Consider the following 72,089-nt stretch of genomic DNA (forward strand, 5'->3'; position numbering starts at 1 on the left):
ATGCTAGTTGTGATGGATTGTGTATGGGTTATAGCAAGTTTTTCTTGCTATGATGTTGTTTAAGTTGAAAAGATTCGATTTTTATTTTGCACCATCTTATCCGTTGTGCTGCTGCTGGTACGCATCTTGTATGTTGTTGTTGTTGTCCCAGCCTACTGGATGCTAAAAGATTGGTTTTTTTTTCATCATCTTATCAGAATGCTCCATAGCTGTTGTAATTTGCATGTTTTGTTGTTGTATCAAACATAGAAAATTATGGGGGTGGGGGATTTTTGGGGAATTGAGGGGATTTGGTGGAGTGGAGGGTATCAGCAAATCCCCAGCAATCCCCAAGCCCCTTGGGGGTGGAAAAACACCACTGCCGAATGAGGCCTGAAGAATCCCCGCCTGTGTCGTACCATGCAGGAGATGTCCTATACTACGCTATGCACGCTGGGAAAAGACACAACGTTCCTGTTCGGGCCGGCCCATGCCCGGCGACCATTATTTTTATTTTTTATTTTTCGTATTCCTTTTCCATCTTCATTTTTTCAACTTTAAATAATTTGAGAATTCAAAACCATTCTGGAAAAGAATTACAATTTTGAAATACAATTTTCAACAACTCATAAATGTTTGTGGGTTCAAAAAATGTTCGCTATTTTTAAATAATGAACGCATATCCAAATATTTTTTGCAATTTTCAAAACAAATATTCAAGAAGTGATTTTTTTCATAATTTCGGTAAAAATTCTGGTATTAAAAAATATTAATGATATTGAACAACCTTTTACCAATTAAAAAATGTTCAAGTTTTCCATCTTCATTTTATCTACTTCAAATAATTTGGGAACTAAAAAAAGTTCCATATAAATAAAATAATAAATGAGGATTTTGAAATAAAATGTTCAACAACTCATAAATATTTGTGGGTGTAGAAAATGTTCACTATTTTGAAACAATGTTCGCCTAATCAAAAAATATTCGCAATTTCCAAAACAAATACTAAAGTAGTGAAATAACGTTCATGATTTCTGCAAAAGTTCGGTTATTAATTTTAATGAAATTGAGCAAAATTTTGCAATTTAAAAAAAACATGAATTTTAAAAATATGAGTACTTAAAATTTCTTCATGACTTAAAAAGTACTTTATTAATTCATAAAATCTTCACTGATTTAGAAAATGACCATGCATTTCAAAAAATGTTCATTAATTACAAATATTGTTCGTTGATTCAGGAAAATTGGTTTACGAATTTGTTAGAATTTAAAATAAGTGTTTGCAAAAACAATTCTCAAAATTTGAGAAAATAAAAAATATGTAAAAATGTTTGCGAATTTAATTTCGTTCTTTATGTTTCTTTTCCTTTTTTATTTTCTTTTTTCACTTTCAAAAAATTGAGACTTAATAAATGTCATGGACATTAAAATAAATGGAAATTTTGAAATAAAATATTTTTAAAATCACATAAGTTTAGTGTATTTAAAAATGTTTGTGTTCTATTAAAAAAGTTTGCTTATTCAATAATATTCATAATTTCGAAAATAAATTTTGGGAAAATCGTAAAATGTTTGTGTATTAAATATTGCTAATGAAGATGAAAAACAATTCACAAATTGAGAAATATTTAATGAATGGAAAATTATTCCTAAAATTCAACTATTGTATGTGACTTCCAAAATAGTTTATTCATTCATAAAATGTTTGTGATTCAAAAACTATTAGAAATTTCAACAAATGTATGTTCAATCAGAAAAATGTTCGTCAATTTTAAAAATTGTTCCACCAGTTTCTAAAACAAAGTTCGTCCATTTGAGAAATGATCACCAATTCATGAGAACTGTTAGAAAATGTTCAACATTTTTTAACAAATGTTTCCAAATAGTATGGAATGTTCATGAACTCAAAAAATGTTCTTGATTTTGGAAAATGTTTGAATTGTTTTAAAATTGTTGATGAATTTGAGAGTGATAGCTTATTTCGATGATGTAGTAAAATGTGATCATGATCAATAAAGATTATAATTTCTTTTCTCCCGTTGCATCACACGAACGCTTTTGCTATATACTCCCTCTGTTCCAAAATAAGTGACACAAATTTAATACTAAGTTAGTATAAATTTTATACGAAAAGCAACGACACTTATTTTGGGACGAAGGGAGTACAATTTAACAGGGTCTTTGTGACAGCCCGATGCCGACGTTCCTGAAGATTCCCCTCTCTTTCCATTTTCGTCGTGTGGGTATTTTCATTTGTCGCATCATTCGCATCATCTGCATTGCATCGGCGTCTCCGTGCCGCCAGTTTTCAAACTTGCATCCGTTAGTAGTTGCCGGTTCTCGACGTTGCCCGTTCTGAGTCCGACCGCACTCGCACGCGCCCGCGGCATCGTTCGAAACCCTGTTTTTAAAGTGTGCGTAAAACTTTCTCTGGTTGGGTTGAGATTTGACTTGCGGTGTTATTTTAATATAGGTAGGCCGCCTATAAAGTTTCGTCACAATCGGAGACCGTCTGGTACCCGAACGGTCGACCGTAGCGGCACCGTCTCCAGTTATTCGTCAGACGTTTGCCGGTGTTTTAAAACTCGTTGCCGTGCCGCCCGTTTTCCCTCTCATCCCTACATAGCCCTTCTACACAGGTCAGTAGTGCCACCTAGCCACTTCCTCCGTTCGTGGTCATCGGATCGCGATCAGACGGACGAGGTCCACCCCACCCGAGACCAACCCTATATAAGTAAAACCCCCTAGAGAGACCCTCTCACTTCACTAGGGTTTCCCTTAGACATTTTTGCAGCCACCCCCTCAAAAGATCCACATGCTAGCCCAAACCCTTCAAATCCCGCAGCCCTAGCCTTCCTATTCTTTCCCATCCCTCAGATCTTAGATCTAGGGCTCAGATAGCCCCAAATCCCCACTTACCGGACATGTCCGTGGTCAAATCGGACATGTTCGGGCGACCATAGGAGCTCTCCCATGCCCGCAGACTCCCGCAGCTCCTCCCGAGCCCCTCGCCCCACAGCCCCGCAGCAGCCCGAGCTCATCCCGCCGCCGGCCAGCGCGCCACCTCGCCGGAGTCGTCGGAGCTCCCCTCCGCCGGATCCCTCCTTCCATCCTCCCTCTCCCTTCTATTTTACTCTTCCTCTCCTCCTCTTGGCCTCACTTTTCTCTCCTTCTTCCCGCAGGTTCCCGTGCTCATGGAGCTTGTCGGCCGCCGCCTCGAGCGCTCGCCGGAGCACCGGCCGCTCCTGCCCCCTCCAGATCTGGAGGATCCCGGCCGGATCCACTCGTCCCCGGGGTCCCTCCGTGCCCCGTGCCGCCGTCCTCCGGCGTTCCCTGCAGCTGCGCCTCCCTCCTCTGGTCGCGTGAGGGAGAGGACGACGAGGCGCTGCTCGCCAGCGCCAGCAGGCCAGAGCGCCTCCGCCGGCCCAGCAGCCCCGGCCTGCTCCACCAGGCGCCCCCAGGCCCAGGCTAGTCGGCCTCCCCCCAGCAGCTGGCCGAGTCGGCTTCGCCCCCCAACACCACCCCAGCTCCAGATCCGCCTGGGCCCGAGGCCCACCAAGGTGACCTCCTCCTCTGCCTGCCCAATCCCACACCCTAGGCGTCTCGTAGCTATTCTGCGCCACTGGTTTCGGCCCAATAGGTTTATTGGAGTTTTTGCGAATTAGTTAATTTCAGGAAGTTGCTAAATATTAAAACGCGTATAACTTTTAATACGTGTGTCGGATCGGAGTGTGTAGCATATGGATTTTGTGTAGAATTCCGCGTAGATTTCGAATTTCTCACTTGCATAATTATTTGAGGCAGTTTGAAGTGCCTAATGCATCATTTTGCGTGCTGTTTCAATAGGACCCGTTCCGTAGTTATTTCTCGTGCGTGTCCGGATTGCCCGTATACCGTAGATTAAATGTCTACGTTTTAGGAATCATTTTTGCATGTATTTTAGAGCGGTCAATTGTATTTTTAAGTGTAGGGATTTGCCGGTAATTTATTTTCCCGCGTATAGGTCATCTTTCTCGCATTTATGTGCGGCATTATTTTGTGTTGCAAACCCCATATATTTTATATGTTTCCGGATAAAAAAAATCCCATTGATTTTTCTGTGCAATTAGTTTTAGCTTTTGAGTAAGTTAGTTCGCGCGATATTTTGCCGTGATGCCCTTTTGTTTATTTCGTAGGATTTATTCCGCGCGTCGTGTGACGGAGTTGTCAACTAGGAAGTTGTTCTTGGGTGTTTAGACTAGCCCCTGGTATTTTTAGTTGCAATAGAAATGCATGTTTAGGTGTGGTTTGATTGCTCTCAAGTTGCTAGAAATAGTGCTGATTTGGAGGAGCTGAAATATTTCTAAGTCTGGAATCTGTTATATTTTGTTGTTGTCTTGTCTTGCTTCTATCCTTTGATCTGTAGCTCTTTTGAGGTTGGTCCAATGGAGTTAGTTGTACCCCTTCTGTTTCTCTAGCTTTCTGTAAATTTTCATGCCATTTGGAGTTCTGTAGCTATAGGTTTTGCTGCTGTCAATATTGCTTCAGATCGAAAACTGCACTTTCATGAGGTGTAATTTTCACAAAGTCTGAAATAGTGTGTGAGATGCCATTTTCTGTCTTCTTTTCCTAGTGATCAATGATGCCATGCTAGTTTTTGTTAGTTGTTTGTAGTAGTGCTTTTTGCCCTCTTCCGTGCCATGCCTTGCTTGAGCATATCGGAGTTGTGTAGCCGTAGTTGTGGGGCGTAGAAAATGTTATGTGGCTGATTTTGGCAGTTTGTAGCGATTTCTTGTTTTGCTCGTAGTTTTCGAACCGTAGCTCCGATTTGATCGTGTCCTACATGAAACTTTCTTAAAATATCGTATAGTTTCATTTTCTCTTGCTGGTTCTATGTTTTGAAGTGCTCGTAGCCGTCGTTGCACACATATTGCATTCATGCCATCATATCTTGCGGTGCTTGTAACTTTTGATCTGTAGCTCCGTTGGAGATGTTCTTTATGGGTAGATTGCTTGAAATGACGCGTAGAATCACGTGAACCTATTTGTTTTGCTGTTTAACAACTAATTAAAAGCATTAGTTCAGATCTGGACAGAATTGTAAATTAACTTGTGAGGTCATCTCGGAGGTGATATATGTCATTTCCGACCTCATTTAAAATGCCTAGATAGGTAGATTAATTACGCTTCACCTCTTGCCATGTTTAATCACATTTAATATTGACGTGTATCTAATCGGGATAGAACTAAATAATTAACATGGAGTTTCGTCAATATGCAACTCGTTGCATATTGAACTTCACTTAATGTGTGGTGTTTGATTGTGTGATTTGTCGTGTCGTGACTTGCATGTATTCAGCTGTTCATGCATCATTCGTGTTGTGCATCGTGTGGTGAATTCCTTGTGTTGATTTGTGTTTCCGGTTTGCTTCGTCTCGATAGAGTTCCGCAAGCGTGTCGGAATGTGAGGACCCGTTCGACTACGTCAGTTCGTCTGCTTCACGGATGCATTCTTCTTCCCAGCGGGATCTCAGGCAAGATGACCATTTTCCCAGATACCATTACTATCATTGCCATGCTAGTTATTTCGATGCTGTCGTTTATGTCTCGTTGCCTACCACATGTTAAAAAAATCAGCCTCTCAACAATGCCATGATTACCTTCAACCTGTTCGACCTAGCAAACCACTGATTGGCTATGTTACCGCTTGCTTATCCATGTTGTTAGCGTTGCTAGTTGCAGGTGCAGTTGCTTCCATGTGATAACATGGGATTCCTTGTTATATCACCATAATAAATGCTATTTAATTTAGTGCACCTATATACTTGGTAAAAGGTGGAAGACTTGGCCTTTCTAGCCTGGTGTTTTGTTCCACCTTTGCCCCCTTAGTTTCCGGCTACCGGTGTTATGTTCCATATTTGAGCGCTCCTAACACGATCGGGGTTGTTATGGGGACCCCCTTGATAATTCGTTTTAGATTAAAGCTGGTCTGTCAAGGCCCAACTTTGGTACTACATTTGCCTAAACACCTAATAAAATTGCATAGTGACTTTCCGGACCCCAAGGATAATTTAATCAACCCCCGGGCCAGTGCTCCTCATGAGTGTTGGCCCCACCTGAGCGATGTCCGGCTCTGGTCACCCAGAGGTTTAGCGATCCCGTCGTCTAGCTCATCCGCCGTGTCCTGAGAACGAGGTACGTGACTCCTATCGGGATCGTCGACACGTCGGGCAGCCTTGCTGGATTAGTTTTACCTTTGACGAGATATCTTGTGCATCCGGATTCCGGTGATGCTTTGGGTAATCTCAGAGTTGAGGTTTTTCCACTAGGGAATCCGACGAGATCGCGAGCTTCGTGATTGAGGATTTCTATGCGGCTTGTGGTAATTTGTGATGGACTAGTTGCAGCACCCCTGCAGGGTTAAATCTTTTCGGAAAGCCGTGCCCGCGGTTATGTGGCAACGTGGAAGCTTTGTTTAACACTAGTTCTAGATAACTTGAAGTTAACTTAATTAATACATGCCAACTGTGTGCGTAACCGTGACTGTCTCTTTCGTGAGTTCTTTCTCCGATCGAGGTCACGGTGGGGTTATGTCTGACGTAGGTAGGTGTTCAGGATCATTTTTTTTGATCAACAGTAGTTCATGCCCGTAATGCGTAGATCTTCCCCCTCTTATTTCTTGTACTCGTAAGTTAGCCACCAAATATATGCTTAGCCGCTGCTGCAACCTCACCACTTAACCATACCTCACCCATTAGGCTTTGCTAGTCTTGATACCTTTGGAAATGAGATTGCTGAGTTCCCTGTGGCTCACAGATTACTACAACACCAGTTGCAGGTACATGTACAGATTACTTGACGCGAGCGCGTTGATTGTTCATTAGGAGTTGCTTCTTCTTCTTCCTCTTCATCGATCTAGGATGGGTTCCAGGCCGGCAGCCTGGGATAGCAAGGATGGACGTCGTTCTTATTTTTCTCGTTTGTTTTCGTCCGTAGTCGGACCCTACTCTTACTCTTGATGGTTATGTAATGTACTGATGTGACTCTGATGTAACTTGTGGCGAGTGTAAGCCAACTCTATATATATCTCTTCCTTTCAGTACATGTACTTGTGACGATATCCATTCTTGCGACACGACGAGATGCGCTTCTATCCATGAGGAGGCCCTCGTGCAAAATTGAGGATAGGGTCGCATCTTGGGCGTGACAGTCTTGTTCTTCTCGATGTTTGTGGTGCGAGGCTCATATCATGTTGGCCCGATTCACCACATGGGGCCTAGATCAATCTGCACAAAAGCAGTCCTGTTAATGGCATCTGTAGCAGACCCTGTATAAAACCAGCCCACAAAAGTCGTCTACACTTTGCGTAAAAAAGGTTTTGCGGGTCGGCGCGGGCGCGGAGAGTCGGACCCTGCAAAACGGACCCGTAAAAAAGTATATTCACACAAGATGCTCTTTTATGGGTCAGCTATGCGGGGTCTGCTCGGGAGCTCCGCATCGACCCGCAAACCAAAAACTTCCCAATAAGCGAATTTGACAGCGATTCCAACAAATGAGTTCGAATTCAAATAATAAAACATAGTTCGCACGCAAAATGAAAGCATAGTTTTAAAAGACAAACACAAAAGGACTTCATGCATCTTGGTCGCTCTTCACTCCGCATCATCGAGGTCATCGCCGCCCCCGAATCCGTTGCCTCCCCCGAATCCATCGTCGACACTTGTTCCAACTCTGGCACCGAAATCATCGGCGATATTGGTTCTGATTCCCGATGACAAAACATCGCCGCCACTGTAGCACACAAGCATCCTCCTCTTCAAGTTATCTCTCCTTGTCATATCATGCCATTCATTGCTGATGTCGTCTATGTCATTGCAGTTCAAAGTCATGTTCCTATTCTCTTGGGCAAGAAGGTTGGACATGGCTTTGTTCTCAGCGGCGCGTGCTTTTCTCTCCTCCACGTCCTTGAGCAATTTCCACCTCTCTTGCTCCTCTCGTGCCTTCTTCTCGGCCAACTCCATCTTTGCCTCCAAAGACTTTGCTAGCATCACCTCATTTGATTGCACCATGGTATCTATCTTGTCCCGCAAGCTCGATGTTGCGTGTTCCCTTTTTGATCTTCTCCTTTGTCTTCTTGTCACCATCGGGCTTACTCAAGTTTTTTGGGCCATCATCATCTTCATATTTATCCATGTTCTTAAGTGAACCTCTCTTTGGTGGGGATTCTCTGTCAATCAACTTCCACTTGTCGCAGTGTTTGAGCAAATCCCAACAAGGCTCTAGTTAAATTTTTTGCCTTCGGAAGCTTCCATGTCTTTGTACCGGTGTTCGGCATTTTTTTCCTACACAATTAAAACAAAGTCAAATGATGCAACCATTTCACATGATGCAAAATGTTGTGCAGAACTAGGGATGTGAAAACGAACTCACATAGTCGGATTCCACGGTTTCACTTGGAGGAGCATTGCGAACTTGTTCCAAGCAAGCTGCCCAACGACTAAAAATCGGCTTGGTCACGTCCCAACGACCTTGAAGTGACCGAAATGTATGTGCTATCCTATTGGGATACTTGGCCATGAGTTGGAAGTATTGATCTTCAATTATTTGCCAATACCTCTTGACGGTTTGGGACACACCCGCGCAAGCATCCATAGACACCGTACTCCAAGCCTTGATCAAGATTTGATCTTCTAAGATCGTATAGTTCTTCGATCTCACGCTTTTTTTTTGCTTGCGACTGCTGATACGTCCCCTCATCTACCTCCTCCACTTCATCTTCACCACCATGGTCATCCACACCACCCTCCAATTCATTGTAATCGAAACCAGCGATCGGGGCTTGATCGATGTCAACGGCATTGGTGTCCAACAAGTTCACGAACTTGGCAGCGGCTGATGATGAGTTGATGGATATACTTCTCGCCCCTTGTTGGTTACCCCAAGTGAAAGGTGCAGATGTAGTCAGCAGCAGATTTCCCTTACACGGGGATTGCAAGGTTTATCGAACTAGGAGGACTTCGAGGATCAACAAGTAGGTGTTTGCTACTCTAGCGCTAGCAGAAGACGTGGACCTGAACACACAACAAATAACTTTGCTCCCAACGAATTCAGAGAGGTTGTCAATCTCTCTGGCCTTGTAGTTTGCAAAGGATCAAAACACAAGCGGGAATAGTGATAGTGATTGCAATGGAAAAGTAAATAAAAGCAGTAAATGATGGAGGTGTAAACTATGGTGGAAATATGGACCGAAGTCACATGATGTTCGCTAGTGATGTCTCTCTCCCAAAAGACGATAAACAACTATGCTGGGTAAACAAATTATAGTTGGGCAATTGACAAAATTATAAACGCACCGCAATGCTAATCATGCTACAAGAAAGTTAGAGGCTCAAAAGTAATGGGCAGTACGCCAAGACAAGTAGACCGTTTATTCATCAACATCTATTCTCTAATCATCTATCTTGAGATATCTATCCAGAACATCTCGCTAGTATTAAGTTGCGAGCCCCATCCAAAGTGTAAACTCAAAGCAACAAACAACTGCATTAACGAACATTGCGTAAGGTAAACAGTCCTTGCAACCGTGGTCACAAGCACCGTTGTTTTCTCCCTGATGGCAACAACACATCCCCTAGTCTCCTGTTTCTGTCACTCAAGCTAGACATCAGGGGGCATGAACCCACAATCATGCATAACGCTCCGTCTTGGAGTTACAATCTACTACTCGGCCAAAGCAATAAAAAGCAATGGAGAACATGCATGAATTACTCAAGAACATAATATAAAAGGAGAACCAGATATATAACTCATCACAATCTAAACATAATCTCATAATCCATCGGATCCCAGCAAACCAAGCATTGAATTACATAGATGCCTTGATCATGTAGGGCAGCTCACAAGGGCTAAGCATTGAAGCACAAGATTGGAGAGAAGACATCACATAGCTACTATTCATGGACCCATGGTCCAAGGAGGACTACTCACGACACGTCCGGAAAGCGTCCATGATGGTGGAGAAGCTACCGGAGGTCAATCCTCCCTCCGTCAGGGTGCCGGAAAGAGGTCTTCTGACGCTCCCGATCTCGGAAGCGCTGTTGCGGCGGAACGATGGAGAAATTCTCGATTCTGGATCTCATGGAAGGGTTTCCTATCAGAGAGGTAAATATAGGCCGAAGGAGGGCACCAGAGGAGGTGAGGCCCACCCACGCGGCCTGGTGGCGCGACCAGGAGGGGGGCCGCGCAGGGAGACCGCCTAGGCAGACCCTGGCTCCCCTCTGGCCCACCTTTGGTGCTCTTGAAGCTTCCGTCATGCTGATTTTTATATATTTTCTCGGGATTTTTGGGACTCTGTAAATTGGGGTAAAAGTCCCTGCAAAAAAACATCAGCAGACAGAAACTGACACTGGGTGCACTGAGTTAGTAGGTTAGTACAAATATGTGTAAAAAGGTATGAAAGTGTAGCAAAACATATAACAATATCACCCAAAAGATCATGAAACAAACAGCAATTATAGATACGTTTGGGACATATCAGCGGCATTGTTCGAGCCACCGCTACATTGAGTGACATCACGTCACGAGGTACCAAAAAATAGCGAAAAAGCGAAGCTAGAACAAGGGAGGGAAGATGCATACCTTCCGCCATTTCATCGAACACCTCGCCTGTGGTGGAAGCAGCGCCGTTGAAAGGCACCGTCGGGGAACATCTTGCCGGGGTGGAGGGAGTGGACGAAGGCCTTTTCATAGGAACCTTCCTCCGCTTCACGCCCGAGACCTTGCTCATCTTCTCCGTCGGTGTCCGGGCAGATCGCGCATCGGCGGCCGTGCCCGACGCGCATTCCCTTTCGGTGGGGCTAGCTGGATTGCCGCCCTACACGACAATGTTGCCTTGCCGCTTGCGGGGAGGCGCGTTGGTGCCTTGGGCGACGACGGGAGCGACATGGCCAGCGACGGGATCCGCTAGAGGGGATTGCGTGCGCGACCTCCACGTTGACGTGAGACGGCTGGGAGGCTTCCGTGGCGACGAAGAATGACGGGGAAGATGGTCCGGAGCACGCAGTGGCGGGCCAATGGCTGCCGAGGAGGGGGAGCGAGGAATGGCCGCGCAAAAATTTGCCTTGCGCCAAATCTCGTTGCGGATAAGAGGCGAGCTCGGGTCGGTCTCCAACCTCGTGAATCTGAAGTTTGAGGCAAACTTTTGTCACATCCCGCGAAATTTTTTACGGATCAAATGCCCTTGCAGGTCTGATCTGACAACATTTTTCGCCCCGACCCGTATATTGACGATTATTTCATGGATCAGGGCATTATACGTGGATCGGAGCATTATACGTGGATCGGGACATTATACGTTGTGTGCTAGAGATCTCTAAGAGCATCTCTAGTAGAACCCTTAAATCTAAAACCAGTTTTGAGGGTTGAGAATTGGCCATTTTTGACACTTTTAAGGGTTGAAAAACACGGGCAAAGACTAGAACCCTCAAACCCAACCCTTATAGCGGAATATTTCCGTTATAAGGGTTGGGTTTGAGGGTTCTAGTCTTTGCCCCAACCCCAACCCTTAAAACTGTCATTTCATATATCACACATTTCATCATATGACATATCACAAATTCAATCACATTTGACATAAAACAATAATCATTCTAGTTATTATTACACCACCGAATAAAACAATAATCATTCAAATTATTAAAAAATGAAAAAGTAAAAAAAAAATTCTCACTGGGGCGGGGCGGGGACGGCCGGCCGAGGCGGGGCGCGGGCGGGCGGCGTCCGGGGCGGGGCGCGGAGGGGCGGCGGCCGGGGCGTGGAGGGGCGGCGGCCGAGATGCGGAGCGGCGGGGCGCGGAGGGGCGGCGGCCAGGGCGCGGAGGGGCGGCGGGCTGGCGGCGGCGACGGCGGATTCCTCCTACGCGGGGAAGCAACTTCCTCCCGCGCGAAGGTTGAAATGGAGTGCGGGTTGGGGGAGTTTTTCCTCCCAACCCTCACTTCTGTAGGCTGGGAAGGCTGGGAAGGCGTTTGAGGGTTGGACCTCTAATTTTTTTTACGGGTTTAAGCGTTTTAAGGGTTCTAGTGCACGCCTTTTTTTGACGAAACTGTAAAAAAACGGTTATTTTTAAAGGTTTGAGGGTTTAAGGGCTCTACTAGACTTGCTCTAAGTTGGGCCAGGGAGCTAGCACGAAGCGACAACAATCGGACGGCCGAATACTTCAAATCTCCGTGAAGGCTCCTAACTATCTCAGTTTTACTGTTACTAGTGGTTGGGGCGCCACCTGGTGGCGCCACCTAGGCGATATTGTGCGTACTAATCAAGCCGACGCACATATTAACGTGCTGACAATCTAGATGAGTGATAGTGGTTAAAAATATTATACACATAATATAGCTGCAGCAGAAGAGTGTTCATTCATAAAGCAGAACAAGCGGAGTAGTTTCATCGACCTATTAACAGAGTTGACAATCTTACAAGGTGGACGACTGATCACAAAGACAAATCCAGCAGTTTGAATCAAGGTTTAGCAGCCTAGGCATCTCCAAAAGAGAGGAATAATTCATCCGATCATCACAACAAAGGCATAACAAGTCTAAGAGAACCTAAACATGATACATGGGTCATATGATAGGTGGTAGCTGAGGTCGACAGTGTCTAAGACAATGCACAATCAAACAGTTGCACACCGCCATAAAGTATTGGCACGCTCAAAAGGAAGTTACTAACGCAGAGCCACTGTTGGGGAACGTCGCATGGGAAACAACAATTTTCCTACGCGCACGAAGACCTATCATGGTGATGTCCATCTACGAGAGGGGATGAGTGATCTACGTACCCTTGTAGATCGTACAGCAGAAGCGTTAGTGAACGCGGTTGATGTAGTGGAACGTCCTCACGTCCCTCGATCCGCCTCGCGAACAATCCCGCGATCAGTCCCACGATCTAGTACCGAACGGACGGCACCTCCGCGTTCAGCACACGTACAGCTCGATGATGATCTCGGCCTTCTTGATCCAGCAAGAGAGACGGAGAGGTAGAATAGTTTTCCGGCAGCGTGACGGTGCTCCGGAGGTTGGTGATGACCTTGTCTCGGCAGGGCTCCGCCCGAGCTCCGCAGAAACGCGATCTAGAGGAAAAACCGTGGAGGTATGTGGTCGGGCTGCCGTGGAAAAGTCGTCTCAAATCAGCCCTAAAACCTCCGTATATATAGGTGGGAGGGAGGGGACCTTGCCTTGGGGCTCAAGGAGCCCCAAGGGGGTCGGCCGAGTCCAAGGGGGGAGGACCCCCCCCAAACCGAGTTGGACTTGGTTTGGTGGGAGGGAGTCCCCCTTCCTTCCCACTTCCTCCTCTTTTTTTCTTTTCTCTTGATTTTCTCTTCTTAGCGCATAGAGCCCTTTTCGGCTGTCCCACCAGCCCACTAAGGGCTGGTGTGCCACCCTCAAAGCCTATGGGCTTCCCCGGGATAGGTTGCCCCCCCCCCCCCCCCCGGTGAACTCCCGGAACCCATTCGTCATTCCCAGTACATTCCCAGTAACTCCGAAAACCTTCCGATAATCAAATGAGGTCATCCTATATATCAATCTTCGTTTCCGGAGACCCTCGTGACGTCCGTGATCTCATCCGAGACTCCGAACAACATTCGGTAACCAACCATATAACTCTAATACGCATAAAACAACGTCGAACCTTAAGTGTGTTGACCCTGCGGGTTCGAGAACTATGCAGACATGACCCGAGAGACTCCTCGGTCAATATCCAATAGCGAGACCTGGATGCCCATATTGGATCCTACATATTCTACGAAGATCTTATCGTTTGAACCTCAGTGCCAAGGATTCATATAATCCCGTATGTCATTCCCTTTGTCCTTCGGTATGTTACTTGCCCGAGATTCGATCGTCAGTATCCGTATACCTATTTCAATCTCGTTTACCGGCAAGTCTCTTTACTCGTTCCGTAATACAAGATCCCGCAACTTTACACTAAGTTACATTGCTTGCAAGGCTTGTGTGTGATGTTGTATTACCGAGTGGGCCCCGAGATACCTCTCCGTTCACACGGAGTGACAAATCCCAGTCTTGATCCATACTACCTCAACTAACACCTTCGGAGATACCTGTAGAGCATCTTTATAGTCACCCAGTTACGTTGTGACGTTTGATACACACAAAGCATTCCTCCGGTGTCAGTGAGTTATATGATCTCATGGTCATAGGAATAAATACTTGACACGTAGAAAACAGTAGCAACAAAATGACACGATCAACATGCTACGTCTATTAGTTTGGGTCTAGTCCATCACGTGATTCTCCTAATGACGTGATCCAGTTATCAAGCAACAACACCTTGTTCATAATCAGAAGACACTGACTATCTTTGATCAACTGGCTAGCCAACTAGAGGCTTGCTAGGGACGGTGTTTTGTCTATGTATCCACACATGTAAATGAGTCTTCATTCAATACAATTATAGCATGGATAATAAACGATTATCTTGATACAGGAATTATAATAATAACTATATTTATTATTGCCTCTAGGGCATAATTCCAACAGTCTCCCACTTGCACTAGAGTCAATAATCTAGCCCTCACATCACCATGTGAATTACATTGTAATAAATCTAGCACCCATACAGTTCTGGTGTTGATCATGCTTTGGCCGTGGAAGAGGTTTAGTCAGCGGGTCCGCTACATTCAGATCCGTGTGCACTTTGCATATATTCACGTCCTCTCCCTCGACGTAGTCGCGGATGAGGTTGAAGCGTCGTTTGATGTGTCTAGTCTTCTTGTGAAACCGTGGTTCCTTTGCTAAGGCAATGGCACCAGTGTTGTCACAGAACAAGGTTATTGGATTCAGTGCGCTTGGCACCACTCCAAGATCCGTCATGAACTGCTTCATCCAGACACCCTCCTTAGCCGCCTCCGAGGCAGCCATGTACTCCGCTTCACATGTAGAATCTGCTACGACGCTTTGCTTGGAACTGCACCAGCTTACTGCACCCCCATTAAGAATAAATACGTATCCGGTTTGCGACTTAGAGTCGTCCGGATCTGTGTCAAAGCTTGCATCGACGTAACCTTTTACGGCGAGCTCTTCGTCACCTCCATACACGAGAAACATCTCCTTATTCCTTTTCAGGTACTTCAGGATATTCTTGACCGCTGTCCAGTGATCCACTCCTGGATTACTCTGGAACCTACCTGCCATACTTATGGCCAGGCTAACATCCGGTCTAGTGCACAGCATTGCATACATGATAGAGCCTATGGCTGAAGCATAGGGGACGGAGCGCATATGCTCTCTATCTTCATCAGTTGCTGGGCACTGAGTCTTACTCAATCTCGTACCTTGTAAAACTGGCAAGAACCCTTTCTTGGACTGTTCCATTTTTAACCTCTTCAAAACTTTATCAAGGTATGTGCTTTGTGAAAGTCCTATCAGGCGTTTTGATCTATCCCTATAGATCTTAATGCCTAGAATGTAAGCAGCTTCTCCTAGGTCCTTCATAGAGAAACTTTTATTCAAGTAACCTTTTATGCTCTCCAAAAACTCTACGTTGTTTCCAATCAGTAATATGTCATCCACATATAATATTAGAAACGCCACAGAGCTCCCACTCACTTTCTTGTAAATACAAGATTCTCCAACCACTTGTATAAACCCAAATGCTTTGATCACCTCATCAAAGCGTTTGTTCCAACTCCGAGATGCTTGCACCAGTCCATAAATGGATCGCTGGAGCTTGCACACCTTGTTAGCATTCTTAGGATCGACAAAACCTTCGGATTGTATCATATACAACTCTTCCTTAAGGAAACCGTTAAGGAACGCCGTTTTGACATCCATCTGCCAGATTTCATAATTCTGACGGACTTAAGCATCGCTACGGGTGAGAAAGTCTCATCGTAGTCAACTCCTTGAATTTGTGAAAATCCCTTTGCCACAAGTCGAGCTTTATAAACGGTCACATTACCGTCAGCGTCCGTCTTCCTCTTAAAGATCCATTTGTTCTGAATGGCCTTGCGGCACTCAGGCAGTACCTGCAAAGTCCACACTTTGTTCTCATACATGGATCCTATCTCGGACTTCATGGCTTCCAGCCATTTGTTCGAATCTGGGCCCACCATTGCTTCTTCATAATTCGCAGGTTCATTGTTGTCTAACAACATGATTGATAAGACGGGATTACCGTACCACTCTGGAGTAGCACGTGGTCTCGTCGACCTGCGTGGTTCGACAGAAACTTGAATTGGAGTTTCATGATCATCATCATTAACTTCCTCCTCAACCGGCGTCGCAATGACAGAGGTTTCCCCTTGCCCTGCGCCACCATCCAGAGGGATGAGAGGTTCGACAACCTCGTCAAGTTCTATCTTCCTCCCACTCAATTCTCTCGAGAGAAACTCCTTCTCGAGAAAAGCTCCGTTTTTAGCAACAAACACTTGTTGGGGAACGTCGCATGGGAAACAAAAATTTTCCTACGCGCACGAAGACCTATCATCGTGATGTCCATCTACGAGAGGGGATGAGTGATCTACTTACCCTTGTAGATCGTACAGCAGAAGCGATGTGAGATCGCGGTTGATGTAGTGGAACGTCCTCACGTCCCTCGATCTGCCCCGCGAACAATCCCGCGATCAGTCCCACGATCTAGTACCGAACGGACGGCACCTCCGCGTTCAGCACACGTACAGCTCGACGATGATCTCGGCCTTCTTGATCCAGCAAGAGAGACGGAGAGGTAGAAGAGTTCTCCGGCAGCGTGACGGCGCTCCGGAGGTTGGTGATGATCTTGTCTCAGCAGGGCTCCGCCCGAGCTCCGCAGAAACGCGATCTAGCGGAAAAACTATGGAGGTATGTGGTCGGGCAGCCGTGAGAAAGTCGTCTCAAATCTTCCCTAAAAGCCCCATATATATAGGAGGAGGGAGGGGGACCTTGCCTTGGGGTCCAAGAGAACCCCAAGGGGTCGGCCGAGCCAGGGGGAGGACTCTCCCCCCCCCAAACCGAGTCCTACTTGGTTTGGTGGGAGGGAGTCCTTCCCCCTTCCCACTTCCCCTCCTTTTTTTTTCTTTCTTTGATTTTTTCTTCTTTGGCGCATAGGATTTGGTGGGCTGTCCCACCATCCCACTAAGGGCTGGTGTGACCCCGCCAAATACCTATGGGCTTCCCCGGAGTGGGTTGCCCCCCTCCGGTGAACCCCCGGAACCCATTCGTCATTCCCGGTACATTCCCGGTAACTCCGAAAACCTTCCGGTAATCAAATGAGGTCATCCTATATATCAATCTTCTTTTCCGGACCATTTCGGAAACCCTCGTGACGTCCGTGATCTCATCCGGGACTCCGAACAACATTCGGTAACCAACCATATAACTCAAATACGCATAAAACAACGTCGAACCTTAAGTGTGCAGACCCTGCGGGTTCGAGAACTATGTAGACATGACCCGAGAGACTCCTCGGTCAATATCCAATAGCGGGACCTGGATGCCCATATTGGATCCTACATATTCTACGAAGACCTTATCGTTTGAACCTCAGTGCCAAGGATTCGTATAATCCCGTATGTCATTCCCTTTGTCCTTCGGTATGTTACTTGCCCGAGATTTGATCGTCAGTATCCGCATACCTATTTCAATCTCGTTTACCGGCAAGTCTCTTTACTCGTTCCGTAATACAAGATCCCGCAACTTACACTAAGTTACATTGCTTGCAAGGCTTGTGTGTGATGTTGTATTACCGAGTGGGCCCCGAGATACCTCTCCGTCACACGGAGTGACAAATCCCAGTCTTGATCCATACTAACTCAACTAACACCTTCGGAGATACCTGTAGAGCATCTTTATAGTCACCCAGTTACGTTGCGACGTTTGATACACACAAAGCATTCCTCCGGTGTCAGTGAGTTATATGATCTCATGGTCATAGGAATAAATACTTGACACGCAGAAAACAGTAGCAACAAAATGACACGATCAACATGCTACGTCTATTAGTTTGGGTCTAGTCCATCACGTGATTCTCCCAATGACGTGATCCAGTTATCAAGCAACAACACCTTGTTCATAATCAGAAGACACTGACTATCATCGATTAACTGGCTAGCCAACTAGAGGCATGCTAGGGACGGTGTTTTGTCTATGTATCCACACATGTAAATGAGTCTTCATTCAATACAATTATAGCATGGATAATAAACTATTATCTTGATACAGGAATTATAATAATAACTATACATTTATTATTGCCTCTAGGGCATAATTCCAACAGTCTCCCACTTGCACTAGAGTCAATAATCTAGCCCTCACATCACTATGTGAATTACATTGTAATAAATCTAACACCCATACAGTTCTGGTGTCGATCATGTTTTGGCCGTGGAAGAGGTTTAGTCAGCGGGTCTGCTACATTCAGATCCGTGTGCACTTTGCATATATTTACGTCCTCCTCCTCGACGTAGTCGCGGATGAGGTTGAAGCGTCGTTTGATGTGTCTGGTCTTCTTGTGAAACCTTGGTTCCTTTGCTAAGGCAATGGCACCAGTGTTGTCACAGAACAAGGTTATTGGATCCAGTGCACTTGGCACTACTCTAAGATCCGTCATGAACTGCTTCATCCAGACACCTTCCTTAGCCGCCTCCGAGGCAGCCATGTACTCCGCTTCACATGTAGAATCTGCTACGACGCTTTGCTTGGAACTGCACCAGCTTACTGCACCCCCATTAAGAATAAATACGTATCCGGTTTGCGACTTAGAGTCGTCCGGATCTGTGTCAAAGCTTGCGTCGACGTAACCTTTTACGGCGAGCTCTTCGTCACCTCCATACACGAGAAACATCTCCTTAGTCCTTTTCAGGTACTTCAGGATATTCTTGACCGCTGTCAAGTGATCCACTCCTGGATTACTCTGGAACCTGCCTGCCATACTTATGGCCAGGCTAACATCCGGTCTAGTGCACAGCATTGCATACATGATAGAGCCTATGGCTGAAGCATAGGGGACGGAGCGCATATGCTCTCTATCTTCATCAGTTGCTGGGCACTGAGTCTTACTCAATCTCGTACCTTGTAACACTGGCAAGAACCCTTTCTTGGACTGTTCCATTTTGAACCTCTTCAAAACTTTATCAAGGTATGTGCTTTGTGAAAGTCCTATCAGGCGTTTTGATCTATCCCTATAGATCTTAATGCCCAGAATGTAAGCAGCTTCTCCTAGGTCCTTCATAGAGAAACTTTTATTCAAGTAACCTTTTATGCTCTCCAAAAGCTCTACGTTGTTTCCAATCAGTAATATGTCATCCACATATAATATTAGAAACGCCACAGAGCTCCCACTCACTTTCTTGTAAATACAAGATTCTCCAACCACTTGTATAAACCCAAATGCTTTGATCACCTCATCAAAGCGTTTGTTCCAACTCCGAGATGCTTGCACCAGTCCATAAATGGATCGCTGGAGCTTGCACACCTTGTCAGCATTTTTAGGATCGACAAAACCTTCGGGCTGCATCATATACAACTCTTCCTTAAGAAAACCGTTAAGGAACGCCGTTTTGACATCCATCTGCCAAATTTCATAATCGAAAAATGCAGCTATTGCTAACATGATTCTGACGGACTTAAGCATCGCTACGGGAGAGAAAGTCTCATCGTAGTCAATTCCTGGAACTTGTGAAAAACCCTTTGCCACAAGTCGAGCTTTATAAACGGTCACATTACCGTCAGCGTCCGTCTTCTTCTTAAAGATCCATTTGTTCTGAATAGCCTTGCGGCCCTCAGGTAGTATCTCTAAAGTCCATACTTTGTTCTCATACATGGATCCTATCTCGGATTTCATGGCTTCTAGCCATTTGTTGGAATCTGGGCCCACCATTGCTTCTTCATAATTTGCAGGTTCATTGTTGTCTAACAACATGATTGTCAAGACGGGATTACCGTACCACTCTGGAGCAGCGCGTGATCTCGTCGACCTGCGTGGTTCAACAGAAACTTGAACTGGAGTTTCATGATCATCATCATTAACTTCCTCCTCAACCGGCGTCGCAATCACAGGGGTTTCCCCTTGCCCTGCGCCACCATCCAGAGGGATGAGAGGTTCGACAACCTCGTCAAGTTCTATCTTCCTCCCACTCAATTCTCTCGAGAGAAACTCCTTCTCGAGAAATGTTCCGTTCTTAGCAACAAACACTTTGCCCTCGGATTTGAGATAGAAGGTGTACCCAACTGTCTCTTTTGGGTAACCTATGAAGACGCACTTTTCCGCTTTGGGTTCCAGCTTCTCAGGCTGAAGCTTTTTGACGTAAGCATCACATCCCCAAACTTTAAGAAACGACAACTTTGGTCTTTTGCCATACCATAGTTCGTATGGTGTCGTCTCAACGGATTTTGATGGTGCCCTATTTAAAGTGAATGCAGCGGTTTCTAATGCATAACCCCAAAACGATAACGGCAAATCAGTAAGAGACATCATAGATCGCACCATTTCTAACAAAGTACGATTACGACGTTCGGACACACCATTACGCTGTGGTGTTCCAGGCGGTGTTAACTGCGAAACAATTCCACATTGTCTTAAGTGAGTACCAAACTCGAAACTCGGATACTCACCCCCACGATCAGACCGTAGGAACTTGATCTTCTTGTTACGATGATTTTCCACTTCACTCTGAAATTGCTTGAACTTTTCAAATGTTTCAGACTTGTGCTTCATCAAGTAGACATAACCATATCTACTTAAATCGTCAGTGAAGGTGAGAAAATAACGATATCCGCCGCGTGCCTCCACGCTCATCGGACCACACACATCGGTATGTATGATTTCCAACAAGTCACTTGCACACTCCATTGTTCCGGAGAACGGAGTTTTAGTCATCTTGCCCATGAGGCATGGTTCGCACGTGTCAAGTGAATCAAAGTCAAGTGACTCCAAAAGTCCATCAGCATGGAGTTTCTTCATGCGCTTTACACCAATATGACCCAAGCGGCAGTGCCACAAAAATATGGCGCTATCATTGTTTACTCTAACTCTTTTGGTCTCAATGTTATGTATATGCGTATCTCTATCAAGATTCAATATGAACAATCCTCTCACATTCGGTGCATGACCATAAAAGATGTTACTCATAGAAATAGAACAACCATTATTCTCAGACTTAAAAGAGTAACCGTCTCGCAATAAACAAGATCCAGATATAATGTTCATGCTCAACGCAGGCACTAAATAACAATGATTTAAGTTCATCACTAATCCCGATGGAAGTTGAAGTGACACGGTGCCGATAGCGATTGCATCAACCTTGGAACCGGTTCCTACACGCATCGTCACTTCGTCTTTCGCCAGCCTCCGTCTATTCCGCAGTTCCTGCTTCGAGTTGCAAATGTGAGCAACAGAACCGGTATCGAATACCCAGGCACTACTACGAGAGCTGGTTAAGTACACATCAATAACATGTATATCGAATATACCTGATTTTTCTTTGCCCGCCTTCTTATCTGCCAGATACTTGGGGCAATTGCGCTTCCAGTGACCCATACCCTTGCAATAGAAGCACTCTGTTTCAGGCTTAGGTCCAGCCTTGGGTTTCTTCGGCGGATGTTGCCGCTCTTCTTCGAATTGCCCTTCTTGCCTTTGTCGTTTCTCTTGAAACTAGTGGTCTTGCTTACCATCAACACTTGATGTTCTTTACGGAGTTCAGACTCTGCGACTTTCAGCATCGCAAACAACTCGCCGGGAGACTTGTTCATCCCTTGCATGTTGTAGTTCAACACAAAGCCTTTATAGCTTGGCGGCAGTGATTGGAGGATTCTGTCAGTGATAGCTTCTTGCGGGAGTTCAATCCCTAGTTCAGCTAGACGGTTTGAGTACCCAGACATTTTGAGCACATGTTCACTGACAGACGAGTTTTCCTCCATCTTGCAAGCATAGAATTTATCGGAGGTCTCATACCTCTCGATCCAGGCGTTCTTCTGAAAGATAAACTTCAACTCCTGGAACATCTCAAATGCTCCATGACGCTCAAAGCGACGTTGAAGTCCCGGCTCTAAGCCATACAAGACTGCACATTGAACTATTGAGTAGTCCTCCTTACGTGCTAGCCAAGCGTTCTTAACATCCTGATCAGCCGTAGCGGGTGGTTCATCTCCTAGCGCAGCATTAAGGACATAATCCTTCTTTCCAGCTTGTAAGATTAGCTTAAGATTACGAGCCCAGTCTACAAAGTTGCTTCCATCATCTTTCAACTTAGCTTTCTCTAGGAACGTATTAAAATTGAGGATGACACTTGCGTGAGCCATGATCTACAACACAAATATATTCAAAGTGGACTTAGACTATGTTCAAGATAATTAGAGTTCAACTTAATCAAATTATATGCTAAACTCCCACTCAAAAAGTACATCTCTCTAGTCATTTGAGTGGTTCATGATCCACTTACGCTATCCCAAGTCCGATCATCACGTGAGTCGAGAGTAGTTTCAGTGGTAAGCATCCCTATGCTAATCATATCAACTATATGATTCATGATCGACCTTTCGGTCTCATGTGTTCCGAGGCCATGTCTGCACATGCTAGGCTCGTCAAGCTTAACCCGAGTGTTCCGCGTGCGCAACTGTTTTGCACCCGTTGTATGTGAACGTTGAGTCTATCACACCCGATCATCACGTGGTGTCTCGAAACGACGAACTGTAGCAACGGTGCACAGTCGGGGAGAACACAATTTCGTCTTGAAATTCTAGTGAGAGATCACCTCATAATGCTACCGTCGTTCTAAGCAAAATAAGGTGCATAAAAGGATTAACATCACATGCAATTCATAAGTGACATGATATGGCCATCATCACGTGCTTCTTGATCTCCATCACCAAAGCACCGGCACGATCTTCTTGTCACCGGCGCCACACCATGATCTACATCATCATGATCTCCATCAACGTGTCGCCATCGGGGTTGTCGTGCTACTTATGCTATCACTACTAAAGCTACATCCTAGCAAAATAGTAAACGCATCTGCAAGCACATATGTTAGTATAAAGACAACCCTATGGCTCCTGCCGGTTGCCGTACCATCGACGTGCAAGTCGATATTTCTATTACAACATGATCATCTCATACATCCAATATATCACATCACATCATTGGCCATATCACATCACAATCATACCCTGCAAAAACAAGTTAGACGTCCTCTAATTTTGTTGTTGCAAGTTTTACGTGGTGACCAAGGGTATCTAGTAGGATCGCATCTTACTTACGTAAACACCACAACGGAGATATATGAGTTGCTATTTAACCTCATCCAAGGACCTCCTCGGTCAAATCCGATTCAACTAAAGTTGGAGAAACCGTCACTTGCCAGTCATCTTTGAGCAAAGGGGGTTACTCGTAACGATGAAACCAGTCTCTCGTAAGCGTACGAGTAATGTCGGTCCAAGCCGCTTCGATCCAACAATACCGCGGAATCAAGAAAAGACTAAGGAGGGCAGCAAAACGCACATCACCGCCCACAAAACCTTTTGTGTTCTACTCGAGAAGACATCTACGCATGAACCTAGCTCATGATGCCACTGTTGGGGAACGTCGCATGGGAAACAAAAATTTTCCTACGCGCACGAAGACCTATCATGGTGATGTCCATCTACGAGAGGGGATGAGTGATCTACGTACCCTTGTAGATCGTACAGCAGAAGCGATGTGAGATCGCGGTTGATGTAGTGGAACGTCCTCACGTCCCTCGATCTGCCCCGCGAACAATCTCGCGATCAGTCCCACGATCTAGTACCGAACGGACGGCACCTCCGCGTTCAGCACACGTACAGCTCGACGATGATCTCGGCCTTCTTGATCCAGCAAGAGAGACGGAGAGGTAGAAGAGTTCTCCGGCAGCGTGACGGCGCTCCGGAGGTTGGTGATGATCTTGTCTCAGCAGGGCTCCGCCCGAGCTCCGCAGAAACACGATCTGGAGAAAAAACTATGGAGGTATGTGGTCGGGCAGCCGTAAGAAAGTCGTCTCAAATCTTCCCTAAAAGCCTCATATATATAGGAGGAGGGAGGGGGACCTTGCCTTGGGGTCCAAGGGATCCCCAAGGGGTCGGCCGAGCCAGGGGGGAGGACTCTCCCCCCCCAAACCGAGTCCTACTTGGTTTGGTGGGAGGGAGTCCTTCCCCCTTCCCACTTCCCCTCCTTTTTTTTTTCTTTCTTTGATTTTTTTCTTCTTTGGCGCATAGGATTTGGTGGGCTGTCCCACCAGCCCACTAAGGGCTGGTGTGACCCCCCCAAATACCTATGGGCTTCCCCGGAGTGGGTTGCCCCCCTCCGGTGAACCCCCGGAACCCATTCGTCATTCCCGGTACATTCTCGGTAACTCCGAAAACCTTCCGGTAATCAAATGAGGTCATCCTATATATCAATCTTCGTTTCCGGACCATTCCGGAAACCCTCGTGACGTCCGTGATCTCATCCGGGACTCCGAACAACATTCGGTAACCAACCATATAACTCAAATACGCATAAAACAACGTCGAACCTTAAGTGTGCAGACCCTGCGGGTTCGAGAACTATGTAGACATGACCCGAGAGACTCCTCGGTCAATATCCAATAGCGGGACCTGGATGCCCATATTGGATCCTACATATTCTACGAAGACCTTATCGTTTGAACCTCAGTGCCAAGGATTCGTATAATCCCGTATGTCATTCCCTTTGTCCTTCGGTATGTTACTTGCCCGAGATTTGATCGTCAGTATCCGCATACCTATTTCAATCTCGTTTACCGGCAAGTCTCTTTACTCGTTCCGTAATACAAGATCCCGCAACTTACACTAAGTTACATTGCTTGCAAGGCTTGTGTGTGATGTTGTATTACCGAGTGGGCCCCGAGATACCTCTCCGTCACACGGAGTGACAAATCCCAGTCTTGATCCATACTAACTCAACTAACACCTTCGGAGATACCTGTAGAGCATCTTTATAGTCACCCAGTTATGTTGCGACGTTTGATACACACAAAGCATTCCTCCGGTGTCAGTGAGTTATATGATCTCATGGTCATAGGAATAAATACTTGACACGCAGAAAACAGTAGCAACAAAATGACACGATCAATATGCTACGTCTATTAGTTTGGGTCTAGTCCATCACGTGATTCTCCCAATGACATGATCCAGTTATCAAGCAACAACACCTTGTTCATAATCAGAAGACACTGACTATCATCGATTAACTGGCTAGCCAACTAGAGGCATGCTAGGGACGGTGTTTTGTCTATGTATCCACACATGTAAATGAGTCTTCATTCAATACAATTATAGCATGGATAATAAACTATTATCTTGATACAGGAATTATAATAATAACTATACATTTATTATTGCCTCTAGGGCATAATTCCAACAACACTTTGCCCTCGGATTTGAGATAGAAGGTGTACCCAACTGTCTCTTTTGGGTAACCTATGAAGACGCACTTTTCCGCTTTGGGTTCCAGCTTTTCAGGCTGAAGCTTTTTGACCTAAGCATCACATCCCCAAACTTTAAGAAACGACAACTTTGGCCTTTTGCCATACCACAACTCGTATGGTGTCGTCTCAACGGATTTTGATGGTGCCCTATTTAAAGTGAATGCAGCTGTTTCTAATGCATAACCCCAAAATGATAATGGCAAATCGGTAAGAGACATCATAGATCGCACCATTTCTAATAAAGTACGATTACGACGTTCGGACACACCATTACGCTGTGGTGTTCCAGGCGGTCTTAACTGTGAAACAATTCCACATTGTCTTAAGTGAGCACCAAACTCGAAACTCAGATATTCACCCCCACGATTAGACCGCAGGAACTTGATCTTCTTGTTACAACGATTTTCCACTTCACTCTGAAATTGCTTGAACTTTTCAAATGTTTCAGACTTGTGGTTCATCAAGTAGACCTAACCATATCTACTTAAATCGTCAGTGAAGGTGAGAAAATAACGATATCCGCCGCGTGCCTCCACGCTCATCGGACCACACACATCGGTATGTATGATTTCCAACAAGTCACTTGCACGCTCCATTGTTCCTGAGAACGGAGTCTTAGTCATCTTGCCCATGAGGCATGGTTCGCACGTGTCAAGTGAATCAAAGTCAAGTGACTCCAAAAGTCCATCAGCATGGAGTTTCTTCATGCGCTTTATACCAATATGACCTAAGCGGCAGTGCCACAAAAATATGGCACTATCATTTTTAACTCTAACTCTTTTGGTCTCAATTTTATGTATATGCGTATCGCTATCAAGATTCAATATGAACAATCCTCTCACATTCGGTGCAAGACCATAAAAGATGTTACTCATAGAAATAGAACAACCATTATTCTCTGACTTAATAGAGTAACCGTCTCGCAATAAACAAGATCCAGATATGATGTTCATGCTCAACGCAGGCACTAAATAACATTGATTTAAGTTCATCACTAATCCTGACGGTAACTGAAGTGACACTGTGCCAACGGCGATTGCATCAACCTTGGAACCATTTCCTACGCGCATCGTCACTTCATCTTTCGCCAGCCTTCGCCTATTCCGCAGTTCCTGTTTCGAGTTGCAAATATGAGCAACAGAACCGGTATCGAATACCCAGGCACTACTACGAGAGCCGGTTAAGTACACATCAATAACATGTATATCAAATATACCTGATTTTTCTTTGCCCGCCTTCTTATCTGCCAGATACTTGGGGCAATTGCGCTTCCAGTGACCCATACCCTTGCAATAGTAACACTCCGTGTCCGGCTTAGGTCCAGCTTTGGGTTTCTTCGTCGGATTGGCAACAGGCTTGCCGCTCTTCTTCGAATTGCCCTTCTTGCCTTTGCCCTTTCTCTTGAAACTAGTGGTCTTATTCACCATCAACACTTGATGCTCTTTACGGAGTTCAGACTCTGCGACTTTCAGTATCGCAAACAACTCGCCGGGAGACTTGTTCATCCCTTGCATGTTGTAGTTCAACACAAAGCCTTTATAGCTTGGCGGCAGTGATTGAAGGATTCTGTCAGTGATAGCTTCTTGCGGGAGTTCAATCCCCAGCTCAGCTAGACGGTTTGAGTACCCAGACATTTTGAGCACATGTTCACTGACAGATGAGTTTTCCTCCATCTTGCAAGCATAGAATTTATCGGAGGTCTCATACCTCTCGATCCGGGCGTTCTTCTGAAAGATAAACTCCAACTCCTGGAACATCTCAAATGCTCCATGACGCTCAAAGCGACGTTGAAGTCCCGGTTCTAAGCCATACAAGACTGCACATTGAACTATTGAGTAGTCCTCCTTACGTGCTAACCAAGCGTTCTTAACATCCTGATCAGCCGTAGCGGGTGGTTCATCTCCTAACGCAACATTAAGGACATAATCCTTCTTCCCAGCTTGTAACATTAGCTTAAGATTACGAGCCCAGTCTACAAAGTTGCTTCCATCATCTTTCAACTTAGCTTTCTCTAGGAACGTATTAAAATTCAGGATGACTGTCGCGTGAGCCATGATCTACAACATAAATATATTCAAAGTGGACTTAGACTATGTTCAAGATAACTAGAGTTTAACTTAATCAAATTATTCGCTAAACTCCCACTCAAAAAGTACATCTCTCTAGTCATTTGAGTGGTTCACGATCCACTTACACTAGCTCAAGTCCGATCATCACGTGAGTTGAGTATAGTTTCAGTGGTAAGCATCCCTATGCTAATCACATCATCTATATGATTCATGATCGACCTTTCGGTCTCATGTGTTCCGAGGCCATGTCTGCACATGCTAGGCTCGTCAAGCTTAACCCGAGTGTTCCGCGTGCGCAACTGTTTTGCACCCGTTGTATGTGAACGTTGAGTCTATCACACCCGATCATCACGTGGTGTCTCGAAACGACGAACTGTAGCAACGGTGCACAGTCGGGGAGAACACAATTTCGTCTTGAAATTTTAGTGAGAGATCACCTCATAATGCTACCGTCGTTCTAAGCAAAATAAGGTGCATAAAAGGATTAACATCACATGCAATTCATAAGTGAAATGATATGGCCATCATCACGTGCTTCTTGATCTCCATCACCAAAGCACTGACACGATCTTCTTGTCACCGGCGCCACACCATGATCTCCATCAACGTGTTGCCATCGGGGTTGTCGTGCTACTCATGCTATTACTACTAAAGCTACATACTAGCAAAATAGTAAACGCATCTGCAAGCACACACGTTAGTATAAAGACAACCCTATGGCTCCTGCCGGTTGCCGTACCATTGACGTGCAAGTCGATATTTCTATTATAACATGATCATCTCATACATCCAATATACCACATCACATCATTGGCCATATCACATCACAAGCATACCCTGCAAAAACAAGTTAGACGTCCTCTAATTTTGTTGTTGCATGTTTTACGTGGTGACCATGGGTATCTAGTAGGATCGCATCTTACTTACGCAAACACCAAAACGGAGATATTTTTGGGGAACGTCGCATGGGAAACAAAAATTTTGCTACGCGCACGAAGACCTATCATGGTGATGTCCATCTACGAGAGGGGATGAGTGATCTACGTACCCTTGTAGACCGTACAGCAGAAGCGTTAGAGAATGCGGTTGATGTAGTGGAACGTCCTCACGTCCCTCGATCCGCCCCGCAAACAATCCCGCGATCAGTCCCACGATCTAGTACCGAACGGACGGCACCTCCGCGTTCAGCACACGTACAGCTCGACGATGATCTCAGCCTTCTTGATCCAGCAAGAGAGACGGAGAGGTAGAAGAGTTCTCCGGCAGCGTGACGGCGCTCCGGAGGTTGGTGATGACCTTGTCTCAGCACGGCTCCGCCCGAGCTCCGCAGAAACGCGATCTAGAGGAAAAACCGTGGAGGTATGTGGTCGGGCTGCCGTGGAAAAGTCGTCTCAAATCAGCCCTAAAACCTCCGTATATATAGGTGGGAGGGAGGGGAGGAGGCAGCCTCAAAACCTAAAGGTTTGGCCGAAATTGGAGGTGGAGGAGTCCTACTCCAATCCTACTTGGAGTAGGATTCCACCTTCCCACTTGGAAACTCTTTCCACCTTGTGTTTTTTCCTTCTCAAACCTTATGGGCCTTAGTGGGAACTTATTCCAGCCCACTAGGGGCTGGTTTATCTCTTCCCATAGCCCATGAGACCCCTTGGGGCGTGACACCCCTCCCGATGGTCCCCGGCACCCCTCCCGGCACTCCCGGTACACTACCGATGAGCGCGAAACTTTTCCGGTAATGCACGAAAACCTTCCGGTAACCAAATGAGGTCATCCTATATATCAATCTTCGTTTCCGGACCATTCCGGAAACCCTCGTGACGTCTGTGATCTCATCCGGGACTCCGAACAACATTCGGTAACCAACCATATAACTCTAATACGCATAAAACAACGTCGAACCTTAAGTGTGCAGACCCTGCGGGTTTGAGAACTATGTAGACATGACCCGAGAGACTCCTCGGTCAATATCCAATAGCGGGACCTGGATGCCCATATTGGATCCTACATATTCTACGAAGATCTTATCGTTTGAACCTCAGTGCCAAGGATTCATATAATCCCGTATGTCATTCCCTTTGTCCTTCGGTATGTTACTTGCCCGAGATTCGATCGTCAGTATCCGCATACCTATTTCAATCTCGTTTACCGGCAAGTCTCTTTACTCGTTCCGTAATACAAGATCCTGCAACTTACATTAAGTTACATTGCTTGCAAGGCTTGTGTGTGATGTTGTATTACCGAGTGGGCCCCGAGATACCTCTCCGTCACACGGAGTGACAAATCCCAGTCTCGATCTATACTAACTCAACGAACACCTTCGGAGATACCTGTAGAGCATATTTATAGTCACCCAGTTACGTTGCGACGTTTGATACACACAAAGCATTCCTCCGGTGTCCGTGAGTTATATGATCTCATGGTCATAGGAACAAATACTTGACACGCAGAAAACAGTAGCAACAAAATGACACGATCAACATGCTACGTCTATTAGTTTGGGTCTAGTCCATCACATGATTCTCCTAATGATGTGATCCCGTTATCAAGTGACAACACTTGCCTATGGCCAGGAAACCTTGACCATCTTTGATCAACGAGCTAGTCAACTAGAGGCTTACTAGGGACAGTGTTTTGTCTATGTATCCACACAAGTATTGTGTTTCCAATCAATACAATTATAGCATGGATAATAAACGATTATCATGAACTAAGAAATATAATAATAACTAATTTATTATTGCCTCTAGGGCATATTTCCAACAGATATATGAGTTGCTATTTAACCTCATCCAAGGACCTCCTCGGTCAAATCCGATTCAACTAAAGTTGGAGAAACCGACACTTGCCAGTCATCTTTGAGCAACGGAGTTACTCGTAACGATGAAACCAGTCTCTCGTAAGCGTACGAGTAATGTCGGTCCGAGCCGCTTCAATCCAACAATACCGCGGAATCAAGAAAAGACTAAGGAGGGCAGCAAAACGCACATCACCGCCCACAAAAACTTTTGTGTTCTACTCGAGAAGACATCTACGCATGAACCTAGCTCATGATGCCACTGTTGGGGAACGTCGCATGGGAAACAAAAATTTTCCTACGCGCACGAAGACCTATCATGGTGATGTCCATCTACGAGAGGGGATGAGTGATCTACGTACCCTTGTAGATCGTACAGCAGAAGCGTTAGTGAACGCGGTTGATGTAGTGGAACGTCCTCACGTCCCTCGATCCGCCCCACGAACAATCCCGCGATCAGTCCCACGATCTAGTACCGAACGGACGGCACCTCCGCGTTCAGCACACGTACAGCTCGATGATGATCTCGGCCTTCTTGATCCAGCAAGAGAGACGGAGAGGTAGAAGAGTTCTCCGGCAGCGTGATGGCGCTCCGGAGGTTGGTGATGACCTTGTCTCGGCAGGGCTCCGCCCAAGCTCCGCAGAAACGCGATCTAGAGGAAAAACCGTGGAGGTATGTGGTCGGGCTGCCGTGGAAAAGTCGTCTCAAATCAGCCCTAAAACCTCCGTATATATAGGTGGGAGGGAGGGGACCTTGCCTTGGGGCTCAAGGAGCCCCAAGGGGGTCGGCCGAGTCCAAGGGGGGAGGACTCCCCCCCAAACCGAGTTGGACTTGGTTTGGTGGGAGGGAGTCCCCCTTCCTTCCCACTTCCTCCTCTTTTTTTTCTTTTCTCTTGATTTTCTCTTCTTGGCGCATAGAGCCCTTTTGGGCTGTCCCACCAGCCCACTAAGGGCTGGTGTGCCACCCTCAAGGCCTATGGGCTTCCCCGGGGTGGGTTGCCCCCCCCCCCCCCGGTGAACTCCCGGAACCCATTCGTCATTCCCGGTACATTCCCGGTAACTCCGAAAACCTTCCGGTAATCAAATGAGGTCATCCTATATATCAATCTTCGTTTCCGGACCATTCCGGAAACCCTCGTGACGTCCGTGATCTCATCCGGGACTCCGAACAACATTCGGTAACCAACCATATAACTCTAATACGCATAAAACAACGTCGAACCTTAAGTGTGTTGACCCTGCGGGTTCGAGAACTATGTAGACATGACCCGAGAGACTCCTCGGTCAATATCCAATAGCGGGACCTGGATGCCCATATTGGATCCTACATATTCTACGAAGATCTTATCGTTTGAACCTCAGTGCCAAGGATTCATATAATCCCGTATGTCATTCCCTTTGTCCTTCGGTATGTTACTTGCCCGAGGTTCGATCGTCAGTATCCGTATACCTATTTCAATCTCGTTTACCGGCAAGTCTCTTTACTCGTTCCGTAATACAAGATCCCGCAACTTTACACTAAGTTACATTGCTTGCAAGGCTTGTGTGTGATGTTGTATTACCGAGTGGGCCCCGAGATACCTCTCCGTTCACACGGAGTGACAAATCCCAGTCTTGATCCATACTAACTCAACTAACACCTTCGGAGATACCTGTAGAGCATATTTATAGTCACCCAGTTACGTTGCGACGTTTGATACACACAAAGCATTCCTCCGGTGTCAGTGAGTTATATGATCTCATGGTCATAGGAATAAATACTTGACACGCAGAAAACAGTAGCAACAAAATGACACGATCAACATGCTACGTCTATTAGTTTGGGTCTAGTCTATCACGTGATTCTCCTAATGACGTGATCCAGTTATCAAGAAACAACACCTTGTTCATAATCAGAAGACACTGACTATCTTCGATCAACTGGCTAGCCAACTAGAGGCTTGCTAGGGACGGTGTTTTGTCTATGTATCCACACATGTAAATGAGTCTTCATTCAATACAATTATAGCATGGATAATAAAGGATTATCTTGATACAGGAATTATAATAATAACTATATTTATTATTGCCTCTAGGGCATAATTCCAACAGCCACGACCTCAGGCACCTCACCACCAAGCCAAAACCCAGACATCAGCACGATCATGTTGGACCTTGGACTTCCTGTACAATGAGAAGATCATTATGATTTTTCAAAGCAGGAGTTTCCAAGAATAGGAAAGTAAATATTGCGTCAATTTCTTCTCAGAATCTGAAGACCTCCGTAAAACAAAAAAAAAATCAAGTACACACAAGTTACATGAAGATAGGATGGATAGATTGTGAATCAGTAGCTAACCTCTAACCATCTCCGAGCCCTCTCTTGGAACACTGTCCCCCATAGCATGCAACCACCAGTTGAGAAACAACAATAAAGAGTTGGAGCATTCACTTCGGAACTTAAATTGACAAGAAAAATATGGAAATGCCCTGGAATAATTCAATGAATACAGTTACCCACAAAAGGGTTAAATTAGAAAATGAAGACAAGACACGAGGAGGTTTTATAAATATATCTCACCAAATGTATTCTCCCACTGTGTACTTGCATATGCCAACTTCATTTTGATTGCTTGACCTTATCTGGGTGGATTTCAAGGTGAGCGACATTATAAGTTGATTTAGGATTCTAAAATATGAGTTGCTGAAAACTAAAACATTGTCAAGTGGGACGGGCTGAGAGGACTGAGCAGGAAGACATCGATTTCAGAAGTTCCCTTAAGAAGAAAAGTGTAACAAGTCTGATTGTGAGAAATTAACTAAAGTTAAAACCCACTAAATATGATTGGGTATAAATTAGAAAAGAACTTGTTTGTTTAAGAAATTACAGGATAGTAAGGATGTTCCCTTATCTTTAATCTCTGCAATATCTATCACATTAAGGCTTCTATGTCCGAATATACGGTATTTTTTTCTGATAGTTTGTCAGAAACTGGTTCCCTAATTTTCTAATGCTCGACCCACTATGAATCTTGAGACTTATGGTAAAGATAGATCCATGGTACAGAAAATATCTATGAAGCCTCATAGGGGGGCTTACCAGGGGACAGATGGGCAATGCTTCACTTCTCTTGGCAGCACGGACATTCTTCTAATGTAATGTCTGTTTTTGGGTGCTTGCATCGTGGCTCCACCAACGGATACCCTATGATTTACACCATCCATCAAGTGTCTAGGCGCCTTCTTTATGCTTTGAGGCTCGGATGATGGACTTTGTTTTGAACAGTAGAGAGCTTCCCGATCATCTGTGAGTTAACCTTGGAGCATTTTCTGATCCTACAGTTTTGTACATTTGAGGATTTCCAACTTCTGAACTAAATGCAAAACAGATGGCATAAGGACTTTAGATAGTAAAATGTTGCGCAATAACCTATGTCTTTTCTTCATGTTCTTCTCCTCGCAAATGATCATGTATTCATCCAACATTGAAAGAAGGCGTACCTGCAAAATAGTTCACGAGAAAATATCAAGGAAGAAAGAAACACACACACCATTTAAAAAGGAAGTATGAGTAAAAATGCGCATACCATCGAAAATGTAAATCAGATTAAGGGATAACAATAGTACCATACTATCATAACCTTTCCAAGATGCACTACAACTTTATGAATCATTATTTGGCAACTGAAGAGTGGAGCAGGAAAAGAACTTAATTTTATATTAAATATTTGTCGGTTTGAAGCTAGATATTAATCATAGAAATGAAATGGAAAGATGAGAAACATAAGAAGACATTCAAGATTTTATTACTGTGCATTTTTTTGAAGTAAAATGCTCAGTCGCTCACATTCATAGTCGTCATCTTATCCCGAACAGTCTACAAAAGCATATATCAAGATGCAGTTAGAACTTAGAAGAAATAATTATAAGTCTGTCCAAAGCATATAATCAATGGAATATCTTTTAACAAGCGTGTGAAAACAGTTTGTTAGTTTTTGCAGAAGACAAAACTTCTCTCTTTCATCAGGCAACATGCATACATCACGAGTGCTCATGCCAAGACCATCGGCTTCTTGCACTATATCTAATCCTACCATCTCTATGGAAAAATCAAGGTCACGAACCTGAAAAGAGCATGAGCGTATCTTAGTAATTGGAGCACTAAATATACTCTGAGCTAAGAGAATAAGAATCTGAAAAATGTAACAAATAGACAGACATGATATCAATATATTTAATCAAATCAAGACTGGGTATTGGTCAGGTTCAGAGAATAGCTGAACCGGAGCTTGAATCATTGAGAAAAAATCATGCACGTCTACTCAACCGGAACAACTTTCTTGATTTGGCGGGGAACCAAATCCCACTCAGCCCACAACAACTGCCCAACGCAGCAGAATCAATCGCAGGCAGGGCCGGTGGTACTACGACATGATGTGTGTGTGTGCGGTGTACTACTCCACTCCACCTGCATCCACCACCGCCGGCGAGATGCCCTCTTCGGCTCTCCCTGCCGGCGAGCAGGGGCGCCTCCAACAGCCATAACCCTAGCCGCCACTCGAGTGAGGAAAGAGCGAGTGAGAGGACCTTGTTGACTCTGAAACTCTGCCTCGTCGTCACCGGATAAGAACCACGCGGAGCAGCTCAGGTCGATGGAGCATCGCGCGATGCCGTTGGAGATGTGGCTGCACGAGAGAGGGGGAGACACGCCTCCAACCAGCGCGGCCACGGAACTTCACGCCTTCCCATGTTTCTCACAGATCCGCTGCCGCTGCCGCTCGTGTGCGCCTTCTTGAGCGAGGAGGTGGACAAGGAAGCATATAGAAGAGGAAGAGGAAGAGGAGGCGGCGGCTGCAGCTCGCTATTCGTTGGGAAGAGGAGGAGGTGGCGTGTGGGGGAGAGGTGGAGACGAAGATGTGAGCGTGCCTTCGTTGGGAAGGGAACCAAATAATCGTTGCTTTATTTGTTGTCTTTTTCTTTCCTCACACGGAAATCTTCGACGTGTCATAACCCCTCCTTGAACAGTCCCCTGCACACGCGGAGAGAACGCCCATCATGCGTAGCTTCTTGTGTTTGATTTCTTTAGCCCAACTGATTAAGATCATATATCATATTCTCGAGCCCATGGCCATGTACCTCGGACGTGGCATCACACCTGGCTGCTACTCTTATCCATTGTTGCGGGGTATAAAAAATGTGAGTCAAATACCCAGACTTCTCATCTATACAGGTCGTTGACATAGCTTTCACTGATTGTCTTCGGTTCATGACATGATCTCTCTATCAGAAGCGGTAGAGAGAATAGTAGTGGATGAATGTCTCATGACCTATGGTGTAACTTGGTGCGGTTATCCACAAATGGGCTAACATCTCGCAACTTCTTTCCCGAAACCTCACAGTCCTATACCATTCATCATGTTGCACGAGCAGACCTTGCATCCATACCATGGTGGAAACAAGCTTGGTACCCACGCATGGTGATTCAAATTGTTGTTACCTTGTTTCTACCGGAACAAACTTTGGTGCCCTTGGTGATATATAGTTATGTTATGTGTGCTGAAAGCTGGACATGTGCTTAAATATCAGAAGTTGGCATGTTCCCATCATTGATTGGGACTATGGCAGTCATGTGCTATCTCAGTTTGGTGTATCCTAGTTGTTGAGTTTGTCTACGTGCAATCCCCATATGTCCTTATTTTATGTTGAATTGTACAATGTCACCAGGTTCATAGCTATGTACAGTGGCACGATTCTCACATCTATCATATCCGCATGGAAAGAAATCCAACCTCAATTGTACATTGTTTTATTTACTGAAAGAAGAAGAACTGAGACGAGAAGTGCTTGCTGTGAGTCTCGATGTTAATTTTGTAGAACTGAATTTGTGAGGATCACTCTTATTAGCAGGATAGATGATCACACCTTTACAACATATTGGTAGTAAAATGGCTGCATGCATCGCTCAGATGCAGAGGCCGAGGGTCTTCCTCCTTTTCTAAACATAAATAAATATTGGTATGCATAATCCTTGTCACGAGCTCAACAAAGTTTTTTTGAAAGTTGGAAGATGCAACCGAAATGCAGGAATATTCTAGCATTGACAGTTGAGAACAAATTTAGGCAACCATGTTGATAGTTAGAGCTACAGCTGATAAGATAGACTTTAGACCCTACCATGGTGCGAGCAAGTCCAAACACACTGTCATGATATTTTTTTTTCAAAATGGAGGTAGGAAATTTGCTTCATTCATTAAATAAGAGAGAAGAATTTTAGAGTGTTACAAACAATCCACACGCACCGCATGACAATTACTCATACATGCATCACAATAGATCATAATTTCTTGACACCTATGATAACACAAAGCTTGACGTCGTCAATGATAACACGTGGAAGTATTTGTAGGGGGCACACTCTTGTGACGAAAGACTCTAGCGCTAGCTCGTTCCAAATTGTCCAAGAGAGAATCATTGTAAGGTAGGCCAAGCCACGTAGGTTCGAGTTTGCAACCCGGTCCGTACTTTCCACCATTTCAAAGCAGATCCATCCAGTCACGTGCGCGAGGGAGAATTTGAGGATGACCGATCTAATGATGTAGCGGCATTGTAGAATAGGTGTGTGAAGATTGAGGGTGGTGCTCGCCTGGTATGCAAAGCAAAACACCGATCACTGACTTCTCCGCAAGCAAGTCGTGCACAACTTACAACGGAAGTGGACCAGGCGTATTCCCAACTAGGACATATGATGGACATCCTTGATGTGACGAATCTCCGTGTAGTCCCCTGCCAGGGCACTCCATTTACGGTGGAAAATCACCGATTTGTGACCCGTAGAGCACCATCGCGTACCGGTGGTCTCGCAATCGGCTGGCTAGTAAGACGTATGCTTATCCTGAGCCTTGCTTCCTTTTGTTTGAGCCCTGTGTTGCCTCCACCGATGGTTGTTAATACAACAGTGTATTGCACATAACTAATTTACACGGTGAAAAATATTAGTCTACACGGAGAAGTGTAGATGCTTCTGGTCGATTTGTGACTTTCAGCCATGATGCCAAAAAAGACTTTTATTTCTGATAACTCAGTAGGGAAATGACTTTGCAAAGACATTATATTTCCCGAGACCTCATAATCCTACTCAAACTTCCAATTCCATTTGGTGTGCACATATACAACATAAACAGATGCATGTTATGTACAAGTTCGAACGAGCGAGTGATCAGACTATTGACATTGCGTTTATACAAAGATCGGGCTGCTTGGTCCCTCGTTTTATATACACGATGATATACCGCACTTTATTGCAGGCACTGTCGACCTTGTACCACATGTGGGGAGGGGGTGATAAATCAAATTCTTCCTCTGCATACGGCCATGGTGTACTACCACTTATTTCTGGTGAAAAAGATAGGCATTCAAAAACTCTGCCAAAAAATTATAACTCGAGAAATGCTCAAGTCCAACTCATACAGTATATTTTTTTTGCACAGGTCCTGGGCCCCCATTCGTATTGCTTCCGGCTGCTCGTTGTGGCCCGAGGCCCAAGGCCCACCGCCAGCCGGAATGAATTGTTTTTTTCCACCTCTGCAACCGAATTGGTGGAAATTCCCTAAACCTCAAAAAACCCCTATCTCTCACTCGCCCACTCTTCTTCTCCATTGACCACTCCGCCGCCGGCATCCACCGGACCTCCACTCGTTCGCCGCTCGCCGTCCCCCGCGGCAGTCTCGTCGCTCCTCTGATTTCCGGCCATCTGGCCTCCCTCCGGTTGCTGCCACCGGGTCCAACGCGCACCGCGCGCGGTCGCCCCGTTCCACTCCTCCCCGCCCACATCCCGAGCGCCGGCGCCGCCGCCCCTTGCTGCCCGGCCCCGTCGCAGCAACCGCCGTACTGGTGGAGGCAAACCGACTGCTCTACCCCTTCCCCCCGCGGCGACGCCTTCTGCCGGCCCCAAGCCGCCGCCGCGCACCTGGGCCCCTCCCTTCCTGTCCGGCGGCCGGAGCCCTCTCCTCGACGCCGGGGCACCAAATTCGTGTTCCCGCCACCACCACCCCCATGTCGCTCACCACAGCTTCCTTCGCCGCGCCCCCTTGCTCCTCCTCCTCCTCCTGCCCGGTGCTACCCAGATGGCCGTGCCGGCTGCACAGGCCGGCGAGGGTCTGCCGCCGCCTGGCGGTGCGGGCGGACGTCAAGGTGATATCCACCGGCGACGCTTGCCGCCGCGGGCTCGCCGCCGGCATCCACAAGCTCGCTGATGCCGTCTCCGTCACTCTCGGCCCCAAAGGTGTTTTTTTTTATTGCTTCCCTTTGGGTCAGAATGCTTTTAAATCCTACTGTTTTCTCACTATCGTAACTGCTGTCTTGCAACTGTAACGTTCTTGCGAATTTCATAGTGAAATTCAATGTTATGTGAATTCTAAAGCATCCAATGAATTGTTTTTGTTCTCTTTATAAAGATTTAGTATCAGATCCAGTGTACTAGTGGATATTGGAAATGGACTTGACACACTGTTTCTTTAGATATAGGATCGCCAAATGATGCCTTCTGCCTGCCTGCTCTTCCTTGTTAAATCTGTTACCATTTGTTCATTGATATAGATGCTGCTCATGTTGTTGGGATCATATATGCCTGAACGATTTGTTTTATTGTCTTGTAGTGCTATTGATTGCTGAGAACGTAAAGGTTTGCTGCAGGGAGGAATGTTGTTATTGACCAAGATGATGTTCCTAAAGTAATTAATGACGGTGTCACAATTGCCAAGGCTATAGAACTTCCGAATTCACTTGAGCATGCAGGGGCCATGCTACTTCAAGAGGTACAGTGCTCAATGTTTTGACAATCATTATTTTCTTAATATCACTGCCTCTTATTCATTCCAAACTCTTCAAACAGATAGCAGCCAAGACAAACAGTAGTGTTGGGGATGGAACCACGACAGCGATTATTTTGGCCCGAGAAATCATCAGCCTTGGCTTATTGGCCGTTGCCAACGGTGCTAACCCAGTTGCTTTGAGAAAGGGCATTGACAAAGCTGTTCATGAACTGCTTGGGATCTTGAAGACAAAATCTATCCCCGTGAGTACAAAGGAGGACATAAAAGGTAATCTTCGTCTCCTGGGAAGTCCCAAATTCGTCTGAGATCTGCCCAGCAAATTTTCATAACTAATAAAAAATGTTGTATGTTATGCAATTCGTATTAGAACTGCACCTTACACACTGGAAGTAATAAAGGGATGCACACTATCTTGTTTTTCTTTCCATTTCTGTGCACATTTTGTTATTGTGGAATGAAATATGGAATATGCACGCATTCACTAGAAATGTTGAACATAGTCAGAATTTTTAATCTTGGTAAATCTTCAAATTTTGGTTTCAGCTGTAGCTTCAATATCAGCTGGCAATGATGAATATGTTGGCGATCTCATTGCTGATGCATTGGAGAAGATAGGTCCTGATGGAATAATCAAAATCGAGTCTTCATCTTCCATATATACTTCAGTTGAGGTGCAGGAAGGAATGAAGGTACATTTATGTGGCCATAAAGCCCTGCCTCCCCTAATAATTCTAACTATATTAGATGTTTTTTGCATGCTTTTTACGGAGTCCTGCCTTAGACGCTTAGGCGGTAAGGCGCCCTGGCAGCGCCTACAAATATTCCCCCCTTAAGCGCTTAGGCGTCGTCTACGCGCTAGAGCGGGTTGGTGCTCGCCTTAGGTCGCTTTACCGCCTTATAAGCAATGGTTTTTTGCTTATCCAACAAAGCATAGCATCATCTCAACACACAAACAAAACCCATGTAATTTGATAATTTGAAATAAGTTAACACTCCAAAAAGTTTAACCGCCTGTTAGAGATTTTTTGTTACTTGAGAAAACAAGTATAGGAAGTGGAGCCTTGGCGCAGTGGTAAAGCTGCTACCTTGTGACCATGAGGTCACGGGTTCAAGTCCTGGAAACAGCCTCTTGCAGAAATGTAGGGAAAAGGCTGCGTACAATAGATCCAAAGTGGTAGGACCCTTCCCCGGACCCTGCGCAAGCGGAGCTACATGCACCGGGCTGCCTTTTTTCTTTTAGAAAACAAGTATAGAGCGGCAAGCTCAGAAAAGATTATTATTTAATGATTCTCTGTCTGATCCCTGCAGATAGACAAGGGTTACACCTCACCTCATTTCATCACAAATCCAGACAAAGCAATTGTTGAATTTGAAAATGCTAGAGTGCTTTTAACGGATCAACGGGTGAATGAAATCCAAGACATACTTCCTTTGCTGGAGAAGACCACACAGTTGAGTGTCCCTTTGTTGATTATTGCCGAGGATATCTCGCATTCGGTGTACTCGACTCTGGTTCTTAACAAACTGAATGGTTTGCTAAATGTCGCGGTTGTCAAATGTCCCGGTTTGGGAGATGAAAAGAAGGCTATTCTCCAAGATATTGCCATTATGACAGGTAAACTTGTAGATTTACTATTGCTAGCTCCATGCATTGAAGCTTTATGCTGCTAGTGTTATTCTATCCATTGATGTTCAGATTTTTGTCTTCATTGTTTGTTCAGATTTTTGTCTTCATTGTTTGTGAAATCTTTACTGATTTTTTCTCCCAAAAGCTCTTTTCACATTCTTATCAGTTGCTTTTCCCGTCTAATGAATGCTAAGACGAGCCTTTTCCTGTATCTGGTATCTTCTTTATAACTTACATTTACGGTGTGTGGCTCCATAAGGACTATACTTTAATTTAGCATTTGCATGGTGCATTTCTTAGAAATTATCTATTTATGTTTGTACCTGACTACAGCCTAAGTATTTTTCTTCCATTAAGCAGGTGCAGATTTCTTTGTTAGTGACCTTGGTTGGGGTCTTCAAGCAATTACATCTGATCAGCTGGGTATGGCTCAAAAGATCACTATCACAAGTGAATCTACAACTATAATTGCACATCCCTCTATGCGACCAGAGATTGAGGCTAGGATTATGCAACTAAAGAAAGATCTAGAGGAGACAACAAGTGCCTATCTGAAAGAAAGGTTTTCTGCAAGAATTGCTAAACTCTCACGAGGTGTAGCAGTTATCAAGGTGTGTGAGTCATTCACTAGACCACCTACATTCCAATAATTCTGCCTACTGAATGATGTTTTTTAGCTTGCTGCAAACATTACGTAGAGTTTCAGGATACAGAAGTGCATAACACTGAAATCATTATAATTGTGGTATTAAATACCTCCCCTATTTCTCTCTTTGTGGGCATTTGAGGAGTTTTGGGTATTATTCAGGTGGGGGCAGCCACTGAAGCTGAACTTGAGGACAGAAAGCTGAGAGTGGAGGACGCGAAGAATGCAACTTTTGCAGCCATCAGCGAAGGCATCACACCTGGTGGTGGTGTAACATATGTTGAACTATCAAAGCATATTCCCAGTATTATGGATCTCGTGGATGACCCGGAAGAGAAGATTGGTGTAAATATTGTGGGGAAGGTAGGTCATCCATGCATTTACTCTTGTATCTTTGGTGTGAATACTGTGGGGAATGGAGGTGATCCATGCAGTCACTCTTATATCTTCTCTGCAATATGGTTGCCCAATCATTTTATTTGCCGCTGATTTTGTGTAAGATGGCCAGTTTTGCGAACCTAAACGTCATAACTAAGATGCTCCCTCCGATCAATGTTAGTTGACACTCAAACGGTTGTATCTAGCACTGAAATACGTCTAGATACATCCATTTTAGCGACAACTAATATGAATCGAGGGGCGTATATAATTAGCTAGTCAGTTATGGTGTCTGACAAGTGTAAAGAAGTATTTGTTCAAAGTGCTCACTCATTAGAGCATTCGTAACACTTCTGTACTTATGCAAATTACATGTATCTATTGCATATCATCCTAACTCTGAAATTTGTGAAATGCTGTTCCAGGCTCTCCTTGTCCCTGCTATGACAATAGCTCGCAATGCTGGTGCAGATGGTTCAGCTGTCGTAGAGAAGATTCTTGAAAGCGAGTGGCGAGTCGGGTACAATGCGATGACCGACAAGTTCGAAGACCTTGTTGAGGCCGGCGTGGTCGATCCGTGCCGGGTTGCAAGATGCGTGCTCCAGAACTCCGCTTCTATCGCAGGGCTAATTCTAATGACCCAAGCAATGATGTTTGATAAGATAAAGAAGAAAAAGTCGCCCATTCCTGAAATTCCAGGCCTCCCGCCATTGCAGATAAATCAAAATGCTTAGGTCTGAGCAGTTCTTACCCTATTATCAAAGAATTGCAGATAAATCGAAATGCCTAGGTCCGAGCAATTCTTATCCTATTATGAAAGAAGGTTCCATAAATGTCAAGATCACTTTGCTCCAAGCTAAGAACAGAGTGGACCCGTCAAGGATAGCTCTTCTCATGATTGTGTACAGCAGTGAATGGGTTCAGGAGGTTAGTCGGGGATGGGGGTAGGTGGGTACCATTGATGTCAACTGTAGCCAGGCTTGCTCTGTTCTCTTTTTTAGTACTGTTAGGTTTAGTATTTTCATCACCTCTCTTTGTAGTGGTGCAGATTCTCCACAAAAAGAAAAGATATTGGGTGCAGTATTCTCATACGTGCACAATATTTTTGTAGCATGTAACATAGTATCCATGCACAATATTTTTGATACAAAGTGAAAGTGGTAAAATTAAATGCGCTGCGCCGTGTTTATAAGCGAGGGTTTCCTGGAGCCAAGTAAATTGCCAGCAAATAGGTGCACAGTCATGCACAATTTTTGGCCGACCCCATTAAAAATGTATATTTTTTCTTAAAATATTAATAGAAATTTATTTATCGTAATATGATTTAACAACAACAACAACAACAATAACAACATAATGTCGTCGGTGGTACTTTGTAGTGGCGCCATGTGCAGTATTTTCATATATGCAGGATTTTGTAACGAGTGCATGATAAATGTCATTTTATGTTTCATTTTCTTATGTTTAAGAAGCAATTTTTTTATTTTACTCTCTAATAAGTACTCCCTTGTACCACAATACTTGTTGTTGGGGAGAACCGGTCTAGTTCTCCCCAACAAACAAGTATTTAGGAACAGAGGAGGTATGTTTCATGCGAGTGTGTTGCCTCTTGGTTGATACTTAAGAAATGTGCACCAAACAAACAATATGTGTAATGTTCTCTGTTTCTGCGTTTCTGCTCAACGATGATCTCAACCTTCTTGATCCAGCAAGAGAGACGGAGAGGTAGATGAGTTATGCGACAGCGTGACGGCGCTCCGGAGGTTGGTGGTGATCTTATCTCAACAGGGCTCCGCCCGAGCTCCGCAGAAACGCGATGTAGAGGAAAAACCGTGGAGGTATGTGGTCGGGCTGCCGTGACAAAGTTGTCTCAAATCAGCCCTAATACCTCAGTATATATAGGAGGGAAGGGAGGGACCTTGCCTTGTGGCTCAAGGAGCCCCAAGGGGTCGGCCGAAGTGGGGGGAGGAGGATTCCTCCTCCAATCCTAGTCCAACTAGGATTGGAAGGTGGAGTCCTTCTCTATTTTCCCACTTCCCCTTTTTTTTTCTCTTTGATTTTCTTTCTCTCCTGCGCAGGGGCCTTCTTGGGCTTGCCCACCAGCCCACTAAGGGCTGGTGCGGCACCCCTAAGGCCTAAGGGCTTCCCCGGGGTGGGCTGACCCCCCCGGTGAACATCCGGAACCCATTCGTCACTCCAGGTACATTCCCGGTAATGCCGAAAACTTTCCGGTAATCAAATGAGGTCACCTTATATATCAATCTTCGTCTCTGGACCATTTCGGAAACCCTCGTGACGTCCGTGATCTCATCCGAGACTCCGAACAACATTCGGTAACCAACCATATAACTCAAATACGCATAAAACAACGCCGAACCTTAAGTGTGCAGACCCTGCGGGTTCGAGAACTATGCAGACATGACCCGAGGGACTCCTCGGTCAATATCCAATAGCGGGACCTGGATGCCCATATTGGATCCTACATATTCTACAAAGATCTTATCGTTTGATCCTCAGTGCCAGGGATTCATATAATCCCGTATGTCATTCCGTTTGTCCTTCGGTATGTTACTTGCCCGAGATTCGATCGTCAGTATCCGCATACCTATTTCAATCTCGTTTACCGACAAGTCTCTTTACTCGTTCCGCAATACAAGATCCCGTGACTTACACTAAGTCACATTGCTTGCAAGGCTTGTGTGTGATGTTGTATTACCAAGTGGGCCCCGAGATACCTCTCCGTCACACGGAGTGACAAATCCCAGTCTTGATCCATACTAACTCAACAGACACCTTCGGAAATACCTGTAGAGCATCTTTATAGTCACCCAGTTACGTTGTGACGTTTGATACACACAAAGCATTTCTTCGGTGCCGGTGAGTTATATGATCTCATGGTCATAGGAATAAATACTTGACATGCAGAAAACAGTAGCAACAAAATGACACGATCAACATGCTACGTCTATTAGTTTGGGTCTAGTCCATCACATGATTCACCCAATGATGTGATCCAGTTATCAAGCAACAACACCTTGTACATAGTCACAAGACCCTGACTATCCTTGATCAACTGGCTAGCCAACTAGAGGCTTGCTAGGGACATTGTTTTGTCTATGTATCCACACATGTATCTAAGTCTTCATTTAATACAATTATAGCATGGATAATAAACGATTATCTTGATACATGAATTATAATAATAACTTATTTATCATTGCCTCTAGGGCATAATTCCAACAGTCTCCCACTTGCACTAGAGTCAATAATCTAGCCCTCACATCACCATGCGAATTACATTGTAATAAATCTAACACCCATACAGTTCTGGTGTTGATCATGCTTTGCCCGTGGAAGAGGTTTAGTCAGCGGGTCTGCCACATTCAGATCCATGTGCACTTTGCATATATTCACGTCCTCCTCCTCGACGTAGTCGCGGATGAGGTTGAAGTGTCGTTTGATGTGTTTGGTCTTCTTGTGAAACCGTGGTTCCTTTGCTAAGGCAATGGCACCCTGTTGTCACAAAACAGGGTTATTGGATTCAGTGCGCTCGGCACCACTCCAAGATCCGTCATGAACTGCTTCATCCATACACCCTCCTTAGCTGCCTCCGAGGCAGCCATGTACTCCGCTTCACATGTAGAATCAGCTACGACGCTTTGCTTGGAACTGCACCAGCTTACCGCACCCCCATTAAGAATAAATACGTATCCGGTCTGCGACTTAGAGTCGTCCGGATCTTTGTCAAAGCTTGCATCGACGTAACCCTTTACGGCGAGCTCTTTGTCACCTCCATATACAAGAAACATCTCCTTAGTCCTTTTCAGGTACTTCAGGATATTCTTGACCGTCGTCCATTGATCCACTCCTGGATTACTCTGGAACCTACCTGCCATACTTATGGCGAGGCTAACGTCCGGTCTAGTGCACATCATTGCATACATGATAGAACCTATGGCTGAAGCATAGGGGACGGAACTCATTGTCTTTCTATCTTCCTCAGTCGCTGGGCACCGAGTCTTACTCAATTTTATACCTTGTAATACTGGCAAGAATCCTTTCTTGGACTGATCCATTTTGAACTTCTTCAAAACTTTATCAAGGTATGTGCTTTGTGAAAGTCCTATCAGCGTTTCGATCTATCCCTATAGATCTTAATGCCTAGAATGTAAGCAGCTTCTCCTAGGTCCTTCACAGAGAAACTTTTATTCAAGTAATCCTTTATGCTCTCCAAAAACTCTATGTTGTTTCCAATCAGCAATATGTTGTCCACATATAATATTAGAAACGTCACAGAGCTCCCACTCACTTTCTTGTAAATACAAGATTCTCCAACCACTTGTATAAACCCAAATGCTTTGATCACCTCATCAAAGCGTTTATTCCAACTCCGAGATGCTTGCACCAGTCCATAAATGGATCGATGGAGCTTGCACACTTTGTTAGCATTTTTAGGATCGACAAAACCTTCGGGTTGCATCATATACAACTCTTCCTTAAGGAAACCGTTAAGGAACGCCGTTTTGACATCCATCTGCCAGATTTCATAATCGAAAAATGCAGCTATTGCTAACATGATTCTGACGGACTTAAGCATCGCTACGGGTGAGAACGTTCCATCGTAGTCAACTCCTTGAACTTGTGAAAAACCCTTTGCCACAAGTCGAGCTTTATAAACGGTCACATTACCGTCAGCGTCCGTCTTCTTCTTAAAGACCCATTTGTTCTGAATAGCCTTGCGGCCTTCAGGTAGTACTTCCAAAGTACACACTTTGTTTTCATACATAGATCCTATCTCGGACTTCATGGCCTCCAGCCATTTGTTGGAATCCAGGCCCACCATTGCTTCTTCATAATTCGTAGGCTCATTGTTGTCTAATAACATAATTGATAAGACGGGATTACCGTACCACTCTGGAGCAGTACGCGATCTCGTTGACCTGCGAGGTCCGATAGGAACTTGATCCGAAGTTTCATGATCATCATCATTAACTTCCTCCTCAACCGGCGTCGCAACGATAGGGGTTTCCCCTTGCCCTGCGCCACCATCCAGAGGAATGAGAGGTTCGACAACCTCATCAAGTTCTATCTTCCTCCCACTCAATTCTCTCGAGAGAAACTCCTTCTCGAGAATTAAAAGCTCCATTCTTAGCAACAAACACTTTGCCCTCGGATTTGAGATAGAAGGTATACCCAACTGTCTCTTTTGGGTAACCTATGAAGTCGCACTTTTCCGCTTTGGGTTCCAGCTTTTTAGGCTGAAGCTTTTTGACATAAGAATCACATCCCCAAACTTTAAGAAACGACAAGTTTGGTCTTTTGCCATACCACAGTTCGTATGGTGTCGTCTCAACGGATTTTGATGGTGCCCTATTTGAAGTGAATGCAACTGTTTCTAATGCATAACCCCAAAACGATAACGGAAAATCGGTAAGAGACATCATAGATCGCACCATCTCTAATAAAGTACGATTACGACGTTCGGACACACCATTACGCTGTGGTGTTCGAGGCGGTGTCAACTGTGAAATAATTCCACATTGTCTTAAGTGAGCACCAAACTCAAAACTCAGATATTCACCCCCACGATCAGACCGTTGGAACTTCATCTTCTTGTTACGATGATTTTCAACTTCACTCTGAAATTGCTTGAACTTTTCAAATATTTCATACTTGTGCTTCATCAAGTAGACATAACCATATCTACTCAAATCGTCAGTGAAGGTGAGAAAATAACGATATCCGCCGCGTGCCTCCACACTCATCGGACCACACACATCGGACCACACACATCGGTATGTATGATTTCCAACAAGTCACTTGCACGCTCCATTGTTCCGGAGAACGGAGTTTTAGTCATCTTGCCCATGAGGCATGGTTCGCACGTGTCAAGTGAATCAAAGTCAAGTGACTCCAAAAGTCCATCGGTATGGAGTTTCTTCATGCGCTTTACACCAATATGACCTAAGCGGTAGTGCCCTAAAAACATGGCGCTATCATTGTTAACTCTAACTCTTTTGGTGTCAATGTTATGTATATGTGTATTATCACTATCAAGATTCAATATGAACAATCCTCTCACATTGGGTGCATGACCATAAAAGATATTACTCATAGAAATAGAACAAACATTATTCTCTGACTTAAACGAGTAACCGTCTCGCAATAAACAAGATCCAGATATAATGTTCATGCTTAACGCAGGCACTAAATAACATTTATTTAAGTTCATAACTAATCCTGATGGTAACTGAAGTGAAACTGTGCCGATGGCGATTGCATCAACCTTGGAACCATTTCCCACGCGCATCGTCACTTCATCCTTCGCCAACCTTCGCTTATTTCGCAGTTCCTGTTTCGAGTTGCAAATATGAGCAACAGAACCGGTATCGAATACCCAGGCACTACTACGAGAGCTGGTTAAGTACACATCAATAACATGTACATCAAATATACCTGATTTTTCTTTGACCACCTTCTTATCAGCCAAATACTTGGGGCAGTTGCGCTTCCAGTGACCCATACCCTTGCAATAATAGCACTCCGTTTCATGCTTAGGTCCAGCTTTGGGTTTCTTCGTCGGATTGGCAACATGCTTGCCGCTCTTCTTCGAATTGCCCTTCTTTCGTTTGTCGTTTCTCTTGAAACTAGTCATCTTATTCACCATCAACACTTGATGCTCTTTACGGAGTTCTGACTCTACGACTTTCAGCATCGCGAATAACTCGCCGGGTGACTTGTTCATCCCTTGCATGTTATAGTTCAACACAAAGCCCTTATAGCTTGGCGGCAGTGATTGAAGGATTCTGTCAGTGATAGCCTCTTGCAGGAGTTCAATCCCCAGCTCAGCTAGACGGTTTGAGTACCCAGACATTTTGAGCACATGTTCACTGACAGACGAATTCTCCTCCATTTTGCAAGCATATAATTTATCGGACGTCTCATACCTCTCGATCCGGACGTTCTTCTGAAAGATAAACTTCAACTCCTGGAACATCTCATATGCTCCATGACGCTCAAAGCGACGTTGAAGTCCCGGCTCTAAGCCATACAAGACTACACATTGAACTACAGAGTAGTCCTCCTTACGTGTTAACCAAGCGTTCTTAACATCGTGGTCAGCCGTGGCGGGTAGTTCATCTCCTAGCGCAGCATTAAGGACATAATCCTTCTTCCCAGCTTGCAGGAGCAACTTAAGATTACGAGCCCAGTCTACAAAGTTGCTTCCATCATCTTTCAACTTAGCTTTCTATAGGAACGTATTAAAGTCAGGGTGACTGTCGCATGAGCCATTGATCTACAACACAAATATATTCAAAGTGGACTTAGACTATGTTCAAGACAATAGAGTTTAACTAATCAAATTACTTGCTAAACTCCCACTCAAAAAGTTCATCTCTCTAGTCATTTGAGTGGTTCATGATCCAGTTCCACTAGCTCAAGTCCGATCATCACGTGAGTTGAGGATAGTTTCAGTGGTAAGCATCCCTATGCTAATCATATCGACTATATGATTCATGATCGACCTTTCGGTCTCATGTGTTCCGAGGCCATGTCTGCATATGCTAGACTCGTCAAGCTTAACCCAAGTGTTCCGCGTGTGCAACTGTTTTGCACCCGTTGTATGTGAACATTGAGTCTATCACACCCGACATCACGTGGTGTCTCGAAACGACGAACTGTAGCACTGGTGCACAGTCGGTGAGAACACAATTTCGTCTTGAAATTTTAGCGAGAGATCACCTCATAATGCTACCGTCGTTCTAAGCAAAATAAGGTGCATAAAAGGATTAACATCACATGCAATTCATAAGTGACATGATATGGCCATCATCACGTGCTTCTTGATCTCCATCACCAAAGCACCAACACGATCTTCTGTCACCGGCGCCACACCATGATCTCCATCAACGTGTCGCCATCGGTGTTGTCGTGCTACTCATGCTATTACTACTAAAGCTACATCCTAGCAATATAGTAAACACATCTACAAGCACAAACATTAGTTTAAAGACAACCCTATGGCTCCTGTCGGTTGCCGTACCATCGACGTGCAAGTCGATATTAACTATTACAACATGATCATCTCATACATCAAATATATCACATCACATCGTCGGCCATATCACATCACAAGCATACCCTGCAAAAACAAGTTAGACGTCCTCTAATTGTTGTTGCATGTTTTATGTGGTGACCATGGGTATCTAGTAGGATCGCATCTTACTTACGCAAACACCACAACGGAGATGTATGAATTGCTATTTAACCTCATCCAAGGACCTCCTCGGTCAAATCCGATTCAACTAAAGTTGGAGAAACCGACACTCGCCAGTCATCTTTGAGAAACGGGGTTGCTCGTAGCGATGAAACCAGTCTCTCGTAAGCGTACGAGTAATTTTGGTCCGAGCCGCTTCGATCCAACAATACCGTGGAATCAAGAAAAGACTAAGGAGGGCAGCAAATCGCACATCACCGCCCACAAAAACTTTTGTGTTCTACTCGAGATGACATCTACGCATGAACCTAGCTCATGATGCCACTGTTGGGGAACGTCGCATGGGAAACAAAATTTTTCCTACGCGCACGAAGACCTATCATGGTGATGTCCATCTACGAGAGGGGATTTCTGATCTACATACCCTTGTAGATCGCACAACAGGAAGCGTTAAGAAACGCGGTTGATGTAGTGGAACGTTCTCACGTCCCTCGATCCGCCCCGCGATCCGTCCCGCGATCCGTCCCACGATCTGCTCCGATCTAGTGCCGAACGGACAGCACCTCCGCGTTCAGCACACGTACAGCTCGGCGATGATCTCGGCCTTCTTGATCCAGCAAGAGGGACGGAGAGGTAGATGAGTTCTCCGGCAACGTGACGGCGCTTCGGAGGTTGGTGGTGATCTTATCTTAGCAGGGCTCCGCCCGAGCTCCGCAGAAACGCGATCTAGAGGAAAAAACGTGGAGGTATGTGGTCGGGCTGCCGTGGCAAAGTTGTCTCAAATCAGCCCTAATACCTCAGTATATATAGGAGGGAGGGGAGGGACCTTGCCTTGAGGCTCAAGGAGCCCCAAGGGGTCGGCCGAAGTGGGGGGGGGAGGATTCCTCCTCCAATCCTAGTCCAACTAGGATTGGAAGGTGGAGTCCTTCTCTATTTTCCCACTTCCCCCTTTTTTTTCTTTTCTCTTTGATTTTCTTTCTCTCCTGCGTAGGGGCCTTCTTGGGCTAGCCCACCAGCCCACTAAGGGCTGATGCGGCACCCCTAAGGCCTATGGGCTTCCCCGGGGTGGGCTTCCCCCCGGTGAACATCCGGAACCCATTCGTCACTCCCGGTACATTTCCGGTAATGCTGAAAACTTTCCGGTAATCAAATGAGGTCATCCTATATATCAATCTTCGTCTCTGGACCATTCCGGAAACCCGCGTGACGTCCGTGATCTCATCCGGGACTCCAAACAACATTCGTTAACCAACCATATAACTCAAATACGCATAAAACAACGCCGAACCTTAAGTGTGCAGACCCTGCGGGTTCGAGAACTATGTAGACATGACCCGAGGGACTCCACGATCAATATCCAATAGCAGGACCTGGATGCCCATATTGGATCCTACATATTCTACGAAGATCTTATCGTTTGAACCTCAGTGCTACGGATTCATATAATCCCGTATGTCATTCCCTTTGTCCTTCGGTATGTTACTTGCCCGAGATTCGATCGTCAGTATCCGCATACCTATTTCAATCTCGTTTACCGGCAAGTCTCTTTACTCGTTCCGTAATACAAGATCCCGTGACTTACAGTAAGTCACATTGCTTGCAAGGCTTGTGTGTGATGTTGTATTACCGAGTGGGCCGTGAGATACCTCTCCGTCACACAGAATGACAAATCCCAGTCTTGATCCATACTAACTCAACGGACACCTTCGGAGATACTTGTAGAGCATCTTTATAGTCACCCAGTTACGTTGTGACGTTTGATACACACAAAGCATTTCTCCGGTGCCAGTGAGTTATATGGTCATAGGAATAAATACTTGACACGCAGAAAACAATAGCAACAAAATGACACGATCAACATGCTACGTCTATTAGTTTGGGTCTAGTCCATCACATGATTCACCCAATGATGTGATCCAGTTATCAAGCAACAACACCTTGTACATAGTCAGAAGACCCTGACTATCCTTGATCAACTGGCTAGCCAACTAGAGGCTTGCTAGGGACAATGTTTTTTCTATGTATCCAGACATGTATCTAAGTCTTCATTCAATACAATTATAGCATGGATAATAAACGATTATCTTGATACAGGAATTATAATAATAACTTATTTATCATTGCCTCTAGGGCATAATTCCAACAGCGTTTCTAGAAACTATATCCATGTTAGTCACGATATAGTAGCCTCAACTTTGAGACCATAAAAATATTTAATTTGTTGAACCGACAAATTGATGCTTATGTTGGATTAATTACTATACTGGTCTTTGAAAGCAATATTACTATAATGGTTCAACTGTCATAGAGAATATTCTGGAAAGCGAGTGGCGAGTAGGGTACAATGCGATGACCGACAAGGTTGAATACCTTGCTGATGCAAGGATGGTCGATCTATGCCGGGTTGCAAGATGCGTGCAAATTCTAATGACCCAAGAAATGATGTTTGATAAGATAAAGAAGAAAAAGTCACCCATTCATGAAATTCCAGGCCTCCCATATTTGACGATAAACCAAAATGCTTAGGTCTGACCAATTCTTACACTATTATCAAAGAAGGTTCCATGGATGTGAAGATCATTTTGCTCCGTGTGTGTTAGTTTCGGTGAGCTAAGCTAAGAAGAGAGTGGGCCCATGAAGGACAAATCTTCTTATGATTGTCTACAAAAGTGAATGCATTTTTTATGTTCATACTGTTCAGGAGGTTAGTCTGAAGTAACGTGTGAATTCCTCGGGCCAGGCCGGGCTTGTGAAAGGCAGACGAGCAAAGTCTAGGCCCGAGCCCGGCCTCGCCCAAGATTTTTTTTAAAAAAATACAGGACCGAGCCCGGCCCAAAGAGGCTAAAAAGAGGTAGTTCCGGGATTGGTCGTGCCTTCATGTAAACTGCCTTATATCCTAGGCCGGAGCCCGGCCTGGACACATAGCCCAACCCAACCCGGACCGGGTTTTCCTGGCCGGGTTCGGGCTGGGTCATTAGGTTGGGTTGCCATGCCCAGCTTTAGTCTGAAGGGTGTGCGGGTGGGTGGGTACCATTGATCTCAACTATAACTAGGCTTGCTCTGTTCTTTTTTAGTACTGTTAGGTGCAGTATTTTCACTATCTCTCTTTGTAGTGGTGTTAGATGTTAGGTGCAGTATTTTCATACATAAATATTTTTGCATGTCGGTTTTCCAAATGTTTAAGAAGCTAACTCTTGCCTCATACTTTTGATATGCTCATGTGAGGCCCTTTGTTCGATACATAATCAAAGTGGTAAAATCAATTGCCACTACATGAATCAGACATTTTGCTGTCAGGACGCTACAGACAGCAAAGAAAGAATTACAGACGGTAATTTTTTTGCCGTCAACCCATGACAACAAACAATGTTGCCATACACCATGCCCGCAAAAAGTAATTTTGCCGCCAGCATTTCGTCGGGCAGACGACAAAGAATTTGCCGTGAGTCAACCACTTTTGCCGTCAGCTCAAATTGCCAGACGGCAAAAAAAAGACGCCTAATAGAATGGCGTGACTAATGGACGGCGTCAGTTCCTTTGCCGTCAGCTGGTTACACGGAAGACGACAAATATAGTTATTTTGCCGTCATCTATCCCAAGTGTAGACGACAAAAATCCTAGCCACGCTGCCACGGTGTACATGTTGCATTCACGTGGCTACTCAAATGCAGAAGCGACGTGGAACAATCAAACAACGACGAACCAACTGACTCAACAATATACATCATCAGATCCAAAAACAAAACAAAACAAAAGCAAATCCGTGCGAGCGGGATCATGCCATGTCATCGATCCACGTGGTGTGTTTCTTTTTTGCCGACGACAAAAATGTCTTTGCCGTCTCCGTATTTTATTACAGTCGGCAAAATATGTGTTTGCCTTCATCAATATTTTATTACAGACGGCAAAATATCTTTGCCGTCAGTCATTTTTATTACAGACGGCAAAATATCTTTGCCCTTAGTCATTTTTTACCGTCAGCAACTGACGGCAAAAGTGGTCTTTACCGTCATACACGACGAAACACTCACGGCAAAGATCTTCACAGACGACAAATTATCCGATTCCTGTAGTGTGCACGGCACCATGGTTATAAGCAAGAGTTTGCTGATGTCAAATAAAATGTTCGGTTTGTAGGAGCAGTTGGGCAAAGAGTTGGGACTCATGATTTCAAGTGTATCATGTCGTTTGTACCACTTTGTAGTGGTGTCTTGTGCAATATTTTTCTTATATGCAGAATTTTGTAACAAGCACGAGATAACTGTCATGTTATGTTGATTTCCTTATGCTTAAGAAGCTATTTTTTATTTTTTACTTTCTAATATGTTTTATGGCAGTGTGTTGCCTCTTGGTTGATACCTAACAAATGTGAACAAAACAAACAGTACATGCGCACACCTTTCTGTTTCGTCGTTGATGTCGAATGGTACTGTAATTTCCGCATTGAACAATCTCTTAAACAATAGCCTAAGCTAATTACTGGTTACTTATTAACAAAAAAAGAAGCAAGTTAATTGAAGGATGAAAGCTACTCAAGCGGCACATCAACTGATAATGACATCATCTAATAATGACTGAAGAACACATATAGGAGGGCAATGAAGCTCCTTGTGGAATATCATAAGAGAAAGCGTGGACTGCTTGTTCCTACTTCTGGTCAATCCAGTAATACCATGATGTTAGTTGTTTGCAACCCTCATGGTATTCTGTGGCCGCTGAGGGCAATATGTGAGCAGCAAGCACATGTCCCCTCATTCGTGTTGATTGGTTCGCTGAACAACACATCCTGATTCCCTCCATCTCCCAGTCCCACAAATGCTCAAACATGATGCCACATAAGTAACGAACAATTGAACATCTATTATAAGCAAGACTCAGCTGATCATGTAGTGTAGTGAAGTCGGACAATTAACCGGATCAAGTTAAGCTGGAAGTATGCGTCGATGGAAAAACTGGAAGGTTTATAAAGGCCCTTCTCTTGGGACATGTCCATGTGCTCATATCCAAGGGTACGACCCTGACAAGAAAAATAAATGCTGAGTACCTCTGTGCATACTGATTGCGCTTTTAGAATGTTGGTGAGTTGTGTTTCTAACTATATCCATGTTAGTCATGATAGTAGCTTTAAGTCTCAAACCATACAAAAAATCGAGTGTGTTGAAATGCTACTTACATTGGATTCATTACTATACTGGTCCATGAAAGCAATATTGCAACTGAAATAAAAGTTGAATTATCTCATCTCATCTCATCATTAGCGTATTTGAATTAATATGATGAATCATCTCAACATTAGCGGATACAAAATTTGACTTCTCTATATTACTCAGTGGTTCACCGTATTAATAGAAGAATGATGAGGCATTGTTAACGCTGATGAAAAATGATATGCATTCGAATAACGATGGCCTCCCTCAATTGAAGATTAGATATGATCAAGTGCATTGATCGTGCAAGCAGTGCTTTTGACTCAAATATCTTAAATGGTATTTTAGTTTCTTAATAGTAGCAAGTTTGAATTTTGTTAATTTACCTTATTTTTATTGATAAAGGAGGCTATGATCCTTCCATTATTCTGTTTCTAAATTAATGTGTATTTTAATACTCGAATGTTGGATGCTGCATGTGTCATGTGATTATTAAGGATATCAAACTGGTAAAGAAAATGATCATTACCAATATAAAGTGGACATTAATGATAGTCCGATCAACCATAGCGATCAAAAGTGGTCGTGAATAGTACAGTTGTGGTCGTTCTTGCCTCAAGAGTGACAACGACAGACCATCATCTTGTGGCAAGAATGCCGGCCGGCAAATGTATGCAATCATTATCCATCCCTACTAATAAAGCACCTATTGCTTCTGTGGTACGTCATTAAAATTGCCTTCAAAGTTCTCTAATATTACCCACCAATGCCACCTATAAGTTATAAAAAACGTTTTGCAGGAAATCCTCGCATGGGCCGGCCCAAGCATACGGACCAGCTATACCAGGCTCTGCTCGCTGGAAAATAAACAACACACCCATTTGGGCCAGCCCATGGGCGGGGGCTGTTATTTTAGTTTTTTAATTATTATTTATCTGTTTTTTTAATTTTTCTAATTCAAATGAATCAAAAAAAATAATTTTCAAAATTAAAAAAAAAATATTTACATAAATGTTTGATAAAACATAAAATGTTTGCGATTTCAAAAATTGTTCAGGATTTTTGTAAAACTGTTTGCATATTAAAAAATCGTAATTTTGGAGAAAACATTCGTGAATAAAAAAAGTCCATCATTTTTAGCAATTTCTTTAATGTAATTAAAAAATGTTGGATAGTTAAAAAAATGAATTATTCGTCAATTCACAAGAAAATACTTGAAAACAGTTTGTAATATAAAATATTATTTGGGATTTTAGAAAAAATTTATAAATAGTAAAAAATGTTCTCGATTTTAAAAATGTTCTCAAATTTGTAAAAATATTCATGAAAGATCGAATGTATGCAGTTCAACAGTAATGCTTCTGAGTCTTTTAGATTATATACCTGAGTGAATTTTGAAGAATTAATTGTCATGATGGATCGAAATATTATACTATAATTTAAAAAATGTTTCTTTAAATTGATAATAATTCTTTGAGTTACCAAGTTTTTGACAACCATGATATTTTTTAAAAAATATGAACATTGTTTCAACTTTTGAATTGTGAATAAAATTAAAAAAAGAAATATTTTCTTGCATTTGTGAACAAGTTTTCAAAATCATGCGATGAGATCTGAACATAATATGGTCATTGTCATTGAAGATGATGGTTTTTTTTTCTCCCGTTGCAACACACGGGCCCTTTTGCTAGTTACTTTAAAAAATGGAGTCTGTAACAACGACAAAGAACCATCAGATTGTGGTTGTCAAAAACGGATTCTCTTGTAGTGGCTTGTGATCCGACCAAGTCCGTATGAAACTACACATATGTGTAGCAAAGATACGCTACCTTTCCCTAGTACACAAGGACGTGCGGGAGAGGTACCTACCGCCGCCGCTGGCTCACCACCAGGAACGAAGAGGAGGGAGCAACACAGGTTCAGACAGGGATACCCATTCGGACAGGCACGGGGACATGTTTGACCTGATGCACTGACAAGTGGGACCCGTAACTAGATGCACTGCCAAGAAGGGCCCGCGCTTACGTGGATAAGTTGTGGGTCCAGCTCCTAACAACTAATGAGGGCATCAATTCAGATTAAGGGCCATGTCGTGTGTGGGATATTTCCTCGTTCAGAAATGTCGCACCAAGGCAATTCAGACGAAAGACGTCGCACTCCTTCCAATTCACCTCAAAAACGTCGCACAGGAGCTATTTGCCCGTCTTAGCTATATCATTCTATGATGGCACAACTTAGCGAAACACGCATACAACACAACATGGTGGCGCAACGATGGATGGTCACAGCCTCACAGGACCTTATCGGCCCTGTTTTATTTTCCTTGTTTGATCCCTGGAACACGCTGGTTACAAGAGTATAAACTAACTTGGGACAGAGGTAATATAAGTAGAACTCGATGATTGATTCCTGTCTAACCCAGACTTAAAAATTGTGGTTACTTCTGAAAAATTGGAGATGCAATAAATTATAAATTTTCTATGTCCACTACTTACAATACTATGTAGTTGTAATAGACCAGTGCTTGAACTATCTATAAGCCTATCCACAATCTGGGCAACAAGGCAAACATGACTATTCGCCAAAAAACCAACCATGCTACTGCGCTATAGCCGAAACCATCGTACACATGTCTTCCTAATGCTTCTCAAGCCTAAATTATTAGGTGACATTCTCCACCTTTGTGATGTAAGCTAGCATCACGTTTGGTGAACCATGCGCAATGCTGCGCACATAAGGAACACCACTGAAAGCAGGGAGGAGGTAAGACTTTGGAGCGCATTTCGTAAGAGATGTTGGTGGCGGTGGAAGTATATATATGTGAGGTTTCTCACTCCTCTTTCCTACGGACCCTACCTAATAAAAGAAGTTGTGTGTTTTTGGCACACAACCACTAGTTGATATTTTGGATGCACAAAGGGACTTAGGGACTTATATATGGAGATGGCATAGCCAGCTAAGAAATGTGAAGAATGGTCACAAGAAAAGCAATTAATGTTGGCTGCCAACAATTAATCTCTAGAACGTGCAGAATGCTTGTGAAGCTCATCCCATGCCTTCTTATGTATGACTTAAACTCTAAAAAAATGTACAAAGTTTCGGGCGAAATATAAGTATCCAAGTTGACATTGGAAGAGTCAAAGTCGTGGTTGATTCATAAGACCTAAGGCCACCTCTCCGTTTGTCCATGACATAGCAGAACAAGAGCAACTTAATGCCAATATCTATCTAGTGTAAAGAAATGGCAACATTTGTGTAGCCATGAATAGATAAATGGATGTTCGCTCCTCGCGAGGCAGCTGTTGATAGGCAGTCAGACAAAGGGACGCAGATAGGGCATGTGTTTGTATTTTGTTCCGCTCATTTGAACATGTGTGAGTTGTTCAATAGTCCATTCATTGATAAAATTTCCAAACATGATGGCACATAAGTAAACAACAATTGAACATCTAGTGTAGTGAAGACTCGGTTGATCATGTACTGTATAACAAAGCTAGACGATTAACTACATCAAGCTAAGCTGGAAATCTAATCGACACGAAGAAGGGTGACATGTGCTGATGTGCCAAGAGTATGCGTCGACAAATTATTTGGAAGATTTATAAAAGGCTCTCCTCTTCGACAGGTCCTTATGCTCATATCCAAGGGTATGGGTAAGCCTGACAAGAAAAACAAATGTGTAGTGCGAAAATATTATTGAAATTTTGCAAGCATACAAAACATTTGTCCAATGTTAGCACAAAAAGAGTTAAGCATTTTTTTGAATGTTTTTCATATTTTCTTCGATTTTACTTTTCATCAGAATGCAATTGAGCTAGGAAACAAATCATCCATGCCGTGCGTAGTACTAATTTAGTGCATACTGATAGCACTGTTAGAAAGTTAGTGAGCTTCGTTCTAGAAACTATATCCATGTTAGTCGTGATAGAAGCATTAAGTTTCAGACCATACAAAACATTGAGTTCGTTGAACTGACACATTGATGCTAACGTTGGATTAATTACTATACTGGGCTATGGGAGCAATATTACTACAATGGTTTTGCTGTCGTAGAGAAGATTCTCACAAGTGAGTGGCGAGTTGGGTACAATGCGATGAACTGATAAATTTGAAGACCTTGTTAAGGCTAGTGTGGTCGATCCATGCCGGGTTCCAAGATGCGTGCTCCAGAACTCTGCTTCTATCGCAATGCTAATTCTAATAACCCAAGCAATGATGTTTGATAAGATAAAAAAGAAAAATTCACCCATTCATGAAATTGCAGTCCTCCCACCATTACAGATAAACCAAAATGCTTAGGTGTGAGCAATTCTTACCCTATTATCAATTAAGGTTCCATAGATGTGAAGATCATTTTGTTCCTCGTGTGTTAGTTTCGATGAGCTAAGATACAAACAGAGTGGGCCCATGAAGGACAACTCTTCTCATGATCTCGACTATAACTAGGCTTGCTCTGTTCTGTCATTAGTGTTGTTAGGTGCAGTATTTTCACTATCTCTCTTTGTACTATTGTTAGATGCCAGGTGCAGATTATCCCCAAATGAAAAATATGTTAGGTGCAGTATTTTCATACCTGCACAATATTTTATGGCATGTAACATAGTATGATTACACTGGCATAACTGTCATGTCGATTTCCCAAATGTTTAAGAAGCTAAGTCTTGGCTCTCTACTTGTGATATGCTCATCCTGTGTTGTCCTTTGTTTGATACACAATGAAGTGGTAAAAAAAATGCATCGTGTCGTGTTTATAAGAAAGTGTTTCTTAAACTCAAGTAAAATGTTTGGTTTGTAGGGGAAGTTGGGTGGGGAGTTGGGAGTTGGGACCCATTGATTTCAATCATATCATGTCGTTTGTACCACTTTGTAGTTGTATCTTGTGCATTATTTTTCATATATGCAGAATTTTGTAAGAAGCACAGGATAACTGGCATGTTATGTTGATTTCCTTATGCTTATGAAGCTATTTTATGCTTTTACTTTCAAATATGTTTCATGGCAGTGTGCTGCCTCTTGGTTGATACCTAAAAAGGTGAAGAAAAGAAACACTACATGTGTACACCTTTCTGTGTTTCGTGGTTGATGTCAAATGGTAGTGTAATTTCCGCATTGAACAATCTCTCAAACAATTGCCTAAGCTAATTACTGAATACTTATTAACAAAAAAGAAACAAGTTAATTTAAGGACGCAAGCTACTAACGCACCACATCAACTAATAATTACATCATCTAAGGGTCACTAAAAAATACAAATGGAGGCCAGAAGAAGCCCCTTGTGCAATATCATATGAGAAAGTGTGGATTGCTTGTTTCTACTTTCGGTCAATCCAGGCGTATCGTGATGCTAGTTGTTTGCACCATTCATGCTATTCCTAACCAACTCACGGCCATATGTGAGAAGCAAGCACATGCACCCTTCTTCGTGTGGATTGGATCGCCGCACTATGCATCCTGATTCCATCTACCTCCCAGTCCCACACATGCTCAAACATGATGAAGTATCGAACAATTTAACATCTAGTATAAGAAAGACTCGGTTGATCATGTAGTGTAGTGAAGCCCCACAATTAACTACATCAAGCTAAGTTGGTAAGCTAATCCACACGAAGGGCAACATGTGACGTGTCCCAAGAGTATATGTCGACCGAAAAACTAGAAGATACATAAAGGCGCTCTCCTCTTGGGATAGGTTCATGTGCTCATATCCAAGGGTACGAGTCAGCCTGACAAGAAAAACGAATGCTCAGTAGTGTTGTGCATACTGATAGCGCTGTTAGAAAGTTGGTGACCTGTGTTTTTAGAAACTATATCCATGTTAGTCACGATAGTATCCTTAAGCATCAAACCATACAAAAAGTCGAGTTTGTTGAAATGTCACTTACATTGGATTCATTACTATACCGGGCCATGAAAGCAATATTGCAACCGGTATAAAAGTTGAATCATGTGTTGATGTTCCTATGGAATTTTTGGATAGTTATTATAAGTCCCTTGATCTTGCCAGGAATTATAGTATGGATGAAATTTGAAAAGGTAAGATGTTGGCATCGGAGGAGGTTATTCCTATTAGTATTAAGCAGGCCGCGACTCCCGTTCACTAGTAGAAAACATGGCTATGGTCTAGGCGAGAAAAGGGCTTTAATCCCGGTTCTGTTACGAACCGGGACGAATGGGAGCATCAGTCCTGGTTCGTGAGGCCAGGGCATCAGTCCCGGTGTGAGCCACGAACTGGGACTAAAGGGGTGGTGGCAACCGTTCGCCTGGCGCTAGCCCTTTTAGTCCCGGGTGATGGCTCAAACCGGGGCTAAAGTTCCAAACCGTTGGACTCCCATGCCTTAGAAGTTGTCCCTCGCGAGATCAAACTCTACAGTAACCGCGAGATCAAACGAGACCAGCGCCTCCCTCTTGCTTGTTCGTCTATGTTTCCTCTATTTTTCTCCCTCTCCTGCATCCCCATCCTTTAACATGAATCCAATCACTCGCTACGGGAAGGTGCTCACACATGGCACGACCAATCTCGATGTCGTGTACACGAGCGACAACGCCATGGTCCTGGTTTTTCTTTCCATGTTCGAGGCATGGCTTTGAGAGGAGAATTACAAGTTCATGGGCCTCGATCTTGAGTACACGACTCATTTTCGCAATGTTGCCGTCGTCCAACTTTGTTTCAAACATCTTGTCATGGTCTTTCAATGGGCAAGGTAATACGAAACTTGTCATAGTTTTAATTGGGGCTTTCCTTTGATTCATAGGATAGGAAAATTGCATTCGAATTGGAGGATTGGGAATGTCGAGCACATGTCATAGTTTCCTTGATTCATAGGAATAATGCATAGAAAAATTGGGGCTTTTTCTTTGATTCATAGAATGGGGCTTTTCTTTGATCCAGAAGAAAATTGCATATGAATAGAAAATTGCATAGGAATAGGAGGATTAGGAAAATTGCATAGGAATTTTCCTTCTAGTTGCATATTGGCCATCGTGAGAACATGTCATAGATTAAGGGCTTCTTTTGATTCATAGGATAGGAAATAGGAAACTTGCTATATATGATTAAGGGCTTCCATCATCTTTCAACTTAGCTTTCTATAGGAACGTATTAAAGTCAGGGTGACTGTCGCATGAGCCATTGATCTACAACACAAATGTATTCAAAGTGGACTTAGACTATGTTCAAGACAATAGAGTTTAACTAATCAAATTACTTGCTAAACTCCCACTCAAAATGTTCATCTCTCTAGTCGTTTGAGTGGTTCATGATCCACTTCCACTAGCTCAAGTCCGATCATCACGTGAGTTGTGGATAGTTTCGGTGGTAAGCATCCCTATGCTAATCATATCGACTATATGATTCATGATCGACCTTTCGGTCTCATGTGTTCCGAGGCCATGTCTGCATATGCTAGGCTCGTCAAGCTTAACCCAAGTGTTCCGCGTGTGCAACTGTTTTGCACCCGTTGTATGTGAACATTGAGTCTATCACACCCGATCATCACGTGGTGTCTCGAAACGACGAACTGTAGCACCGGTGCACAGTCGGTGAGAACACAATTTCGTCTTGAAATTTTAGCGAGAGATCACCTCATAATGCTACCGTCGTTCTAAGCAAAATAAGGTGCATAAAAGGATTAACATCACATGCAATTCATAAGTGACATGATATGGCCATCATCACGTGCTTCTTGATCTCCATCACCAAAGCACCGACACGATCTTCTGTCACCAGCGCCACACCATGATCTCCATCAACGTGTCGCCATCGGTGTTGTCGTGCTACTCATGCTATTACTACTAAAGCTACATCCTAGCAATATAGTAAACACATCTACAAGCACAAACATTAGTTTAAAGACAACCCTATGGCTCCTGTCGGTTGCCGTACCATTGACGTGCAAGTCGATATTAACTATTACAACATGATCATCTCATACATCCAATATATCACATCACATCGTCGGCCATATCACATCACAAGCATACCCTGCAAAAACAAGTTAGACGTCCTATAATTGTTGTTGCATGTTTTATGTGGTGACCATGGGAATCTAGTAGGATCGCATCTTACTTACGCAAACACCACAACGGAGATGTATGAATTGCTATTTAACCTCATCCAAGGACCTCCTCGGTCAAATCCGATTCAACTAAAGTTGGAGAAACCGACACTCGCCAGTCATCTTTGAGCAACGGGGTTGCTCGTAGCGATGAAACCAGTATCTCGTAAGCGTACGAGTAATGTTGGTCCGAGCCGCTTCGATCCAACAATACCGCGGAATCAAGAAAAGACTAAGGAGGGCAGCAAATTGCACATCACCGCCCACAAAAACTTTTGTGTTCTACTCGAGATGACATCTACGCATGAACCTAGCTCATGATGCCACTGTTGGGGAACGTCGCATGGGAAACAAATTTTTTCCTACGCGCACGAAGACCTATCATGGTGATGTCCATCTACGAGAGGGGATTTCTGATCTACATACCCTTGTAGATCGCACAACAGGAAGCGTTAAGAAACGCGGTTGATGTAGTGGAACGTTCTCACGTCCCTCGATCCGCCCCGCGAACCGTCCCGCGATCCGTCCCACGATCCGCTCCGATCTAGTGCCGAACGAACAACACCTCCGCGTTCAGCACACGTACAGCTCGGCGATGATCTCGGCCTTCTTGATCCAGCAAGAGGGACGGAGAGGTAGATGAGTTCTTCGGCAGCGTGACGGCGCTTCGGAGGTTGGTGGTGATATTATCTCAGCAGGGCTCCGCCCGAGCTCCGCAGAAACGCGATCTAGAGGAAAAACCGTGGAGGTATGTGCTCGGGCTGCCGTGGCAAAGTTGTCTCAAATCAGCCCTAATATCTCAGTATATATAGGAGGGAGGGGAGGGACCTTGCCTTGAGGCTCAAGGAGCCCCAAGGGGTCGGCCGAAGTGGGGGGGGGGGAGGATTCCTCCTCCAATCCTAGTCCAACTAGGATTGGAAGGTGGAGTCCTTCTCTATTTTCCCACTTCCCCCTTTTTTTCTTTTCTCTTTGATTTTCTTTCTCTCCTGCGTAGGGGACTTCTTGGGCTAGCCCACCAGCCCACTAAGGGCTGATGCGGCACCCCTAAGGCCTATGGGCTTCCCCGGGGTGGGCTTCCCCCCGGTGAACATCCGGAACCCATTCGTCACTCCCGGTACATTTCCGGTAATGCCGAAAACTTTCCGGTAATCAAATGAGGTCATCCTATATATCAATCTTCGTCTCTGGACCATTCCGGAAACCCGCATGACGTCCGTGATCTCATCCGGGACTCCGAACAACATTCGTTAACCAACCATATAACTCAAATACGCATAAAACAACGCCGAACCTTAAGTGTGCAGACCCTGCGGGTTCGAGAACTATGTAGACATGACCCGAGGGACTCCACGGTCAATATCCAATAGCAGGACCTGGATGCCCATATTGGATCCTACATATTCTACGACGATCTTATCGTTTGAACCTCAGTGCTAGAGATTCATATAATTCCGTATGTCATTCCCTTTGTCCTTCGGTATGTTACTTGCCCGAGATTCGATCGTCAGTATCCGCATACCTATTTCAATCTCGTTTACCGGCAAGTCTCTTTACTCGTTCCGTAATACAAGATCCCATGACTTACAGTAAGTCACATTGCTTGCAAGGCTTGTGTGTGATGTTGTATTACCGAGTGGGTCGTGAGATACCTCTCCGTCACACAGAATGACAAATCCCAGTCTTGATCCATACTAACTCAACGGACACCTTCGGAGATACTTGTAGAGCATCTTTATAGTCACCCAGTTACGTTGTGACGTTTGATACACACAAAGCATTTCTCCGGTGCCAGTGAGTTATATGATCTCATGGTCATAGGAATAAATACTTGACACGCAGAAAACAATAGCAACAAAATGACACGATCAACATGCTACGTCTATTAGTTTGGGTCTAGTCCATCACATGATTCACCCAATGATGTGATCCAGTTATCAAGCAACAACACCTCCTACATAGTCAGAAGACCCTGACTATCCTTGATCAACCGGCTAGCCAACTAGAGGCTTGCTAGGGACAATGTTTTTTCTATGTATCCAGACATGTATCTAAGTCTTCATTCAATACAATTATAGCATGGATAATAAACAATTATCTTGATACAGGAATTATAATAATAACTTATTTATCATTGCCTCTAGGGCATAATTCCAACAGCGTTTCTAGAAACTATATCCATGTTAGTCACGATATAGTAGCCTCAACTTTGAGACCATAAAAATATTTAATTTGTTGAACCGACAAATTGATGCTTATGTTGGATTAATTACTATACTGGTCTATGAAAGCAATATTACTATAATGGTTCAACTGTCATAGAGAATATTCTGGAAAGCGAGTGGCGAGTAGGGTACAATGCGATGACCGACAAGGTTGAATACCTTGCTGATGCAAGGATGGTCGATCTATGCCGGGTTGCAAGATGCGTGCTCTAGAACTATGCTTCTATCGCAGGGCTAATTCTAATGACCCAAGAAATGATGTTTGATAAGATAAAGAAGAAAAAGTCACCCATTCATGAAATTCCAGGCCTCCCATATTTGACGATAAACCAAAATGCTTAGGTCTGACCAATTCTTACACTATTATCAAAGAAGGTTCCATGGATGTGAAGATCATTTTGCTCCGTGTGTGTTAGTTTCGGTGAGCTAAGCTAAGAAGAGAGTGGGCCCATGAAGGACAAATCTTCTTATGATTGTCTACAAAAGTGAATGCATTTTTTATGTTCATACTGTTCAGGAGGTTAGTCTGAAGTAACGTGTGAATTCCTCGGGCCAGGCCGGGCTTGTGAAAGGCAGACGAGCAAAGTCTAGGCCCTCGCCCAGCCTCGCCCAAGATTTTTTTTAAAAAAATACAGGACCGAGCCCGGCCCAAAGAGGCTAAAAAGAGGTAGTTCCGGGATTGGTCGTGCCTTCATGTAAACTGCCTTATATCCTAGGCCGGAGCCCGGCCTGGACACATAGCCCAACCCAACCCGGACCGGGTTTTCCTGGCCGGGTTCAGGCTGGGTCATTAGGTTGGGTTGCCATGCCCAGCTTTAGTCTGAAGGGTGTGCGGGTGGGTGGGTACCATTGATCTCAACTATAACTAGGCTTGCTCTGTTCTTTTTTAGTACTGTTAGGTGCAGTATTTTCACTATCTCTCTTTGTAGTGGTGTTAGATGTTAGGTGCAGTATTTTCATACATAAATATTTTTGCATGTCGGTTTTCCAAATGTTTAAGAAGCTAACTCTTGCCTCATACTTTTGATATGCTCATGTGAGGCCCTTTGTTCGATACATAATCAAAGTGGTAAAATCAATTGCCACTACATGAATCAGACATTTTGCTGTCAGGACGCTACAGACAGCAAAGAAAGAATTACAGACGGTAATTTTTTTGCCGTCAACCCATGACAACAAACAATGTTGCCATACACCATGCCCGCAAAAAGTAATTTTGCCGCCAGCATTTCGTCGGGCAGACGACAAAGAATTTGCCGTGAGTCAACCACTTTTGCCGTCAGCTCAAATTGCCGGACGGCAAAAAAAAGACGCCTAATAGAATGGCGTGACTAATGGACGGCGTCAGTTCCTTTGCCGTCAGCTGGTTACAGGGAAGACGACAAATATAGTTATTTTGCCGTCATCTATCCCAAGTGTAGACGACAAAAATCCTAGCCACGCTGCCACGGTGTACATGTTGCATTCACGTGGCTACTCAAATGCAGAAGCGACGTGGAACAATCAAACAACAATGAACCAACTGACTCAACAATATACATCATCAGATCCAAAAACAAAACAAAACAAAAGCAAATCCGTGCGAGCGGGATCATGCCATGTCATCGATCCACGTGGTGTGTTTCTTTTTTGCCGACGACAAAAATGTCTTTGCCGTCTTCGTATTTTATTACAGTCGGCAAAATATGTGTTTGCCTTCATCAATATTTTATTACAGACGGCAAAATATCTTTGCCGTCAGCCATTTTTATTACAGACGGCAAAATATCTTTGCCGTTAGTCATTTTTTACCGTCAGCAACTGACGGCAAAAGTGGTTTTTACCGTCATACACGACGAAACACTCACGGCAAAGATCTTCACAGACGACAAATTATCCGATTCCTGTAGTGTGCGCGGCACCATGGTTATAAGCAAGAGTTTGCTGATGTCAAATAAAATGTTCGGTTTGTAGGAGCAGTTGGGCAAAGAGTTGGGACTCATGATTTCAAGCGTATCATGTCATTTGTACCACTTTGTAGTGGTGTCTTGTGCAATATTTTTCTTATATGCAGAATTTTGTAACAAGCACGAGATAACTGTCATGTTATGTTGATTTCCTTATGCTTAAGAAGCTATTTTTTATTTTTTACTTTCTAATATGTTTTATGGCAGTGTGTTGCCTCTTGGTTGATACCTAACAAATGTGAACAAAACAAACAGTACATGCGCACACCTTTCTGTTTCGTCGTTGATGTCGAATGGTACTGTAATTTCCGCATTGAACAATCTCTTAAACAATAGCCTAAGCTAATTACTGGTTACTTATTAACAAAAAAAGAAGCAAGTTAATTGAAGGATGAAAGCTACTCAAGCGGCACATCAACTGATAATGACATCATCTAATAATGACTGAAGAACACATATAGGAGGGCAATGAAGCTCCTTGTGGAATATCATAAGAGAAAGCGTGGACTGCTTGTTCCTACTTCTGGTCAATCCAGTAATACCATGATGTTAGTTGTTTGCAACCCTCATGGTATTCTGTGGCCGCTGAAGGCAATATGTGAGCAGCAAGCACATGTCCCCTCATTCGTGCTGATTGGTTCGCTGAACAACACATCCTGATTCCCTCCATCTCCTAGTCCCACACATGCTCAAACATGATGCCACATAAGTAACGAACAATTGAACATCTATTATAAGCAAGACTCAGCTGATCATGTAGTGTAGTGAAGTCGGACAATTAACCAGATCAAGTTAAGCTGGAAGTATGCGTCGATGGAAAAACTGGAAGGTTTATAAAGGCCCTTCTCTTGGGACATGTCCATGTGCTCATATCCAAGGGTACGACCCTGACAAGAAAAATAAATGCTGAGTACCTCTGTGCATACTGATTGCGCTTTTAGAATGTTGGTGAGTTGTGTTTCTAACTATATCCATGTTAGTCATGATAGTAGCTTTAAGTCTCAAACCATACAAAAAATCGAGTTTGTTGAAATGCTACTTACATTGGATTCATTACTATACTGGTCCATGAAAGCAATATTGCAACTGAAATAAAAGTTGAATTATCTCATCTCATCTCATCATTAGCGTATTTGAATTAATATGATGAATCATCTCAACATTAGCGGATACAAAATTTGACTTCTCTATATTACTCAGTGGTTCACCGTATTAATAGAAGAATGATGAGGCATTGTTAACGCCGATGAAAAATGATATTCATTCGAATAACGATGGCCTCCCTCAATTGAAGATTAGATATGATCAAGTGCATTGATCGTGCAAGCAGTGCTTTTGACTCAAATATCTTAAATGGTATTTTAGTTTCTTAATAGTAGCAAGTTTGAATTTTGTTAATTTACCTTATTTTTATTGATAAAGGAGGCTATGATCCTTCCATTATTCTGTTTCTAAATTAATGTGTATTTTAATACTCGAATGTTGGATGCTGCATGTGTCATGTGATTATTAAGGATATCAAACTGGTAAAGAAAATGATCATTACCAATATAAAGTGGACATTAATGATAGTCCGATCAACCATAGCGATCAAAAGTGGTCGTGAATAGTACAGTTGTGGTCGTTCTTGCCTCAAGAGTGACAACGACAGACCATCATCTTGTGGCAAGAATGCCGGCCGGCAAATGTATGCAATCATTATCCATCCCTACTAATAAAGCACCTATTGCTTCTGTGGTACGTCATTAAAATTGCCTTCAAAGTTCTCTAATATTACCCACCAATGCCACCTATAAGTTATAAAAAACGTTTTGCAGGAAATCCTCGCATGGGCCGGCCCAAGCATACGGACCAGCTATACCAGGCTCTGCTCGCTGGAAAATAAACAACAGACCCATTTGGGCCAGCCCATGGGCGGGGGCTGTTATTTTAGTTTTTTAATTATTATTTATCTGTTTTTTTAATTTTTCTAATTCAAATGAATCAAAAAAATAATTTTCGAAATTCAAAAAAAAAATATTTACATAAATGTTTGATAAAACATAAAATGTTTGCGAATTCAAAAAATTTTCAGGATTTTTGTAAAACTGTTTGCATATTAAAAAATCGTAATTTTGGAGAAAACATTCGTGAATAAAAAAATTCCATCATTTTTAGCAATTTCTTTAATGTAATTAAAAAATGTTGGATAGTTCAAAAAATGAATTATTCGTCAATTCACAAGAAAATACTTGAAAACAGTTTGTAATATAAAATATTATTTGGGATTTTAGAAAAAATTTATAAATAGTAAAAAATGTTCTCGATTTTAAAAATGTTCTCAAATTTGTAAAAATATTCATGAAAGATCGAATGTATGCAGTTCAACAGTAATGCTTCTGAGTCTTTTAGATTATATACCTGAGTGAATTTTGAAGAATTAATTGTCATGGTGGATCGAAATATTATACTATAATTTAAAAAATGTTTCTTTAAATTGATAATAATTCTTTGAGTTACCAAGTTTTTGACAACCATGATATTTAAAAAAAATATGAACATTGTTTCAACTTGTGAATTGTGAATAAAATTAAAAAAAGAAATATTTTCTTGCATTTGTGAACAAGTTTTCAAAATCATGCGATGAGATCTGAACATAATATGGTCATTGTCATTCAAGATGATGGTTTTTTTTTCTCCCGTTGCAACGCACGAGCCCTTTTGCTAGTTACTTTAAAAAATGGAGTCTGTAACAACGACAAAGAACCATGGGTTGTCAAAAACGGATTCTCTTGTAGTGGCTTGTGATCCGACCAAGTCCGTATGAAACTACACATATGTGTAGCAAAGATACGCTACCTTTCCCTAGTACACAAGGACGTGCAGGAGAGGTACCTACCGCCGCCGCCGGCTCACCACCAGGAACGAAGAGGAGGGAGCAACACAGGTTCAGACAGGGATACCCATTCGGAGAGGCACGGGACATGTTTGACCTGATGCACTGACAAGTGGGGCCCGTAACTAGATGCACTGCCAAGAAGGGCCCGCGCTTACGTGGATAAGTTGTGGGTCCAGCTCCTAACAACTAATGAGGGCATCAATTCAGATTAAGGGCCATGTCGTGTGTGGGATATTTCCTCGTTCAGAAATGTCGCACCAAGGCAATTCAGACGAAAGACGTTGCACTCGTTCCAATTCACCTCAAAAACGTCGCACAGGAGCTATTTGCCCGTCTTAGCTATATCATTCTATGATGGCACAACTTAGCGAAACACGCATACAACACAACATGGTGGCGCAACGATGGATGGTCACAGCCTCACAGGACCTTATCGGCCCTGTTTTATTTTCCTTGTTTGATCCCTGGAACACGCTGGTTACAAGAGTATAAACTAACTTGGGACAGAGGTAATATAAGTAGAACTCGATGATTGTTTCCTGTCTAACCCAGACTTAAAAATTGTGGTTACTTCTGAAAAATTGGAGATGCAATAAATTATAAATTTTCTATGTCCACTACTTACAATACTATGTAGTTGTAATAGACCAGTGCTTGAACTATCTATAAGCCTATCCACAATCTGGGCAACAAGGCAAACATGACTATTCGCCAAAAAACCAACCATGCTACTGCGCTATAGCCGAAACCATCGTACACATGTCTTCCTAATGCTTCTCAAGCCTAAATTATTAGGTGACATTCTCCACCTCTGTGATGTAAGCTAGCATCATGTTTGGTGAACCATGCGCAGTGCTGCACACATAAGGAACACCACTGAAAGCAGGGAGGAGGTAAGACTTTGGAGCGCATTTCGTAAGAGATGTTGGTGGCGGTGGAAGTATATATATGTGAGGTTTCTCACTCCTCTTTCCTACGGACCCTACCTAATAAAAGAAGTTGTGTGTTTTTGGCACACAACCACTAGTTGATATTTTGGATGCACAAAGGGACTTAGGGACTTATATATGGAGATGGCATAGCCAGCTAAGAAATGTGAAGAATGGTCACAAGAAAAGCAATTAATGTTGGCTGCCAACAATTAATCTCTAGAACGTGCAGAATGCTTGTGAAGCTCATCCCATGCCTTCTTATGTATGACTTAAACTCTGAAAAAATGTACAAAGTTTCGGGCGAAATATAAGTATCCAAGTTGACATTGGAAGAGTCAAAGTCGTGGTTGATTCATAAGACCTAAGGCCACCTCTCCGTTTGTCCATGACATAGCAGAACAAGAGCAACTTAATGCCAATATCTATCTAGTGTAAAGAAATGGCAACATTTGTGTAGCCATGAATAGATAAATGGATGTTCGCTCCTCGCGAGGCAGCTGTTGATAGGCAGTCAGACAAAGGGACGCAGATAGGGCATGTGTTTGTATTTTGTTCCGCTCATTTGAACATGTGTGAGTTGTTCAATAGTCCATTCATTGATAAAATGTCCAAACATGATGGCACATAAGTAAACAACAATTGAACATCTAGTGTAGTGAAGACTCGGTTGATCATGTAGTGTATAACAAAGCCAGACGATTAACTACATCAAGCTAAGCTAGAAAGCTAATTGACACGAAGAAGGGTGACATGTGCTGATGTGCCAAGAGTATGCGTCGACAAATTTTTTGGAAGATTTATAAAAGGCTCTCCTCTTCGACAGGTCCTTATGCTCATATCCAAGGGTATGGGTAAGCCTGACAAGAAAAACAAATGTGTAGTGCGAAAATATTATTGAAATTTTGCAAGCATACAAAACATTTGTCCAATGTTAGCACAAAAAGAGTTAAGAATTTTTTGAAT

The 72,089-nt window shown here is 43.8% G+C and overlaps 1 protein-coding gene across 1 annotated transcript; it reads left to right on the plus strand.

The window, feature by feature from the left end:
- Window positions 1–37,883: 37,883 nt before the first annotated feature.
- Window positions 37,884–42,900, plus strand: LOC123452026 (ruBisCO large subunit-binding protein subunit alpha-like). The gene is made up of 8 exons (XM_045128600.1): window positions 37,884–38,528; window positions 38,939–39,060; window positions 39,138–39,345; window positions 39,622–39,767; window positions 40,387–40,693; window positions 41,066–41,316; window positions 41,514–41,714; window positions 42,155–42,900. Exons 1-8 carry the CDS (start codon window positions 38,300–38,302, stop codon window positions 42,461–42,463), a joined length of 1,773 nt encoding a protein of 590 aa, XP_044984535.1. The 5' UTR covers window positions 37,884–38,299; the 3' UTR covers window positions 42,464–42,900.
- Window positions 42,901–72,089: the final 29,189 nt, after the last annotated feature.

Source organism: Hordeum vulgare, chromosome 5H, assembly GCF_904849725.1.
Source record: "Hordeum vulgare subsp. vulgare chromosome 5H, MorexV3_pseudomolecules_assembly, whole genome shotgun sequence".
NCBI classification, from domain to species: Eukaryota; Viridiplantae; Streptophyta; class Magnoliopsida; order Poales; family Poaceae; genus Hordeum; species Hordeum vulgare.

Excerpts from the sequence above, each read along its gene's own strand:
- LOC123452026 (XM_045128600.1), top strand. The coding sequence starts at position 38,300 with ATGTCGCTCACCACAGCTTCCTTCGCCGCGCCCCCTTGCTCCTCCTCC. Across the intron at positions 39,061-39,137 it reads GGGCCATGCTACTTCAAGAG|ATAGCAGCCAAGACAAACAG; the intron begins GTACAGTGCTCA and ends CTCTTCAAACAG. Across the intron at positions 39,768-40,386 it reads AGGTGCAGGAAGGAATGAAG|ATAGACAAGGGTTACACCTC; the intron begins GTACATTTATGT and ends TGATCCCTGCAG.